This window comes from Bidens hawaiensis, unplaced genomic scaffold (genome assembly GCF_021521415.1).
Source record: "Bidens hawaiensis isolate Kalapana, Puna unplaced genomic scaffold, B.hawaiensis_p1.1 tig00014729_1, whole genome shotgun sequence".
Lineage (NCBI taxonomy): Eukaryota > Viridiplantae > Streptophyta > Magnoliopsida > Asterales > Asteraceae > Bidens > Bidens hawaiensis.
In genome coordinates, this window is record NW_027492294.1 from 396,068 (window position 1) to 457,015 (window position 60,948).

Genomic DNA, 60,948 nt, shown 5'->3' on the forward strand with positions numbered 1-60,948 from the left:
AATTTCTAATATTAATAAAATGGTATGTCTAAAATAAAAAGTATACAGTATAGCTAATTACATCAGTAGCCCGTAAGCAATGTTGTAAAAGTAAGTCTTCGAGGTCGAGTACCCCCCGAGTACTCGCTACAAGGTATGGCGTCGAGGAGACTTTCTTCAACTCCGCATAGTTACTAAGAATCTATCAAATGTGGTCAACCTCTCCAGAATCACATCTAGTCGAACAACTTTGGTCGATTTTGACTTAAAAAATAAAACATAATTCATATTTCTATAATATTAAAAACATAATATTACTTTTTTTAGTTAATAATTAGCAAATTTTAGAATAATTTAGTATTTAAAAATATTTTTATTTTATTTGTATTGATATTCACTTATTTTTTTATAAATATTAGTATACTTATGATATTTGACATATATATAATATCCAAAAAATTAATTTTCTTCATATTTACCAATTCCGAGTACTCTCCGAGTACTCCCCAAGTACTCCGAGTACACTCAACTCCCTCGTCAACCGCCTAGGGTCCATCTAGCGACTTTTACAACTTTGCCCGTAAGTTAACTCTATAAAATATAAAGTGATAAATGAATCAATAAATGAGATTTTGAATCTAAAAAAAATCCGTCCTAACCACCATTCTTGTTCACATGATCAATCACTTGACCAATAGCCAAGCGATCTAAATGATGACGGTTTAAAAGTACTTAAATAGATCGGTTATATAGATGGCTTGTGATCCTACCAGTTCCATTAAGAGCATTCTCATCTAACCCTCTATTTTATGGGTGGGGTGCTTTTCTAATTTAGACTATATGGTATAGATGCCATTTTACTTCTTACTTTATAACGCCACGTCAGCGCCACGTCATACCTCACTTCATTATAATTTCTTCTATAATATCATGAAAATGGACACCAATTTACCAATTCACAACTTTCCTTCTTTTTAAAGTATAATAATATTTATAAAACTGAAAATAATTTAATATAACTAAAATAAAAATTAAATATTTGATAACACTATTATAACTAATTATTATTAAATTTAAAAGTTATTAATAAACACACCCAATTCTCAAATCTGGCCCATTCTTTAAAATTATACTCATTTCCTTTTGACAAACCCATTAAAAGCCCAATTTTTTAAAAAAAATAGGTTTAATAATCACCTAGCCACATTCTCCATCAATGTTCATTTAAAAAAATCAAAACCCTCTATCTTCTTCTTCCTCCTCAATTATTTTCAATTATTTTTCTAAAGCATTCAACAAAAAAAAGGTGATTAATTGTGCAAGGAAGATGCTAGCGGCATGTTTAGCGGCAATTTCACCGCCGGTGGCACCGACGTGAATGGGGCGGTGTTCACCGCCGGCACCGCAAGCCACATCAGCTCCTTCATCGGCAAAATGTGCTCCACACCTAACAGTCTTAGAGAGTAATTTAGGTTGTTGTGAGTGAGGAGTTTTTATATTTTTGAAAAAGTAGTGTCACACCCGGCCCTAAACGGCGGAAACAGCCGGGCGCGCGCGAGTGGGGATTGATACTTAAGCACGGGCCATGGCAAACATTCAAGATAAGATTTTCATTGCGCATGAAATGTTTAATACAAATACATTACATTGTTTAAAAATTACATAAAAACATCCAAGTATAGAAACTGTTGAAGATTTCCACGCCATATCCCCTTGCGCGGCGGGAACAACCACGCGCATCGAAGGGATAGAACTAAAATCTTCCAAAAAGCTAGTTTTAGATGTTCAGCGTGAGGTGCTCTAAGTGTGACTCCATGCGCTACCTAGTTATCTCCTGAAAGACACGTAAAACATTTGAATCAGTATAAACTGAGTGAGTTCACAAGTTTTAGTAACTTGATAAATCGTATTGCATCATAATCTTGATAAAAATCATTCTGCAACATAATTCTGATAGCATCATTAAAACACATACTTGGTAAAACATAGTTCTATCAACACATTCTGTTAGAATCGTTCCGCGGGTTACGCGCGAACATTTCTGGGAACTGTGCTCGTCTGTGTAAGTGGCGCTGCCACTACGAGCGAAACAAGTAATACCGTCCCGCGGGTTACGCGCGGACACATCTGAAAAACCGTGCTCGTCTGTGTAAGTGGCGCTGCCACTACGAGCGAATAATACCGTCCCGCGGGTTACGCGCAGACGTTGTGCCGGAAAACAAGGCGCTCGTCTGCGTAAGAGGAGCGACCTCTACGAGCGGGCTCAAACCCATAGTACTGCCCCATGACCATACTAGGCACTCGTCTGTGTAAGAGGTGCGACCCCTACGAGTGGGCGGATCAAACCAGCAGTCCCTACCCTTAGAGTTCCAATGGTAAAGTGATCACTTACTCGAGTTCTGGCGCACATACATCGTAAATCATAGCTAACCGTTTGCATTGCTCATCATGAAACATAATTTAAACACAATCGTTTACATAACTTGTAAGTATACCATGATAAAACATTATTTAAGTACGTGTCCCTCGCCCCGAAAACAGTTTAAAAATAGTGAAAACAGTGAAAATAGGGGCTGTGAGACTCACCTGTGGTTCTTGTTAAGGGATTAATCGAGATTCGGGTTTTCTTGGTGTTGGCCTTGGAATTGAAGGTCTAGAATACGATTAAATAACAAAAAGTATATAAGAAATAGGAGAATATAAGGTTTGGAAAGTCGATCTCAAGTTTATAATCTCGGCTTACCTAGTAACTGGAACGGAATTGAAAATAACGGATGCTTGGGAGATGTTTAGTGCAAGTTTGCAGTTCTTAAGAGAGAAGTTTGAAGTGTGTTTGGGTGATAATTTAGGTTACATATTTATAGGCAAACTCAAGGGAACACAATCCCTTGCTTTAGGGGATTGTAATCTTTTCATATCTAGGTGTAATGATGATAAAGTATGGAAATTATTATTATTTATTTAAAAGTGGAGGAGTGGATAAAAGATCTTGATTTGATTTGGACAGGACATGCAGGTCTGGGGTTGGTGAGAATAGGGTGGCTGACAGTTGACTTTTCATGTTACAGTGTGCTTTTTCAGGTACTTTTGTCAGTGTACAGTAAAAAGTGGAAAATCTCTGAAACACGCTACTGTTTCCTTTTGGGCGGGAGTAATCTCCTTACGTCTGGAGAATAGACTAAGTGTTCTGTGCGTATCACTTTGTGCGCATAGCTTTCTGCGTGAAGGACATTTCTTGGCTGCGGGTAGGTGCGTAACCTTCTCGCAGTTAGGGACTTTGAGTTTCATTTGTAGATTCTCCAGGTGGTCTTGGTACTTCAACATAGTGATCAGTTATGTTGAAGTCAATTCCATCTTGGAGCTTCAGACAAACTAGCTCTCAATGTTCCCGCCATGCGGGGAGGTTAGTTCCCCTTCCGCACGCGCATAGACGATTTGGGATGCACCCGCCTTAGCATCATGCGAGACGGTCAGCCCATTAGACAACATTAAGTTATAGAAACATAAAACCAATACACTCGCGCATGGCGCATATAACATATGCCCACGCAGGTTCTTAACATGGTGCGCTCGCGCAGGGTGCACATAACAAATACCCGCGCCGATTCTAACATAGCGCGCTCGCGCAGGGCGCACATAACAAATGCACGCGCTGATTCTAATATGGCGCGCTCGCGCAAGGCGCATATAACATAATTACCTAATATTTAGGTTGATTACTTGGTTTAAGGGATTGGGAATTTACCGGGTGTCACATTCTCCCCCTGTTAAGAGAATTTCGTCCCGAAATTTAGGAGACGTCGCTGGCAGAAGCCATGTTCTGAAAGAGGTGTGGGTAATTCATGCGCATCTGGTCTTCTCTTTCCCAAGTGAATTCAGGCCCACGCCTCGAGTTCCATTGAACCTTTACTAACTTGATTCTGCTTCTGCGTAACTTTTGTTCTTTCAATCGGTTACTGCTATAGGTTCTTCTACGAAGTGCAGTTGTTTGTCGATGTGAATCTCTTCCAACGGTACAATCAACGTTTCATCAGATAAACACTTTTTGAGGTTGGATATATGGAACGTATCATGAACTCCACCGAGTTCGGCGGGTAAACGGAGTTTATAAGCAACCGGACCGATCCTTTCCAGAATCTCAAATGGTCCGATGAAGCGCGGATTCAACTTTCCTCGCTTGCCGAAACGGGGGACTCCTTTCCATGGAGAGACTTTCAAAAGTACTTTATCCCCTACTTGAAATTCCAATGGTTTCCTTCGCACATCTGCGTAGCTCTTCTGTCTATCGCGCGCTGTCTTAAGGCGATCCCTTATCTGAAAAATCTTGTCTGTTGTTTCTTGGATCAATTCTGGACCAGTCATTTGCTTGTCACCCACTTCAGCCCAGCACAGTGGGGATCTACACTTGCGCCCATACAAAGCTTCGAACGGCGCAGCCTTGAGGCTTGTGTGATAACTGTTGTTGTAAGAAAATTCGACCAAAGGGAGATGAGTATCCCAGCTACCTCCGAAATCGATTGCGCACAGCGCGCAGCATATCTTCCAATGTCTGGATTGTTCGCTCGCTTTGTCCATCTGTTTGGGGATGATATGCCGTACTCATGTCAAGACGAGTACCTAAAGCCCCTTGTAACGATCTCCAAAATCTTGAGGTGAACCGACTATCTCTATCAGAAATGATGGACACCGGGACTCCATGTTTTGAAACTACTTCTCGAATATACAATCGGGCTAACTTTTCCATCTTATTGGTTTCCTTGATCGGCAGGAAGTGTGCTGATTTAGTTAGCCGATCTACAATAACCCAGATTGTGTCGTAACCCCCAGGTGTCCTTGGCAGTTTGGTGATGAAGTCCATAGAGATTTGTTCCCACTTCCACATGGGAATTTCTGGCTGTTGAAGCAACCCTGATGGTTTCTGGTACTCAGCCTTTACCTTCGAACACGTCAGGCACTTACTGACATATGTCGCGATGGCGCCTTTAAGATTGGGCCACCAATACAGCGTTTTAACATCTTGGTACATCTTGTCTGCGCCAGGATGTACGGAATACCGCGTCTTGTGAGCTTCGTTTAATACTTGCTCGCGCAATCCTCCCTTGAGAGGGACCCATATGCGGTTAGCGAAATATAGATTGCCGTTCTCTTTAAGTTCCAAACTCTTAATCATACCCCCAAGGCATTCGTTTTTAACAAACTCTGGTTTCAAGGCTTCTTGCTGAGCGTCTCGGATGCGGGTAGAGAGATCTGTGTGAATGGTCAACCTTAGAGCCTTGACTCGTAGCGTTTTTATTCGCTCCTTCCTACTTAGCGCGTCTGCTACTACATTCGCCTTTCCAGGGTGGTACTTAATTTCACAATCATAATCATTCAACAACTCCACCCATCTTCGTTGTCTCATGTTTAAATCCTTTTGATCGAATATGTGTTGAAGGCTCTTGTGATCCGTAAAGATTATACACTTTGTACCATAGAGGTAATGGCGCCAAATCTTTAGCGCGAAGACAACCGCTCCAAGTTCCAGATCATGCGTTGTGTAGTTCTTTTCATTGGTCTTGAGTTGGCGCGAGGCATACGCTATGACTTTGTCTCGCTGCATAAGGACACATCCGAGTCCCTGATGTGAAGCGTCGCAGTAAACGACGATGTCATCCGTCCCCTCGGGCAGAGACAGAATTGGCGCACTACATAACTTCTGTTTTAACATCTGAAATGCTGTTTCCTGATTTTCGCCCCAAACAAACTTCTTGTCTTTCTGAGTTAGCGCGGTCAGTGGTAGAGCTATCTTGGAGAAGTTCTTAATGAAGCGTCGATAGTAGCCAGCTAGTCCTAGGAATTGCCTCACCTCAGTTGGGGTTTTTGGCGCTTCCCAGTTTTCGATGGCCTTGACCTTGGAAGGATCAACGTGTATTCCTTTCTCGTTTACAACGTGACCGAGAAAGTGAACTTCTCTAAGCCAAAACTCGCACTTGGAAAACTTCGCATACAACTTTTCTTTCCTCAACAATTCCAAAATCAATCTCAGGTGTTGCTCATGCTCGGCCTTGGTCCGAGAGTAAATCAGAATATCATCTATAAACACAATCACAAACTTGTCCAAGTATGGTTTGCACACGCGGTTCATCAGATCCATGAACACAGCCGGCGCATTAGTTAGCCCGAAAGGCATCACTAAGAACTCATAATGGCCGTATCTAGTTCGGAAGGCTGTTTTCGGCACATCTTCCTCATGGACCCTAAGTTGGTGGTATCCTGACCGTAGATCTATCTTTGAATAATAACTGGATCCCTGCAACTGGTCAAATAAGTCGTCAATCCTCGGTAAGGGGTACCGATTCTTGACTGTCAGCTTGTTCAGCTCCCTGTAGTCAATACACATCCGGAAGGAACCATCCTTCTTCTTAACAAACAGTACTGGAGCTCCCCAAGGTGAAAAGCTTGGGCGTATGAAACCCTTATCCAATAGTTCCTGTAACTGATTGGATAGCTCTTGCATCTCAGATGGAGCTAATCGATAAGGCGCTCGAGCTACTGGCGCAGCTTCTGGGACTAAATCAATACGAAATTCTACTTGTCGCGGCTGCGGCAATCCAGGCAAATCTTCAGGAAAAACTTCTGGAAATTCGCGCACTACTGGTAAGTCTTCAATTCTTCGCTCATCTCCTTTCTTCTCTACTACATGCGCCAGGAAGGCGTAGCACCCTTTCCTTAGGCACTTGCGCGCCTTTAGGCACGAAATCAGTTTTGTCGCAACTCCCCTTCTTTCCCCTTGAATTATCAAGGTTTCTTCGTTCAACAGTGGGATCCGAACCTGCTTCTCATGGCAAATAACTTCCGCGCGGTTCTCGACTAACCAATCCATACCTACCACAATGTCAAAACTTCCCAAGTCTATTGGCAACAAGTTAATACTGAACCCGTGACCTCCCATGACTATAACACATTGTTCAGTTCTTTCGTTCGCGCATAACTGCCTACCGTTGGCTAGTTCTATAGTATAAGGCGTGTCTAGTGTGACATCTGCCCCGATCCGACCCGACCCAGGTACCCGTTTCTCTGACCCGATCTCTTTCTTTTATAATTTATGTATTTTCCTTCCCGCCTTTCGTTTCCTTCCCGCTGTCCCGTCCCCTCTCTTCCTCCCTTCCTCTTTTCGTTCCGCCTTCTTTTCCCTCTTGTCGCCGTCCCGCCCTTCAGCCTTGTTTCCCTCTCTTGTTCCTTCCCGCCTAAGGTTGTCTGCGCAGCTCCACGCGCCAGACTCCCTTACAAGGAATCCTGCGTGAAGACCATCTGTTCCTGCGATACGCGCGAAGAATTATAGTTCTTCCCGCGGCGCGCTAGGAATCTTAGTTCCTCCCGCGGCGCGCTAAGAAATGTGGTTCTTCCCGCAGTGCGCGTGGAAATGTAGTTCTTTCCGCGACGCGTTAAGGTTGGTTCTGTCTGCCTTCGCGCTCGCGCTCTCTTGACCTTCTGTGTCTGCCTTCGCGCCTTAGCCTTCTCGCACTGAACCCTTTAGTCTAGTCTTCTGTTTTATCCAGCCTGTATGCTTTTGTGTTGTCTTATCTTCTGAGCTGTTGACCTAACCTATCTTATGTCTGAATAGTTACTTTCGGCGCAGCATGCGTACCAACCCCATTGGTTGGTAGAAAAAGTGACTGACATTATCTTTTGAGATCTGCTTTTCCATGCTTGACCAGTACCTTTATCTGACCTGCCCATGCCTTTTTACTGTTCCCTGACAGCTTTATCTTGCCCCCTGCAGCTGCCATATCTTTTGATATCTTTTGTTATCTTTTGTTTTGTCTTGATCTGTTTGTCTTGGAACCTTTTCCCCTTTTTCTGGATTTATGTCTTCTAGGGTTTTCCTATAAATAATAGTAATATTTTCATAACACTACACACACAAAACACTTAATCTCTCCTGTTCTCTTGCCCCTTGCTCTCTCTGCCGTCTTCCTCTCTGCCTCCGTCTTCCTCCCTGTTCTGCCCTGCTTTTCCGGTAATATATATATATATATATAATAATTTGTTTAAGTTACTTATTAATTATGCTAACTTATAATCAAGACTTAAAACAGATCGTTAAAACAATAATCTTTAATTATAGGTTAACTTGTGCTTGTTTAAAGTTGGTTCTTGCTTTATCTTACACCGCATCGTTTATCAAGTGAGTAATCTCGTACCTAATCCCTTTTTGCTTTTAATGTTTTGGGATGTTCATGTGTTCATACAAACTTAGAGTCTTAAACTTGTTTATGAACTTTAGTCGCGCAGTACCCCATGTGATGAGGACGTAGACTTGGCTGTTATTTGTATGTGAGGATCATTAACCGCGTTGTTCGGTCTATTCCGCAGTTCTCATGGTACCATTAGATGAACACGGGAGAACTATCGTTTATGATTTTCTCTTTTGTTACACTTGCACAATTAGTCTTGTTTGTGAGCTCAATTGTGAGCACTGGCAGTCTTGTCTCTAAGAGTTGGTCCCGATCTGATTACACCCCTGTTGAAACCCAGACATACACATGTTGCGCGCAGATTTATTGATATCTATGTATGTATTAAACTTGATTTCTCACCAACACGCAAGTGTTTGACGTTTATTTTAACACATGTTCAGGTTTGCAGTAGCTGTTTTGGAGCTTGTGGACACGTAGGAAGTTTTCTTTATTTTGGACCTAGATTAAAATGTATCAAGACAAGTTATTACTGTTCGAATATTTTGATTTATAATATATTGATTTATGTTGGTTTATTTATATCTTATGTATACGTTGCGCATGCGTGAATGAATATATTTATTAAATATTGACACCCAATAGTGTCACGAGTAATGAAACAATATGTGGCGCCCCGATGTATAATCCGCCTTTGGTCGGGGTGTTACAGATTGGTATCAGAGCTCGTTGACTTTAGGATAGGTGGTTAGACATAATGGCCTAGAATACCTAAGAGTCCCTTCTCGCGCATGAGAGAAATCTCATGTTTGCGCGCTTATTGTTAATTACTCGTTATTTATGAATATACTCGCGCTTGCGCAGTATATGATTTTATTTCGCGATATTTCGACTTTTGTTGAATTTCGATTTTTATTGATTTTTCTTACATATTCGTTTGTTGGGTTTGAAAATCCGAAAAGTCATGGTGATACATGAATAGTTGATTTTCAATTTCCATTTACGATTATGTTCTGAGGTTGGAGACTTGAAAAGTCATGGTGATACATGAATTGTCAACCTCCAATGCTCATTTTCTTGTATGTTTTATATTGAAGATTGAAAAGTCATGGTGATACATGAATCGTCAATCTCCAATACTCGTTTGCTCGTATATTTTAAATTGAGAATCCGGAAAGTCATGGTGATACATGAATTGTCGATTCTTGATTCGAGTTTGTTACCTTTATTAAGTCTGCATTTAGGGTCATTTATATTACTTTAAACTTTTGATAGTATCTAACTCCGTGAAACCAAGCTTTTCGAGGTTATACTTTGCGCTAAAACCAAGATATTAACTAAAATTAAAATTTTTATAGAATGCCTCCGCTATCTCGCCGATTTCAGAGAAGAGAAGCCTCGCGCATGCGTAGACAGCAACGTTCCCAGGAAATGGCCGCCGCAATAGCCCAAGCCTTGAGCCAAAACAATACCTCCAGTTATAACATTAAGTCCTTCAACGCGGGTAACCCTCCAAAGTTCACAGGTCTTGAAGGAGCCACCGTGATGCTCCAGTGGCTTGAGAAGATTGAAAACACTTTCCTCCACACCCAATGCCCCTCAGACAGACGAACCCTATATGCTTCCAGTGTCCTGGAATCTAGAGCGCTTACATGGTGGAATGGAGTAGCTCATGCGCGTGGCGCAGAGGCTGCTTCTAGCATGACATGGGAGGAATTCAAGGAAATTCTTACGCGAGAATTCTGCCCTCCCAACGAAGTTAAGCGCCTGGAGGAGGAATTCTGGAACTTGAAGCAATACAGCGGTGAAGCGCGCGAGTACGCGACGCGCTTCCACGAGCTAAGCTTACTGGTCCCTCACCTTGTTACCCCTTCCCGCCGAGCCATAGAGAAATTCCTTGGGGGCCTCCCCATGGAAATTCAAGATTCTGTATGGGCCAGAAACCCAGTAACCCTCTCTGACGCCATCGAGTTGGCCGCTGTGCTCAGCGACAACCATGTCAGAGCAGGAACCCTGTTCCTGCGGGGAACTGAGAAGACCAAACTCACCAAGACTGCCCCTGAACCCGCAGAAACCAAACCTGAACCCTCAAACCATAACCAGAAACGTAGGCGCAGACAAGCTTACGCGCTTACCAACCCGCCCATAGTCCAGCAACCCGCTTACCAACCTCTAGCATACGCCCCTCAACCCCTGTCAGCCTACCCAACACCTCCTGTAGTCCACAACTATGCCTTAACCAATCCAGCACTCCCTGCCCCGCCACCTAAGAAACCTTACACAGGAAACCATCCCTTTTGCCCAACCTGTAGATTTCACCACCCAACCCAAACCCCGTGTCGACTTTGTAACCGATGTGGCCGTACTGGTCACACTGCTGAGAACTGTAGAGTCCCTCTCGCCAATCCAATTGCGCCAACACCACCAGTCTACCCGCAGAACCCACAACCAACCTACCAAAACCCACGACCCAGATCGTGCTATAACTGCGGTGATCCCAGTCATTTCCGAAACGCGTGCCCGAGACTACAAGTTCAGATTACACAAGCGAATCCGGTGAACCAGATTTCGAACCAAGTGACGCGTGGACGAGCTTTTAACATAACCGCGCACCAAGCGCAAGCGAATAATGACGTAGTTAATGGTACATTTTTGCTTAACGGATTTTATGCTTCTATGCTTTTTGATAATGGCGCCGATCGAAGTTTTATCTCTCACGCCTTCGAGCAGAAGCTTGCGCGACCGCGCAGCGATTTAAAAGAAGATTTTTCAGTTGAATTGGCTAACGGTGAAACTATTTTAATTAACTCGGTGATTAAAGATTGTACGCTTAACCTTAACGAAAACGATTTTCTGATCGACCTCATCCCCATGCCTCTTGGAAGCTTTGATGTTATCATTGGTATGGACTGGCTTTCGAAGAATCGCGCCGAAGTTATTTGCGCCAAGAAATTGATTCGCATACCTCGAGAGAATGGTGATCTTCACATCTACGGCGAAAAACCCTCCAGTGGTCTTAAGCTTATGTCTTGCGCCGAAGCCCAAAGACTCATGCGGAAGAAGTGTATTGCATTTCTAGCCCATGTGGTTAAACCCGATGAAGGAAAGAAGCTTCGCGATATCCCTGTTGTGCGTGACTTCCCTGAAGTTTTTCCTGATGATCTTCCTGGTATCCCTCCCGCTCGTGAAGTCGAGTTCCGTATTGATCTTGTCCCTGGTGCTTCCCCCGTAGCTAAATCTCCTTACCGTCTTGCACCCGCTGAGATGCAAGAATTGGCAAGCCAACTTCAGGAGTTGACTGCTAAAGGATTCATTCGCCCTAGCTCTTCGCCCTGGGGTGCTCCGGTGTTGTTCGTTAAAAAGAAAGATGGATCGTTTCGCATGTGTATTGATTACCGCGAGTTGAACAAACTCACCATTAAAAACCGGTATCCCTTACCACGTATTGACGACCTCTTTGATCAACTCCAAGGTGCCTCTTGTTTCTCGAAGATTGATCTCCGCTCTGGCTATCACCAGTTGCGCATCCGCGATGAAGATGTTCCGAAGACTGCTTTTCGAACTCGTTATGGCCATTTTGAATTCTTGGTCATGTCCTTCGGTTTGACCAACGCACCCGCCGTTTTCATGGATCTAATGAATCGGGTGTGTAGGCCTTTCTTGGATAAATTCGTAATTGTGTTTATCGATGATGTTCTGGTGTATTCTAAGACCAAGGCCGAACATGAGCAACATCTCCGATTGGTATTGCAAAAGCTTAGAGCTGAGCAACTCTATGCTAAGCTTTCCAAGTGTGAATTTTGGTCGGATGAAGTACAGTTTCTTGGCCATGTTGTCAACAAGATGGGTATTCATGTCGACCCATCCAAAATTGAAGCAATCAAGAACTGGATTACGCCATCCTCTCCTTCTGAGATCCGTTCCTTTCTGGGCTTAGCTGGTTATTACCGGCGTTTCATTTCGAACTTCTCAAAGATCGCTTTGCCTTTAACAGCTCTAACGCACAAAGGTAAACCGTATATTTGGGGCTCGAAGCAAGAAGAAGCCTTTCTATCGCTCAAGCGTTTGTTGTGTGAAGCTCCTGTTCTTGCGCTACCTGAGGGTAATGATGATTTTGTCGTGTACTGCGATGCCTCCAACCAAGGTCTCGGTTGTGTTCTTATGCAACGAGGCAAGGTTATCGCGTACGCATCAAGGCAACTCAAGGTTCATGAAAAGAATTATACAACTCACGACCTCGAACTTGGTGCAGTTGTTTTTGCCTTGAAGATCTGGAGACACTACCTTTATGGTACTAAGTGTATCCTCTACACTGACCATAAAAGCCTTCAGCATATCTTTGATCAAAAGGAACTTAACATGAGGCAACGCCGATGGAACGAACTCATCAGCGATTACGATTGTGAGATCCGGTATCATCCTGGTAAGGCTAATGTGGTAGCCGATGCGCTCAGCCGAAAACCCTGCCAGCTTAACTGTATTTTGCCGCGCACGCAGCTTCACTTTGCGCCGATCCAAAGCAACCTTGAATCGCGTATTCGTGACGCGCAGCGCGCATCCATCAGTAATGGTAACCTTCGCGCCGAGTTAGCGTGTGGCGCGGAAGCACATTTTGTACCTAATCTGAGTGGAATTCTCTGCTATCTCAATCGCATCTGGATTCCCTTTGATGGGAATCTTCGCGCTGATATCCTATGTGAAGCGCATAAATCTCGATATTCCGTTCATCCTGGCGCTGATAAGATGTACAAGGATTTGCGCATTACTTATTGGTGGCCCGGTATGAAGAGGGATATTGCTGTGTTCGTAGCTAAATGTCTGACTTGTTCTAAAGTGAAAGCTGAACACCAACGCCCATCTGGTTTGCTCGAACAACCTGAAATTCCTACGTGGAAATGGGAATGTGTAGCGATGGACTTTATTACCAAGTTACCTTTGACAGCAAGCAAACATGATAGCATTTGGGTAATAGTGGATCGATTGACTAAGTCTGCTCACTTTCTGCCCATTCGTGAAAACTACCGTGTTGAGCATCTCGCGCAGCTTTATGTCAAGGAAATTGTCTGCCGCCATGGTACTCCTTTGAGCATCATATCCGATCGCGATGGCCGTTTTATATCCCGCTTTTGGAAATCTCTCCAATCTGCGTTAGGAACTCGCTTGGACATGAGTACGGCATATCATCCTCAGACTGACGGTCAGTCTGAGCGAACTATTCAAACTCTTGAGGATATGCTCCGATCTTGTGTTCTTGATTTTGGAGGTAATTGGGATTCACACCTGCCTTTGATCGAGTTCTCTTATAACAACAGCTATCATTCCAGTATCGGTATGGCCCCATTTGAAGCACTTTACGGTCGTAAGTGCCGCTCCCCGATTTGTTGGAGCGAAGTGGGTGAAACTCAAATCACAGGACCCGAACTTGTTCAAGAGACAACCGATAAAATCGCCAAGATCCGTGATCATCTGCTGACTGCCAGAAGCCGACAGAAGAGTTACGCAGATCGCAGGCGAAAGCCTCTCGAATTTCAAGTGGGTGATCTTGTTCTCCTCAAAGTGTCGCCTTGGAAAGGTGTTGTCCGCTTTGGGAAGAAAGGTAAGCTTGCTCCTCGATATGTTGGACCATTCAAGATTCTCGCGCGCGTAGGAAAAGTTGCCTACAGACTTGACCTGCCGCCCGCGCTCAGTAATGTGCATCCAACGTTCCATGTATCCAATCTCAAGAAGTGTTTAGCTGACGAGAACCTTCACATACCACTTGATGAAGTTCAAGTTGATGAAACTATGCATTTTGTTGAGAAGCCTGTTGAGATTATGGATCGCGAGGTAAAGCAAACCAAGCGCAGTCGTATCCCTATCGTGAAAGTTCGCTGGGAGTCCAAGCGCGGAGCCGAGTTTACATGGGAAAGGGAAGATCAAATGAAGATCAAGTACCCGCACCTGTTCTCTGCGCAACCTACTTCGAGATAAATTTCGGGACGAAATTTCTTAAAGTAGGGGAGACTGTGACATCTGCCCCGATCCGACCCGACCCAGGTACCCGTTTCTCTGACCCGATCTCTTTCTTTTATAATTTATGTATTTTCCTTCCCGCCTTTCGTTTCCTTCCCGCTGTCCCGTCCCCTCTCTTCCTCCCTTCCTCTTTTCGTTCCGCCTTCTTTTCCCTCTTGTCGCCGTCCCGCCCTTCAGCCTTGTTTCCCTCTCTTGTTCCTTCCCGCCTAAGGTTGTCTGCGCAGCTCCACGCGCCAGACTCCCTTACAAGGAATCCTGCGTGAAGACCATCTGTTCCTGCGATACGCGCGAAGAATTATAGTTCTTCCCGCGGCGCGCTAGGAATCTTAGTTCCTCCCGCGGCGCGCTAAGAAATGTGGTTCTTCCCGCAGTGCGCGTGGAAATGTAGTTCTTTCCGCGACGCGTTAAGGTTGGTTCTGTCTGCCTTCGCGCTCGCGCTCTCTTGACCTTCTGTGTCTGCCTTCGCGCCTTAGCCTTCTCGCACTGAACCCTTTAGTCTAGTCTTCTGTTTTATCCAGCCTGTATGCTTTTGTGTTGTCTTATCTTCTGAGCTGTTGACCTAACCTATCTTATGTCTGAATAGTTACTTTCGGCGCAGCATGCGTACCAACCCCATTGGTTGGTAGAAAAAGTGACTGACATTATCTTTTGAGATCTGCTTTTCCATGCTTGACCAGTACCTTTATCTGACCTGCCCATGCCTTTTTACTGTTCCCTGACAGCTTTATCTTGCCCCCTGCAGCTGCCATATCTTTTGATATCTTTTGTTATCTTTTGTTTTGTCTTGATCTGTTTGTCTTGGAACCTTTTCCCCTTTTTTCTGGATTTATGTCTTCTAGGGTTTTCCTATAAATAATAGTAATATTTTCATAACACTACACACACAAAACACTTAATCTCTCCTGTTCTCTTGCCCCTTGCTCTCTCTGCCGTCTTCCTCTCTGCCTCCGTCTTCCTCCCTGTTCTGCCCTGCTTTTCCGGTAATATATATATATATATAATAATTTGTTTAAGTTACTTATTAATTATGCTAACTTATAATCAAGACTTAAAACAGATCGTTAAAACAATAATCTTTAATTATAGGTTAACTTGTGCTTGTTTAAAGTTGGTTCTTGCTTTATCTTACACCGCATCGTTTATCAAGTGAGTAATCTCGTACCTAATCCCTTTTTGCTTTTAATGTTTTGGGATGTTCATGTGTTCATACAAACTTAGAGTCTTAAACTTGTTTATGAACTTTAGTCGCGCAGTACCCCATGTGATGAGGACGTAGACTTGGCTGTTATTTGTATGTGAGGATCATTAACCGCGTTGTTCGGTCTATTCCGCAGTTCTCATGGTACCATTAGATGAACACGGGAGAACTATCGTTTATGATTTTCTCTTTTGTTACACTTGCACAGTTAGTCTTGTTTGTGAGCTCAATTGTGAGCACTGGCAGTCTTGTCTCTAAGAGTTGGTCCCGATCTGATTACACCCCTGTTGAAACCCAGACATACACATGTTGCGCGCAGATTTATTGATATCTATGTAATGTATTAAACTTGATTTCTCACCAACACGCAAGTGTTTGACGTTTATTTTAACACATGTTCAGGTTTGCAGTAGCTGTTTTGGAGCTTGTGGACACGTAGGAAGTTTTCTTTATTTTGGACCTAGATTAAAATGTATCAAGACAAGTTATTACTGTTCGAATATTTTGATTTATAATATATTGATTTATGTTGGTTTATTTATATCTTATGTATACGTTGCGCATGCGTGAATGAATATATTTATTAAATATTGACACCCAATAGTGTCACGAGTAATGAAACAATATGTGGCGCCCCGATGTATAATCCGCCTTTGGTCGGGGTGCTACATCTAGCCTACTGGTTGCTAAGCCTAGGGAGTTTTTAAACTCAGCGGATATAAAACTTAGGTCAGCGCCAGTATCAAATAAGACAGATGCAAAGTGGCCGTTAAGCAAAAACGTACCGGTTACCACATTCGGCTCTTCTTTAGCTTCGCCTGCGCCGATCACAAAAGCTCTCCCGCGAGCTTGGTTTCCCTTTTGCGGGCAATCCCGACTAAAATGCCCTGACTTCCCGCATGCGTAGCAGTTGTCGCTCGCTCCAGCTTCTCTAGCACGGCAATTCACCGTCTTGTGCCCTGGCCTGTTACATTTGGCGCACGTGACGCTCGCGCATTCACCCTCGTGGTGAAACTTGCATTTGTTGCACCATGGGTAAGGCCCGCTGTATCCTTTCCTTGATGGCTCCGCGGCTTGGATCGCGTAAACCCTTGCGCTTTCCTGCTTTTTGAACGGTGGCTGCTTGGAGTCGGACCCTCGGTGGTGAGAGTTCCACTTCCTCTTGGAGTCAGAGGTTCGCTGCTCGCTTCCGCGCGTAGTCAACATACCCGCACGGACCGTATCCCTTGTAAGGGTGATGGCCCGCGCTACCGCCTCATCAAAGGTTGGAGGCGCTGCGGCGTTGAGCGGAACCCTAACAACAGGAGGTAACCCAAAAATATACCTCTCAATCTTCTTTTCCTCCGTGTTTGCCATGTCTGGCACCAGCTGGCAAAGCTCGTTGAACCGGTTGTTGTAGGCGTCGATATCCGTTCCTACCATGGTGTGGTTCCAGAATTCCTGTTGTAGGTTCTGAATTTCTGCGCGAGAGCAGAACTTTCTCATCAACATTTCCTTCAGTTCCTCCCAGGTCTTGTGGAGAGCAACTTCTCGCCCCAAGGTCTTCACTTGAAGCTTCCACCAAGATGAAGCTGCTTCTTGGAACATGCAGGTCGCGTAAAGGACCTTCTGGTTCTCACTACATCTGCTAATGGAGAGAACTGTCTCCATCTTGTCAATCCAGTTGTAGAGCCCAATGGCCCCTTCGGTACCCTTGAATGGCCAAGGCCTACAGGCCATAAATGTCTTATAGGAGCATCCTTTGTCCAAGGCTCCTGAATCGGGTTCTGGGGTCTCGTTCTGACGACCCTGACTTGATTCGGCCTTGCTGGCCTCATGTGTCGCGATCGCCTGCGCGATTATTTCCGCGAGTTCCTCGGGTGTCATGGTGATTCCCTTGGCTCTAGTCGGAGGCATTCTCGCTTTAAAAGAGAACGAAAATATATTAAACTTAGCGCATTTACTCTGAGCACATAATGTTCTTTATCTTTATTCACTAGACACTGTGTGACCCGTGTTCCTAAGTGTGTGTATAGTTTCTTTTGAAAATATTTTCTTTGAAAAATATTTCATGCGATTCCCCAACGGTTATAGTCTAGGTTAAAACTTCTTTTCCTAGTTCGCTATAACCAGTGCTCTGATACCAATCTGTCACACCCGGCCCTAAACGGCGGAAACAGCCGGGCGCGCGCGAGTGGGGATTGATACTTAAGCACGGGCCATGGCAAACATTCAAGATAAGATTTTCATTGCGCATGAAATGTTTAATACAAATACATTACATTGTTTAAAAATTACATAAAAACATCCAAGTATAGAAACTGTTGAAGATTTCCACGCCATATCCCCTTGCGCGGCGGGAACAACCACGCGCATCGAAGGGATAGAACTAAAATCTTCCAAAAAGCTAGTTTTAGATGTTCAGCGTGAGGTGCTCTAAGTGTGACTCCATGCGCTACCTAGTTATCTCCTGAAAGACACGTAAAACATTTGAATCAGTATAAACTGAGTGAGTTCACAAGTTTTAGTAACTTGATAAATCGTATTGCATCATAATCTTGATAAAAATCATTCTACAACATAATTCTGATAGCATCATTAAAACACATACTTGGTAAAACATAGTTCTATCAACACATTCTGTTAGAATCGTTCCGCGGGTTACGCGCGAACATTTCTGGGAACTGTGCTCGTCTGTGTAAGTGGCGCTGCCACTACGAGCGAAACAAGTAATACCGTCCCGCGGGTTACGCGCGGACACATCTGAAAAACCGTGCTCGTCTGTGTAAGTGGCGCTGCCACTACGAGCGAATAATACCGTCCCGCGGGTTACGTGCAGACGTTGTGCCGGAAAACAAGGCGCTCGTCTGCGTAAGAGGAGCGACCTCTACGAGCGGGCTCAAACCCATAGTACTGCCCCATGACCATACTAGGCACTCGTCTGTGTAAGAGGTGCGACCCCTACGAGTGGGCGGATCAAACCAGCAGTCCCTACCCTTAGAGTTCCAATGGTAAAGTGATCACTTACTCGAGTTCTGGCGCACATACATCGTAAATCATAGCTAACCGTTTGCATTGCTCATCATGAAACATAATTTAAACACAATCGTTTACATAACTTGTAAGTATACCATGATAAAACATTATTTAAGTACGTGTCCCTCGCCCCGAAAACAGTTTAAAAATAGTGAAAACAGTGAAAATAGGGGCTGTGAGACTCACCTGTGGTTCTTGTTAAGGGATTAATCGAGATTCGGGTTTTCTTGGTGTTGGCCTTGGAATTGAAGGTCTAGAATACGATTAAATAACAAAAAGTATATAAGAAATAGGAGAATATAAGGTTTGGAAAGTCGATCTCAAGTTTATAATCTCGGCTTACCTAGTAACTGGAACGGAATTGAAAATAACGGATGCTTGGGAGATGTTTAGTGCAAGTTTGCAGTTCTTAAGAGAGAAGTTTGAAGTGTGTTTGGGTGATAATTTAGGTTACATATTTATAGGCAAACTCAAGGGAACACAATCCCTTGCTTTAGGGGATTGTAATCTTTTCATATCTAGGTGTAATGATGATAAAGTATGGAAATTATTATTATTTATTTAAAAGTGGAGGAGTGGATAAAAGATCTTGATTTGATTTGGACAGGACATGCAGGTCTGGGGTTGGTGAGAATAGGGTGGCTGACAGTTGACTTTTCATGTTACAGTGTGCTTTTTCAGGTACTTTTGTCAGTGTACAGTAAAAAGTGGAAAATCTCTGAAACACGCTACTGTTTCCTTTTGGGCGGGAGTAATCTCCTTACGTCTGGAGAATAGACTAAGTGTTCTGTGCGTATCACTTTGTGCGCATAGCTTTCTGCGTGAAGGACATTTCTTGGCTGCGGGTAGGTGCGTAACCTTCTCGCAGTTAGGGACTTTGAGTTTCATTTGTAGATTCTCCAGGTGGTCTTGGTACTTCAACATAGTGATCAGTTATGTTGAAGTCAATTCCATCTTGGAGCTTCAGACAAACTAGCTCTCAATGTTCCCGCCATGCGGGGAGGTTAGTTCCCCTTCCGCACGCGCATAGACGATTTGGGATGCACCCGCCTTAGCATCATGCGAGACGGTCAGCCCATTAGACAACATTAAGTTATAGAAACATAAAACCAATACACTCGCGCATGGCGCATATAACATATGCCCACGCAGGTTCTTAACATGGTGCGCTCGCGCAGGGTGCACATAACAAATACCCGCGCCGATTCTAACATAGCGCGCTCGCGCAGGGCGCACATAACAAATGCACGCGCTGATTCTAATATGGCGCGCTCGCGCAAGGCGCATATAACATAATTACCTAATATTTAGGTTGATTACTTGGTTTAAGGGATTGGGAATTTACCGGGTGTCACAAGTAGTGATTTTTCTATAAATTTGAAAAGCTACTATTCACCCTCTATATTTTTTTAATATATTTTGAAAGTGGTTGTGAGTGATGGAAAGAGAAAAGTTAATGATAAAGGTATAAAAATGTATTATTTAATTTAGATTGAGAGAAAAATGTAGTGAGTTTTAAGTGTAATTTTTGATTTAGAGATACGGGATGGGATGAGAATGCTCCAAAGAACAACAAATATAAAGGCTACATCTTTCAAATATATAACGTGTTCACCTATAGCCGACCTAGTTGAGGGCAAGGCGGGCCACTGCTCATGGCTGGTCTTTTCGAAGGTCCATAATTATTAAAAAAATAATTATATAGATTTATTTATTTACTATTTTAAATAAACCGTAAAAAAGTTTCAAAAAAATTAAAGTTTTAACTTTTAAGGGCTCATTTTTTTTACTTGTTTCGGTACCATAATTTCTTGGAAGATCTCGAGGATGGCACTGTGTTTACCCAAGCTAAGCCGATTTAAGCCAAATATAAAAGTTGGCTTTTAACATAATCGATGTGATTGTTACTCAACCTGCGTAACTCACACGTTAAGCGCCTGAAGTTTCAACCCTTAATTATGAGTCTTATCATCTTAATCTACTATCAAGACAGAGAAAGAAATCGATACTTTGTTCTAATCACTATTAACGTTGTGATTACCAACCAACTCCGTCCACCATCTTATTTTGTCCTTTATAATTTGTACAAGCTTTAAGTAGTTAAGTTCTCTCACATTGGTATTTAGATATGATATTTGTTTTTAACATAGTTTCTAGTATTTAAATACATTTTAAGAATTAGTTACGCCAAAAATGGTAGTTAATAACAACCTTTTGGTATTTTCTATCTAAACCTATATAGATGTTTATTTTTTTAATATTGTATGTAATACCTAACCTTTTATGACTGGTTAAAATGTAACGTACATCGGTTTTATTAGAATTATAATAACGCGACATTGGTTGATGATCAGACTTGATATCATCTTTACTATATATAATCAACGCAGTATCTCAATGAAAAATATGATATTAGAGCACAAGGAGTCATCCCAACTGCATACCATTTTCTCCCGTTTTCCACGAAAAAAAAGGCGGATGGGGTTGGGGGGGGGGGGGGTCCCCGACTTCCCCAATTTTCTTCTTGCTTTGCGTCACAATCCGGGGAAACCGGCTTGTAATCACCAAATTCCGTAAGAAAGGACCGGGAAAAAGCAGGGCTGGTGTTCCCACCCGATACATTCCCGCTTTCCCCGATGTCAACTTTGTCCCTTCTCATTAAAAAAGGTTCATGGATTCATAGATGCTTTTGTAAAATTTGCTTACAAAGTTCAAAGGTACCTCATATAAACGTATAAGCGCCCTTCAAATCCTCTTTATCGTTTTTTTCACCTTCATTGTCACTATCACTAAATCTAGCGTCTTTTCTACCGTCTCTAGCCACCTTCTCCGTCTTTGCAACCAAAATCGCCAACCCTACTACATCCCGGAAGACAAATTGCACATCCTATGTCATTTTTTGCTTTTCTCTCATCGATTCATTCAGACATGACCAAACCTTAAATACCCTTATTATCTCTTTGATAATTTTTATTTCTTTTCAAAAAAACACATTTTACTTTTATCCTTATAAAAAAAAAGTTGGTATCTTTTGAACTTTCACTTAACAATCTTTTTGTATTTTAATCATTATAGATTATATCATAATTTAGTTACCAAACCATATCAACTAACACTTATTACGTGTAATCACTTTTTCATGTTTAAAATAGGGATAATGTTTTTTAATACTTTCTGCTTTTACTTATCGGTTTATAACAATTTTAACTTTTATTTTAATTTATCATCCATCATTTCTAACTTTCACCTTATTTGTTTTTGTCACTCCCTGACTAACGGACGACTAGCGTTGTTAGTGAAATCCCGTCGGAAATCATGCCAGATTATCATATGCAATTCACAACCGCTGGAATACCCTTGCATCTTATCGAATGATCCTCTCTTTATTTCAATCAGACCTTGGAGTTGCTGCAGCTGCCTTCGGTAGATGTACCAACCACCCTAAATCAGAGGCTGCCACCTCCTACGACAAATCCCTATCCGTGCCGCCTCCCTCTTCACTGTTTCCGATATTTGCTTCGCTAGAAAATCTAGATTTGCCAGAAACTCTAGCCGCACCGCCTCCCTCTTCTCGTGTTCCGATCGTCTGCTTCACCGAAAATCAGGATTCGTCGGAAAATCGAGATTCCACTATCGACGTTGCTGGACGTCCGTTAGTGATGGAGTGACAAAAACAAATAGAGTCTGAGTGTTACGATGGAAGTTGTGAGTATTAAAAAATAATATTTTTAAAAACATTTTATTTCTATTAAATTAAATCAAAATGACGTGTCACTTTCTTGTTATGTTGTATGAAAACTGATGATCTGTCTTCTGCCGTGTGACACTGAGTGTATGTATATAAATGTCTCAACTATCACACAAAACTTCATTAACATAACATAACATTAACTCTCTCTTTCTCTCTCTTAACTAAAAATGCTTTTCTTTCTGCTTTCTTGTTTCTCTTTCATAATTCTCTCCAAGTTTTCTTTATTCAAAACACTCCCATATTGCAATCTTGACATGAGCTCTTTCTCATTTCAATCTTTCTTTAATAACATGTTCCAATCTTTTTTCAATAACATGCTAACAACAAGCATCATCTCCCTCACTTTATGTGATCTTGAACCATCCAAGAATGATGCCATCACTCCAAAGATTGAAACTTTAACCAAAAATAATAATCTTTGCTTGTTGGATTTGCCAGATTTGCCCCTGGAGTGCATTCTTGAGAAGCTTTCACCTGCTGGGTTGGCCAGCATGTCAGGGGTATGTAGGTCTTTTAGGGTCATGTGCACTCAAGATCATTTGTGGGAAAGACATTTGAAGCAGAAATGGGGCAAGTTCTTGATGGGTGGTGTGATGTTTCAAGAATGGAAGAAGTGCATTGATAATAAAAAGAAGGAAACTTTAATGGATGCTTCAAATGGGAAAGGGTATTTTGGTCTTTTCACTTGGTGGAAGAAAAATGTGATTTTGGACAAGACCAATATTTGTTTGCCTGTGGATTCAATCATGTCTTGGTATCTTGCTCTTGAAAGTGGGGAGTTTTCATTCCCAGCTCAAGTTTTTAATAGAGAGGTAATTGACTAATTAGTAATTTCCCATAATTTTGAGAATTTTTTACTTTTTAAAGTCAAAGATAATGCTTCTAAAATGAAAAATTGAGCTAAATGTTGTGATAATTTTGATGACATTTTTGTAATATTTACATGACTTGTTACAAACTTTTTCCCAGTTCACATTTTCTTCTTAAAAAGTTACTAAATGGATATAAAATTTTATTTCAAAACTTAAGTAGTTGACCATACAAACTCAAAATGTCCCATGATCTGATAGTTATATGATGTTTCACATGCAGAATGGAAATATTGGGTTTTTACTGTCTTGTTATGATGCAAAAGTTAGCTATGATTCTCACACAGACAGCTTCATGGCCAGGTAAAAGAGAATTTCAAAATTTGTTCATTCCCAGTTATATTTTGCAAAAATATTTAGACTTTTGTTCATTCCCAGTTATATTTTGCAAAAATCTTTAAAAAAAGTTCATTCCCAGATATATTTTGCAAAAAAGATTCAATATTTCTTCATTCCCAGTTATATTTTGCAATCTAAAATTTTCTTCATTCCCAGTAATTTTTCAAAAAAAATTAAACTTTTATTCATTCCCAGTAATTTTTTTTACCAGTAATATTTTGCCAAAGGTTCAACTTTTCTTCATTCCCAGTTCAACTCCAATTTTATGCAAAAAATAAAAATTTTAAAAAATTATGTTTCTTGATTTTTCAAAAAAAAAATTAAACTTTTATTCATTCCCAGTATTTTTTTTGAAAAAGATTTAATCTTTTCTTCCTTCCCAGCTATATTTTGCAAAAAAGATTTAAAATTTCTTCATTCCCAGTTCAACTCCAATTTTATGCAAAAAATAAAAAAAATTAATTTTCTTGATTTTTATAAAATTTCTTGATTTTGGGAATTGTTATAGGTATGCATCATTGGGGAGGCCAACAACTGAGGAAAATATTAAATGGGAAAGGCTAAGATCAGCAGCAGTTAATACATCACCATATGATCTTCATGTGTCTGACTGTTTGACTGATTTACAACCAGGAGACCACTTTGAGATTCAATGGAGGAAATCTAAAGAGTTTCCCTATGGTGGGTCTTTTTTAATTTAACTATTTATGCATTAGATGGTTGTACCTTGGGCTTAACTCTTTGTACTTTCTTGATTCATTTCAGGTTGGTGGTTTGGTGTTGTTGGCCACTTGGAATCATGTGATGGAAACAAGCTTTATTGCCAATGTCATCACAGTGGTGAGTAGTTTTAGTTTCACAAATTTCTTGAAATATATTTATTATTCACTTTTTTGTTATTTAGTTATGATAAATAGTTTATTAAAATAATGGGTTCTTGTTGGCCTGAATCTTGGGTAAAACAAGAATGGTAGAACAAGTGTCTTTGAAAGTTGACCAGTTTCATTTGACTTTGTAAACATATTAATACTAACCTCCAAGTAAGATCTTCTGGTAAGTTTTAGGTCATCTAAATAGATAAGACTTATCTTCCAAACATTAGTTTCTCAGATAGGGGTGTTAAACAGGTCGGGTCATGTTTTTGGGTTGACGGGTTGAACACAAGCATGGATATACACGGGTTGACACGAACACGACCCGTTGAACTTTCTTTTTCCTTTTGAATATTAATATTAACTAAAATATTTCGTTTTTTTCCCTTTTGAATATTAATATTAACTAAAATATTTATAACAAAACTTGATGCCATTTTCTCTATTAATATCTAAATTTTGGAATAAAATACCAAAAAAACACATCCAAATTATTTTTTTTTTAAATTAACCGGGTTAACATGAACCCGGTCCATTTAGCTTTTTTTTTTTAATGGAAACTCACACACAAGAATACTGTATAAAAAATTTACTTTTAAATTTTAAAAGTTGATGTCACTTTCTCTTTTAATATTTGAAGTTTGGAATAAAAGTCCCAACCAATTTAAGTTAGGACATAAAAATACACTATTAAAGCCTTTTTAAAAATATAAGCAGGTCAACTTAAACCCGTACCCGTTTATCACATCTCTTTTTGTAAATATTGTCATTTTCTTGGAAACAGACTCGGTCATATTGGAGTTTAGGCAGTACAATTTAGGGTCAAGATGGAGGCAAGTTACGATTGACCGAAAAGACCATAGAGAAGTAGGCAACGAAGTAGATGGTTTTTATGCAGGAATCAGGAAACTTTACGACGACAAAGAGATAACAACGTGGAAGAGCCTTTGACCGTCTTAGCGATTAGAGTAACATGTAGATAGAAGGTTTAGATAGAGAACTTGGTATCCGTTTTTGTTGGTCGATGCACAAAGGTTTAAGATGTTATGTAACTTGTAAAAAAAGGCTATGGTCAAGGTTAGAATTAGGGTATAACTTGATACGATGTAATGTATTTATTAGTTCATATATAATGTCTATCTGTGGTCATGTTTACTTTTGCATATTTTTAACACAAACATGTTGTAACCCGACACATTTCATAGATCGTGAACAAGCGACATAACATGTTTAGCATGATTAAATTTAAACAGGCATTACATGTTTAACAAGCTTAATGACACACACATGGCACAATTAATACATAATAAAGTCATAACTAACATGATAGTAATCAAGTACAATCCATAACATCCTTCAACTATGTTAGCTAGTTATATGAGAGAATTTAATTAAGATAGATTTAATTGTTCATAAAAATATGATTCTACATAGATTTGTTAAGCGGGTCTTAGACGAGTTGAATTCATTTACACACATTTTAATCGTTCCATTAGCGTGTTACCTTTTTATTTACTCATTTAACTTATATCCTAATGCAACTTCGTCTTGAGACATGTTATGGCAACAAGGCGTGCCATCAAAACGTGTTCTTGCTTGACAAACAATGGGAAACAAATCTCGAAAAAAGATTATCAAAATCGTTGAATATGCATCTCACATGAACCAACCGTATAATTTATTTTAAATTTTATTTGACATTTTGTTTGCTGAAGTTTGTACTTTGTAGTGGTTGACTGACTTGACTCCATGTAATCTTCATCAAGATATTATTATATATTCACCATTATCAAAAATTTAGACCAACCCATTAATGTTGTCCAGATACTTGACACATCACCAAGCACTTTGTGACCAAAAATGATGTATGCCCACAGTATGTTATCACTTTACCTCAACCAACTAAAGGGCATGCATGTATATGTATGTGATTTCAGTGTCCACTTTATCATGTTTCTTTTGTGGGAAGCATATTTATAGTTTCTATGACCATCTTATAAACTTGCCAAGCCCTTTAGATTTTTGACACATAAAAAGTTTAATCAATGTCTTTTGACATCCACCTATGAATTTGTCTCCACTCTTTTCAACTTTACAAGAGAATAAAGATACATTACACTCTGGAAAAACAGTTGCCAATTGTCAAAATTAAAGAGTAGTCGACACGTGTTTCAGAGCCAATGACGAGTAACATAGCTAGGGATGACGATCAGTTTAGGTAATGCGAGTCTCATTTCTAGTTATAAAATGATATCTCGAACTCGGTTGTTGATTTAAATCATGTAAAATATATCTTAATTGAGATTCAACCACTGGTTGAATTGGATTTCAGAACGAGATAACTATCGTAATTCGTAAGTAATTTAGCAATATAGAAAAAATAAAATGTAACATTTAAAATGTTCAAGAATTAAGTACATATATATGCATTTATATGTGTTAAATGCAATTTCTTGTGAATAAACCATCTTTTTATGTCACACCACGACCAATGAAGGCGGAAACGTCGAGGCGCGACATGATTGCTCATTGCACAATGACACTATAAAGTTAGAATATTTAAACAACTCATTTAAATCCATATCATCATAAATAACACAACAATTGTTCATACAAAATGCCAAATAGATAGATAAACAAATAACTTGTTCTTTTATTTTCTAATATCCTAAAGCCAAGATAATAAGTTTCTTCAAGTAATCCAATCAAGCTAACATCAAACCTGTAACATTGCATAAAATAGAGTTTGTCAACACGAAGGTTGGTGAACAATTTTCATAGTTTTGGACAATAAGTATATAGTATGAAATCCACAACTAGTATATGAAAACAATAAATAATTGCAACAATTTAGATAAATGAAACCGTCAATAAGAATACATTGACGAACCGTCAATATGAATACATTGACGACAATAATGAAATCGTCAATAAGAATACATTGACGACACCTTTCTATATGGGGATACCATATATACTCGGAATTAACGTATGATCATACTTTGATGAGGCTACCCGCCTTAACATTCAAGAGGCTACCCGCCTTAGCATTCAAGAATTTGCACATTATCATGTAAAGCATATAACACCAAATCGAGCATTTATTTAAGTAAACATATACAATACGTGTTGTGGTTTAAGACTCAAGTATAAATCATTTGAATTTGAATAAGTATGCAATGCCACCCCCAAAACGAAAGATGGAAAACGGGGGATGAAAAAGTACTCACATTAACAAGTAACTTGAAAGATAGTGTCGTGAATAATCGGAGAGGTCGGTTTAACGAGCAAGACCTATATTAAACGGGTCTTGTGTTAGTAGGTAGTCTTGGAAGGGTTTAAAATAAAATACATGACAAATAAAGTAAATAAATAAAGTTTAGGATTTAAAATGTAAATATTTGAGAAATTAAAAAAAACGAGTTTTGTAAAATAAGTTTACTCGAAACCGGGTCTCGGTATTCTATTCATTAGTTTTTTTCTTTTTTTTTACTCAACCTATGTTAAGTAATAATGTGGGTTAAAATGCGATATTGCAAAACCTTTGGTTATAAGAATACCAAAACGAGGTTTAAACGAGTGTTCGGGTTTGTCGGTTCGAGACTTGATAATTGACCAAGCTCACAGTTAACTTCCCAAAATAATAAATGTTATGAGATAACTCAATAAAATCAAAATAGACTTAACCAAGTATGCAGTTCTATTGTGAAGAACCTTAACGTTCGTTAAGCGAGTATACGACCTTATCGGTTCGAACTTGTTATAAGATCAAGTTGGTTACCGACATGCCAAGTATGTTTATAAATTAACTAAAATTGATTTAAAATATAATCTTGAAGAAAAATATGAGTTTTGGTGGCTAAAAACACACTTGTGTGTCTTAAGCGAGTGAACTCGGTTTAGTTCGGTTTTTGGTTCGGACCTTGACTCGGAATAAGACCGAGGATAGTTACCACATACCCAATTACCATGGAACTTGTAAAATAACTTATAAATAATAATACTCAAGTTTTACATTCAAAAAGTTAACAATAAAGCTTTTAAACAAAAGTTCGGTTTTTTGGTTCGGTCCTTGACTCGGAATAAGACCGAGGATGGTTACCACATACCCAATTACCATGGAACTTGTAAAATAACTTATAATTAATCATACTCAAGTTTTACATTCAAAAAGTTAACAATAATGCTTTTAAACAAAAGTTCGGTTTTTGGTTCGGTTCTCAACACGGGATGAAACCGAGGCTAGTCACCACATACCCAATACCATGGAATTTGACAAATATGAAAAATAAACTAAAATATGTAGAATTTAAGCAAGTATAACAACTTATATGCTTAGATTTGTTAAATATATAAACAAGGACTACAAAGTCCTCCATGTAACCTTGCCTTGCTAGTCCGACATTTCAACCGGCCGAGACCGGAGAAATGAAAGACCGAAGGTAAACAAGGAGTGTATATTATTTATATGTTGTAACATCAAGCTTTAAGTATTGAGAAGTTAGTTAAAATGAAAGATTAGCTTATGAAGAACAACCTTAGAATTCAAGAATTTGAGAGAGAAATGAAGAAATGAGCCAGCACAAATGAAGAAGATGGGTGTGTATATATAGGGTAAGTTGAATGGGTCTTTCATAAAGGTTGTTTCATGAAAATGGGTTGGTTATAGACCCAAGAAAGCACAAACTACAAATGGGTCATTCAAGTCTCCATTTTGGTAGTTTTAATCCCTGGAGTTCGTTTTGAGCGTTTTCGGGGAATTTTAAGAACCGAAAAGGGTGTTTTTTTTTTATCCAACAACTATAAAACAAATATTTAACATACAATTCATCATTTTGATAATATCGAAAGGTTCGGGATACAAAACGGGTCGGGTTTACATTAAGAATACAAGTATAAAATAACCCAAAATTGACAAATGTCACATGAACCAGAGCAACTACAAACAATGGTCGACGTGCATCAAATCGTATCTTCAAGGTCAAGATCTTTGGCAGGTAACGAACGGTACCGAGACGAGACAACCCGCGAACGATATTAATGGTAGTAACGGGAAGTGGCAGGTGAAAGCGGGTCGAGCAATGTTTATCGTCAAGACAACGGTGGATGTGATGTTCTTGATCACATTCAAGATCTCGAATACCCAAAGCAAGTGTGGGATACGTTGGAGACCTTATTCACGAAGAAGAACGATGCTCGATTGCAACTAGTCGAAGGTGAGTTGATGAGGATTTCCCAAGGTGATCTTCCGATTGAACAGTATTTTCGTAAGGTGAAGAATCTATGTCGCGAGATAGGAGAACTCGATCCACAGTCTCGGGTTAGCGATGCTCGTATGAAGCTGATACTCATCCACAGTTTAAGACCGGAGTATCATAGCTTCGATACCGCTATCCAAGGGTCGGCGACCCAACCGAGTATAACCGAGTTTCAGAATATTCCTGCTGGTCAAGAAGCCTTAGCAAAACAGCTAGCCGGTGTATCAGTTAAAAGCGAGAGTAAAGCCTTGTATGTCGGAAGGAAGGAGAAGTATCGGTTCAACAAAAATAAAAACCGTTATGGCGATAAAGGCAAGAGTAAGTACTGGGAAAATGAGAAACATGAACGAACGAATAAGAAAGAATGGAACAGAAAGAGTCGAGTTGAAAACTCTGAATAAGATTCATCGGATGAAGAGAACCGAGACAAGGAATCAAGGTACCAACCAAATCAGTTTCCTTTTTAGTGCCATAACTGTGGACAAAAAGGGCATATGGAAAAATACTGTCGAGAACCTAAGGAGGAAGGTAATGTAGCTGTTGTTAAAGAAGAAGAACCATGGGATGTGGAAGCTAATATGGCCGAGGTTCAGCAAAATTACGCAGTTGACGCCGAATTCAAGCCGAACTTGGTAGATGAATGGTTTGAAGTAGGCTCTTGTTGGTGTACAGATCAGGAAGTAGTGCCAGAGTCAAATCCGTTGAAGGAAACCTTGGAATCATCTATTGTTATTTTGAATTTAGATGATGAGGAAATTGTAGTTGAGGAAAAAAGTATGGTTGATCAAGACGTAATCGTGACAGTAACCGAAGAAGACGAGAAAGAAACCGTGTTGAATGAAGAGCACAAGGAAATAGTTCCGTCTCATGTTACGGGTTGTCATGGTGGAATAGAAAACGTTGAAGATTAACAAACCAACAAAGTTGACGTTGGAGTTTGCATGAGGTTCATGCATAGTTCGGGCAATCCGAATGAACAATCGAATGAAGGAATTAAGTTCGAGAGAGAGCATGCATCAAGTGAAGATGGGAGAATTGCTTTGAGTACCATGATAGTTGGTCATGAAATTGAGAAAGCAAAAGTTGTTTCCTACCTGAAATCGGGTGATGCAGTTCTAAAAAGTGGTAATCTCGAAACTAGCTCAGTTGTCAACAGAAAAAATAAACCTGATGGTAAATTGAAAAAGTCGAATCCAAGAATCAAGCTCAAAGAGGTGCGAGCGTTACAAGGTGTGAAGGATCTTGGAGGAACAATGGAAGTTGGTATTGAGAGGGAGTGTAAAACTTGGTGCAATACCAACTTGAAGGACCCGAATGGTTAATACAAAAAGTATAAGGGTGTATGGACGATCTCAAAGGGCGGTTTGGTGGAGATCAAAAGTTCATGGATCAAGTTGAAATAACTTGGTGTCATAGTTATCTTTTAATTAGTATTAAATAAGTTAGAAGTCTAGTATAATTATGTTTCTTAGTTTGAGTAGGATTAGAATTGTGGGTGTTATATAAACCCATCAAAAGGTTTATTTTTAGTGTGGTAGAAAGTATTTTGTTCTTGTTTCTTATTAATGAAAAGAGTCGCATAAACGTTTTATGCAATATCGTCTTTGGTGTTCTTGATTCACTTGTCTAAGGTTTAACAGTAACCCCCCCTTTTTCTAAAAATATTTTTTTTTGCGGCACCCCAAGTGACTAATTCTTGTAATCTAGCCCCCCTTTAAAAAGACTTACATATAATATTATTTTGGGAAGTTTTCTCCATATCTTAAAAATATTATATATATATATATATATATATATATATACTAGTAAAAGAACCCGTGCGTTGCGACGAGAGACGTGACAGGAAGTCGGTGGCATCGGTTTGGCTCGGGGACAATCTACTGATAGTTACTGATTCCAATTAATAAAAAAAATTATATGCAGCAAAAAGTGAAATATTCTTTTAAACAAGTTAATACCATTTAAAAGTTCTGTGCCGCTGGAGTTTCATGTGAATGAACTTCTTACTGGAAAACAATTAGAGGTTGAAAAGACGGCTCTTCATACACCGAGGCCGTTACCTTCTAATAATAAAAATATGTTATGGTTGGATTACTGCCAAAGGACCATTCTACCCTTTAGAGAGCCTTTCACGAGGTATGCCCATGCTCTGCTGGCACCGGTGCATTCCGAAACAGTAAAGCGGCCCGGCCTCTGTTTGATTTTGACCTGAATGCTGGAGTTGAAGATGCTGGTCAACACAATGAGCCAGCAATTTCACATTATACATTTAGACCATCGTTCAGATATTCCAAAAGCATCCAGTTCAAAATACAGTTGATTAACTCGATAATGAAAACATAGATGCAGAAGCCACTATTGACAAATTTCAGGAACCCAAACTGAAACATCAATGCACATATTAACTTTCATCTCCATCAATTATTACGATCATAATAAAGTTCAAGTACAATACCTACATTATGAGGGCACTATTCTTTAAAATTACACTATGACCTTGGGTTTTTGGATTCGTGTTTTTAGTTTTAGTTTGGTTTTAGATTATTCAGTTTTTGATTTTGGTTCGTTAATTTTTTAAGTTTTTGATTTCGGTTAAGCTTTTTTAGTTTCATTACACTTCAGTTTCGATTTATTTGTTGTTTTTTGTTATGGTTTTGGTTTCATTTCGGTAGGGTTTCGATTTCTTTCATGTTGGAATTGTTTCTATTTGGGTTTTAAATTTTTGTTAAAGTCTAGTTTCAATTTATTCAAATTTTGGATTTCAAGTTTTTTAGCTTCATTTTGGTTTCATTTTATTCTATTTCTAGATTCTGGTTTTTAGCATTAGGTCGGTTTTAGTTTATTCAGTTTTTAATTTCGGTTCGTTTCAGCTTAGTTTCAAATTATTCAGTTTTTAGTTTCATTTCAGTTTCAGTTTATTCAGCTTTTGGTTTCGGTTTCTTAGTTTCGTTTCAGTTTGAGTTCAGTTTATTTGGTTTTTGGTTTCAGTTTGGTATTATTTTGGTTGGGTTTTCTATTATTTTGGTTTTTTGATTCGTTACAATTTCATTTTTTTTCAAATTTAGAATTTGTTTTTTTGTTTCTTTTCGTTTCAGTTTCAGTTTGCTAAGTTTTTTATTTCGGCTGTTTTAGTGTTTGGTTTCGTTCAGTGCAATTTTTTTAGTTGTTGGTTTTGGTTCGGTTTCAGGTTTTCTGATTTTTGGATTCGGATTGTAAGTTCCGTTTCGGTTTTTTATTTAAATTTCAATTTGGTTTCAATTTATTCGGTTTTTGGTTTCGTTTTGGGTTTGATTTTCTTAAGTTTTTTTTGTTTCATTTTGGTTTTAGTTTTTAATAGAACCATAAGAAAACTTGCAAGAATAATCTTCAAAATAGTAGGTATTACCGAAGGTGGCATTTTCAACCACAACTTGTATGACCGAGGAGACCGTTAGCTGCAACTGCATTGTCTTTTGCCTGAGACTGAGGAGACCGTTAGCTGCAACTGATAACAACACACTTAATTTACATGATAACTAAAGGTAAAAAACCAAATTATAAATATTAAAAAAACCAAAATAATAGAAAACCCGAACCATAACAAAAAACAGCAAATAAATTGAAACTGAAGTGTATGAAACACAAAAGGCTGAACCGAAATCAAAAACTTAAAAAAAACAAACCGAAATCAGAAACTGAATAACCTGAAACCAAACTAAAACTAAAAAGACGAATCCAAAAACCAAAGGTCATAGTGTAATTGCATGATGCAAATACAACAGTTTTTGTCAATGCTACATTATTTAATAGTTATGCTGACAGCTTAATTCAGGTTGTTTTAGGTTTGTTTGCTAACAGATTGCATACAAGCGCAATTTAGGAATTTTTTACATTACTTTGCATTTCACCCGGAATTTGGCATGGCCTGTTACGAGTCAATAAGTAGTCAACATAAGTCAGAGGGTTAAGTTGTAAATTCTAGTAGTGTAAGGACTGATGTTGTAATTGGTAATAGTGGTTAGTAGTTAGTTGGTAAAGCGTCTGTACTTAAACGAACTGTTAACGAATAACCGATTATCGATCAGTTGACGTAATCGTTTCTTAGTTTCTCTCTCTAAACTCTCTCTCTAGTTCTGTACGTATCATGGCCTCTAGTCTCTTAAACCAGAAATTGTGTCCCCAAGCAGGTCCTGTGTTCAACCTTTTTTTTTTTCATATTTCAAGCGCACCAAATTTTGGTCACTCATTCAATTTATATATATTATTTTGTTATATAATGTTCTCTAAACTGTTTCACTTTTGTTATTTTAGTTCCAGTACAGTAGCGAACATGACGAAAACTGATTGAATTTGCGTAGACTCAACCCCCTCAATGCCTGGGATCTACCAACGATCGAGTTTTACCGACCGACACCATGTCATTGGTCCATCCTAATTTTTATTATTTTTTTGTTTTATTTTTGTTTTAGTTCTGATTCAATAATTAAGAACTTAACCAAAACCGACTGAGTTCGCATCAACTTACCGTATCAACACTTGGGTTTTACCACCGCAGGGTTTTACCGACGTTGTGCTGGAAAAAATACTAGTTAAACTATATAAAAGTTAAATCCCAGACAAACTCAAATACGAAGAAAAGTATATGTATGACATATATCATGTTTCTTATTTCAATGTTTTAAATATATAATAAAAATCATGACAAGATCACTATAAAAATCGTTCCCATACTTAATTCAACTCCTCCTTGTATGCATACATAATTCAATTGCAAACCTAAAACCCTAAAACCCCTAAAACCTTAGGCTTAGACAATGCCTCCACAACTTCCAACTCACATAATACAGTCGGAGGTGCTAACAAGACTCCCAGCCAAGTCCATATGTCTTTTTCGGCGAGTTTGTAAATCATGGAGTGCCTTTTTGTCTACGCCTATGTTCGCCCGGATGCACCTCCGTTATCAAACCAACTATAAACTTCTTCTTCTTGACTGCAATGCATCAACTTTTAGCACACATGATTGGGATAATTCAGTCACCACGCGCCCTATTCCATTCAAGGAGCCTGTGTGGATTTTAGGAAGTTTGGATGGATTGGTATGTGTAGCGTTGGAGAACACTCGAGAGTTAGCGTTTTGGAATCCACTGACGGGTGCCTACAAGAAGTTCAAAACTAATTTCTATGATGATATATGTGGCACTACTGCTCTTGCTTTCTATATCGACTCTTCTAACGATTACAAACTTGTGCATGTTGTCCCCGATGGTGCTTTTATCTATTCACGGAGATTGGACTCATGGAGAAAGATTAAAACATCTTTAGAAGTTAGCTACCATGAGCCAAACAACCGATGGTCGATGGCTACTTTCTCGGGCGAGAAAGTTTATTACAAGCTTTTCCGAATGGCGTGTTCCTGCGTTGTCAGTTTCGATGTGGAGTCTGAAAAGTTTAAGGAAATACAACTTCCATCTCATGATTGTGAAAATTCTCTTGTGAATTTAGTGGCTCTTAATGGTTGCATTCACTTTTGTGTATATTATCAAGATATTGCTAAGAGCATGGATACAATGTGTGATATATGGAGGATGGATGGTGACGGGTGGATAAAAGCGGCTGTATTCTCTCGCCCGTATTATCATCGGCCGATGCATAAGCGAGGTATGGGGATTTGCTTGCGATTTGGAAGGATACGGGCTATATTGAGAATATAGATTTGGAAGACTTCGCTACAGACTGTTATATTTATCGTCCATTAGGGCGATGGTACCGTGAACATGTAGGAGCAGTATACATCGAGACTCTCGTGTCTCCAAATCCCTAAATCAAATATTAATGTTTCATTTTGTGACTAGTTTTTTCCAGAATTTAATTACTACTATCAATATACTCATTTTTATGTTACTATAGTTGTTTTCATTGTTACTTTATTCCGTTAACGTTGCATGTTGCATTATATATAGAGAATGATTTATAATTACTAATATATATAAATATCAACTTTGGTGCTGCAAATGCTCCGTTAGACCATCTGGCGACACCGTATTAGTTTGTAAATATTGTTTTCTTTATTTAATTAAGTTATCAGAACGAACGCAAAGGAAACCGAGCAAACGTTAATTTTTTCGTTTGAGTTCCGATACCATCCATAACGAAGCTGATGGAAACCGACCGAATTCGCGTATACTCGCTGTCTCAACGCTCAGGTTTTACCTATGCACAAGTTTACCGATCTATGCCCCCACCCCACCCCCAATTGGGCATTGGTCCACCTTAATTTTTATATTTTTTTTATCTTGTAGCTCCAGTACCTTAACGAACGTAATCGAAACCACCGTGATCAGTGTCAATAGTGCAATCTATTTGATGCTTACAGGGACCCTTGAGATTTTGGCGTTTGACTAAACCGACACGTTTTCTATTGTTAAAGTTCCTCTGGGTGAGCATGTGCCTCATTTTAGGTGTTCTAGTAGGATTGATCTGTATCTCATGAATTTTGGTTGATTTGGATCATTTTAAGGTGAGTAGGATGGATTGCTCAAGTAGCGTTTTAAGGCTGAACCGAAAACCAAGCATGCCAGTTCAGTTTAATTGAGACAGACCCGCTTTAAAAAATTATTTTAGGAAAAAAGTAAACTTTCATATCATGATAAATACACTAAACTTTCATATCATGATAAAAATTAACAAAGAAATATATAGTGTTCACAAATAGTATTTATTTTTTAATTTGGATTCTCACTTTAACATGCCTATCACTTGTGGATTAATGTTGAAAAAAACCCAATACATTTTAAACATTAAGACGACGAAGCTACAGACCCTGAGGCAGTAACTAGTTGCCTCGGCGCCCTCTTGACCCTCTTGTGGTTCCGCCTCTTCTCCTGCATCAATTTGTCTAGATAAAGCTTGTATTCTTGAAGATGTGTCGCGACGTCCTCTTGTCTCAATCCTTCAACATTTATCAATTGCATTACTGTTTCAGGATCCGCCTTCTCAATGCCGAGACGCGTAACAGCATCTACAAATCGCTTATGCAGCTGCTGCGGTGTCCAGATCATGAGATGATCAGATGCTAGTGGCTCTACATGATCAGGAACCTGATCCGGTGAAGCGGTTTGAGATGCTTGTGGTCCACGTACGTCGTTAAGTGACGGTGGTTGACCAAAGGAATCCTTGTAGCCACCGCTGGAAGTGGTTTGAGAACACACGAGTGGCCGCACAGCGTCCCTAGACAAGGCACTAGCTTGATTAATATTATTATTATTGTAGCTATCATGATCAAGCCATTGGATCAAAGGCTGACCATAACAAAGAGGGAGAGGTGGTTCGTAGGAATTGTTCATTTTGCAGATGGGTTTGGTTTTGAATTTGGAAAATAAATAACTAATCAGATGTATATATATACATATACACTGCACCTTGCACGAAGCAACGCTGCAATTAAGAAGAAGATGCACAAAAAGCAGACCACATGGTTTAGTGAGAAAAATACAAAGTAGTAGTAATCAGTGTTTTGAAACCTGGCATGGCTGGTCGGACTGGTCCGGGTATTTGGCCGTTTTTTAAAAATCCAGACGGGTTTTGCGGGTGGCGGTCGGCCTAGACCCGATGACCCGGCAGATGAACATTTAAAACTATTTTTTCATTGAATCCAAAATGAAATGTAACTATAAAACGTAAATAAGCATTAAAGTTTGTTATTATTATTATTTTTGGTAATTATTATTTTTTATATGTATATGAATTATATATATATATATATATAATTAAATTATTTATGACGTCATTCGGGTCAAATAGCGGTCCGTCCTCCAGGGTTGGTCCAACCTTTGACCCAATAAGACGTCCAGGTCGACATCCAGGCCGGGTTTGAAAACATTGATAGTACATAGTAGTAGTAGACTAGTAATAATAATAATAATAATAATAATAATAATAATAATAGTGTATTAGATTTTTCCTTCTTACAGTCTACGCCATTAAGAAGAGAGAGGGCACCACCTTGTACCTGAAATAGTGTTTTTCCTTCTTTGACTACCTAAGACACCCAAATGCTTTTAGAATTCCCCACCGTTACAAATTAGGGATGTAACTTCTAAAAAGATATTTTTTTTGCAACACCCCAAGTGATTAATTCTTAAAATTTGGCCCCTCTTTGCATACATATACATACATACATATATGTGTATATATATATTTATTTATTTTATTTTGGGAAGTTTTCTCCATATAATCACTATTATCACCAACATAATTCAACTTTTACAAACTAATAGACCAAGACTAATTTTTATGACAACTATACTTCATTTCATCATCATCTCAAACCGTAATCAGCCCAAAAAAATTTTCACATATAATCAACCTTATAATCAAATGTGACGCGTTATAATCCCAAACTCAGCATGATCACACAATAACAGAAAAACACTCTACCAAAGTTTTCCCATTTAAATGAAAAACTCTTTATTTTTGTATTTAGTTAAATAAAAAGATCACAGAAGTGGTGACCTCACCTGCCACCACTCTTAACCAGTAAGAGCAGTGAAGAACGGCAACTCCAATCTGGGCTTCAGCTTTGTCCAAATCAATTGATGCTAAGAGAACTGAGCTCTACAATTCAGGTCCCTAAACAAATCAACCATTAATATAAGCGGTAAAACACACAAAAAAAAAAAATCATAAATGTGGTAATTTGTATATCACACCAACCGTGAGGCGTGAACAAGCAAAAGCATGAGAATGGGCCCCACGAAGCGGAATTCCAAATAATTTTCCAGCTGCACAATTACTATATAACACAAAAAATAAAACCAATATTGAGCACAAATTTTAATACCATATTGAGTAACATGTGTGGTCAAAACGATTACCTTGTTGCATAAAATCCGCAAATGTAGCAATAACACATCACCATCCCGGCCTTATGTATGAAATATAAAATAAATAACAACAAAAGCAATAACAAAAAAAATATAGACCTGTGCCCAAATTGATATGTTTCTTATGTGCAGGCCACAAAGTTAAATGGGTCAACCTTTGACATACTTTCTGAGCGGGTTGAAGTGGACTGTAGGTTCAGGTCAGATTTGAGCTTCAAGGAGCGTAATTTTGATAATGGATCAATTTTCAGTTTTTCCTGTTACGGATCAGTTCATTTTCTGTTCCGGGCCAATAATATTAAAGAATATTATCAACTTTCAGTTTTTCCAGTTACGTCTAGATTTGCAACTTACATCCCATGGCAGTTTGGTCACAAGTTTAAACTGGTGGGCCACGCTAATTCCGGGGCAAAATTCAAAGTTTTGGTCAAAAGAGACATTTCAGACAGATTTGTTTAATCAGAAACGGGCCAGATCTGTCGGGTTATTCTGACAGCTTAATTCAGGTTGTTTTAGGTTTGTTTGCTAAGAGTTGCATACAAGGGCACGTCATTGGCCTTCATCATAAGGGTCATGATGAAGTTGAAGCAATTGGGATTTGGGGTAGTGTGTTTAAACAAGATAGAAACTGAGTAGTAGTCCACTAAATAATATCATAGCACTAATAATAATAATCATAATAATAAACAAACATCAGACTTATTCTTCTTGGATGTTGAATCACATTTTGATCCTTTGCGGGTGCAAAGAAGATATTAAGAAGAAAGTTCACACAATGATCGATAAATTTGCTGATGCAACCAGGGATGCTTAACGAGTGAGCCGAGCAGGTTCAAGCTCGAGCTCAGGCTCGATGTTAAACGAGTCAGCTCGTCTCGGCTCAAAAAACTAAGAATTTAAGCCTGAGCTCAGCTCAGATAAAGCTCGTTTATTTACAGCTCCAATTATGTTTTCATTTAAACTTAATCGAAAAACAGCATGCTTTTATAACAGCCTATTATAAATCAACAAAAACAAATGGCAAAACTGATTCTAAAACACTTTAAATATCCAAAACCTAGATTCCTCGTTACGGTTTCAATCGATCTCAACAAGCAATAGTTTCCAACAAAGTCACTTAATTCAACAAAACTCCCTAATAATGTAACAACCTAATAATGTAACAAAACATTGCACTAATACCATAATCCAAAACAAGTAATCACAAATAAAATGCAGAGTTCCAACATATTAATCGAATTCTATAAGATAGCATCAACAAAACTAAAACTTTAATCTCTTCAAACTCACATTACTTTCTTCTTCTCTTGAAACTCGCCACTAACCGAATCAACATTTTCAACCGCTTTATCATCACCGTCTTTCGACTCTATTCCCTCAAGTTCACATTTTTCCTTGACACCCTGAATCTTCAACTTAACATCCGGCAACGCCTGATACACCGGCAACGCCACCGAATCCGCAAACTTCAAATGTAAAGACCTCACACCCCCTAACTTCCTACCCACAAACCCGACACCCCCTTCGATCGCGCCATCATATTCTCCACAATCTCGTCCCTCGCCATCGAAACCTTGGCAACCTTAACCACACTACACGTCCCGGACCCAAAAAACAACAACCCGGAACCACAGCCTCTCTCAATCTGCTCCTTCCAATTCTTATTACGCCCCAAATCCACACCCAACGGCAACTTCTTCTTCCTAAAAAACTGCTTCCCTAACAACTTAGGCAAAAGGTGAACAACCCGTTTATCCGCAAAGAACATGTCGTACGAGTCACACAGCTTCCGCTTCGATTCAAACGGCTTGTAATCTGTTCTGAGCTTCGAAAGCTTGATAACTTTACTAACCCCAATCCCGTCTGCTTTAATTTTCTGTTTAGCGGTTTGTGAGGTGAGATTGGAAGTGGTTCTGTCGTCGATTATTAAACAGAGCTCAGAAGAATGAGGTGAGATGATTGGATGAGGAAGAGGGATTTTGCTAGTATTTGTTCGTTTCTGTGGGAGGTTTTTGAGGGTGAAGTTGAGGTAGATGAAGTCGTCTGTGGGTAAGAGTTGTGGGTTTTGGGAGTCGGTTTGTTTGGTCTTCCATTTCAGTAAGGCGTCCACGGCGGCGGAAGCGGCGGTGGAAGGAGGTGTGGCCGCCATGAATGAATGAATGAATGAAGAAGACAAGGGTTTTCAAGTTTTATAAAGGAAAATTGGTTTTATTAATGAATCGGTTCCTGAGGTCCAAACTTTTAAATTATTTTTTTCTAATGTTTTGCGACTAACAGAATCCTAACGATGTTAGTTTGAGGTCATCGGAAAAACGTTTTTAGCCGAAAAAGTCAAAGTTGTTGTCGGAAACACCATTTGAACACCACAACCACCACCAATTGACTCACCGCCAACCAACTACCACCACTTGAGCACCATCAACCGATTTCGACGATGGATCTAGGGTTTCCGACGACCTCAATAAATGGGGTTTTTAATAGAAAAATGTTCCTAAAGGTCCGATACAAAGTTACCAAGATGTTTGAAACGAAAATGTTGAGTTTTTCGGGAAAAAAATTGAGTTTTCCGGCCAAAAACGTTTTTCTGGCGACCTGAAACTAACGACATTAGGATTCTGTTAATCACGGACCGTTATGAACAAATACGTTAAAAGTTGGGACTCTTAGCAGCCAATTCGTTAGTTGGGACCGGTGGTGACCAAAAGACGATAGGTGGGATTAATAAAACCAATATACCCTATGGAGTTATTAAAATAGACCCTCAACTATTGCACATGTGTCTGTATGACACCCAAGTTGTAACCTAGCTAATTATTCTACAGAATGTATGTATCAAAGTCACATTATGTTTCATATGTAATATACATATAGATAGATATAGATATCAGAACTAGTAATAGTAATAGAACTCGTTTGCGTCGGGTCTTAGGAGGGTGTTGGCGATGATGTATTTAGTACCTATATATCGATGAATTTATATATACCATGTATGATTTAATCTAATACACAATAAAAATAAGCAAGAATCACGGTTAACGAAACATGTGTACAGTTAACAGCTAGTTTTAATTAAAATAAGTTAAATATAAAGGAATTTAAACGAATAATTGCGTATAAAAAATAAAAGAAAATAACAGTGAAAAATATGTTAAAATATGAGACACGGTTAGAACAGTAAGTTGGTTAAATGTAAAAAGAGGTAGTAACGGAATTTGTTTAAAATAAAAAATTATTAACATTATTTTATCCACAAACTGAATATAAAGTGGAATTGATTCTTATTTACATTGAGCAAAATGTTACACTTTCTGATTTATTCTCTTTAAATGATCTTAAATTGTTGATGGATTTGTGTTTTCATAAACAAATGGAAATCCTAAGAACATGGTGTTCACACCTTCTCGGTTGCGCAAAATCGCAACCTCTAGAACAGCAGCAGCAGCAGCAACAATCAGACGACGATGAACGATTGTATTTCCCTAATGAAATCATTGATGAGATCATCTCCAGACTCCCCGTCAAATCCAAGTTTTTTAATAACTACGCGTCAGTCAAAAAGGTGAGACTCCCCGTCAAATCCAGTTTTTTTAATAACTACGCGTCAATCAAAAAGGTGAGAAGAAAAAATTCGTTGCTTTTGCCGCAACTTCCTCTTCTTTGCAGCGTTGCTTCGTCGATCAGTACTCTAGGGGCATATATATATAATATGATATTGCTTCCATATTCCAAAGCCATATGCAAAATGAATAATAATAATAATATCAATTCATATGGTAAGGCTGTCTACATCTTACCCTCCTCAGACCCTACCATAGCTTGGCTATTGTTGGGATATACTGAGTACGATGATGATGATGATGATGATGATGATGATGATGATGATGATGATGAATTCCTATGAACCATCACCTCCATCTTTGTCATGGCCGATGATCAGGAGCTTTGATCAAGAAGTTGATGATCCAATGGCTATTGATGAATATAGCTACAATAATATTAATCAAGCTATGTCGTTCTCCGGTCTCTTCCATGGCCACGGGAACTTCTCGCTTAATATTATTAGTGGGTCAAATAATAACTCATATGACCATGCACAACTACTACTACTGTCAAGGGAAGCTGTGAGGCCACTAGTTGGTTCTCAAACTACTTCTGCCAGTGTTGGCAATCAGGAGGATTATGTTTTTGGTCAGCAACCGTCGCTTAACGACGTGCGTGGACCACAAGCATCTGAAACCGGCTCATCGTTCACTGGAAATCAGATTTCTGATGCAGATTCACAAGCAGATTGGACGAATTTGCGCCCTCGTCTCAGGTGGACACCAGAGCTGCATGAGCTATTTCTCGAAGCTATTGCGCGTCTCGGTATTGAAAACGCGGCTCCTAAAACGATAATGAAAGAGATGAATGTTAAAGGACTGACGAGAGAGCACGTCGCGAGTCATCTTCAGAAATATAAGGGTGTTCTGAGAATGTATCACACTACTAATCATATATAAGTTTATTTATGTTACCTGTATTATTTAGCCAAATCATATGTTGTCTTGAAAGCGTCACACCTTTTTAGTAGCTTAACTGAAGATATCAAAGTGTTTGGTACTTTGTTTTAGTGAATAAGAAAACACTTATTTGGTAATTTGATAATCATTTTATTTGTTTGTATTTTGAATTATGCCAATTTGATAATAATGCTATTTGCTTGTATTTCGAATCATTGGCATGACAAACTAGAGCTTTATCTTTGTATAACTGTATTTTTTGTCTCTATTCTTAAGCCGTTTGTTTGGATCAACTGAGCACTTGAAATCTTGGGTTGGTTGTAGTTTGAAAATGCAGAGAAAGATAATTAACAAATCAAAAATTACATATATTAGATAGCAATGTTCATAGAGCTTTTACATATCATTTTGTTAATAAGCTGCGAAATTTTGTTGATGAAGATCATTATAAGGTGAGCAGGATGGGTTGCTCAAGTAGTGTTTATAGGCCGAACCGAAAACCAAGCATGCCCATTCAGTTTTATGAGGGCAGACCCGCTTTGAAACGAGCTGTGGACGGTTCTTGCAGTTGGACAGTCAAACCAGTGGCATCGTATCTGATCTGACCATGCTTGAGAAAACTAGCATTTTTTCTACAAGTTGTATTATTCAAATATATTTTAAAAAGTGATTTGTAAAGTCTATGCTTAAGCTATTCAAACCAAGTAATCATGGCATGGAGGGCTCCTCACAAGTCGAGCCAAGGTGGGCTCGAGCTCGAAATTAAATGAGGCAGCTCACTCGGCTCAGGTCAAGCTTGAAGTTAAACGAGCCGAGCCATGTCCCGAGCTGAGCTAGGGTTGAGATGGGCTCAGTTACAAAAATGATCCAGCTCGGCTCGGGTTGTTTCAAATCAAGTCTTTTTAGCTAGTTTTATTCGAACGAGCTATGAACCCAAGCTTCGGGCCATGAACTATTTGAACAGAACCACTCCCATGGCTAAAACCTAACATGGCCCCTTTGATTTCAGCAACCATTTTAGCTTTCAAAATACAAAAGTTTTCAGATTCTTGAAACACTATATGATCACATATCAGAAATAATAATAACCAAATTAAACAACCAATTTCTTCAAGAAAGATTATCAAGTTCTACCATCAAAACCAATAAAAGTAAACTACAACAATATATTAATCTCTTAATTAATGTGTACCAATTTTGATTTACTCTTAGCAGTCAAAACCATTATATCTTGAAATCATCCAGATAGCATATGAACAGATTAACCGTAAACATCATTATCTTCATCGTCATCAGAACTAACCGTTCGTTTCGCCTGCTTAATCTTCTCCAACTGAACCTGCGTATCCATAAACAACTGCATCCTCTGCACCTCCAAATCCTTAGTAAACTGCATCCTCTGTTTCTCCAATTCAACAATCTGCTTCTGCTTCTCGCTTTCAATCCTCTCGTAAATCTCCCCAAACTGTTCAATTGCCCTCGAAAGCCGTTTAATCGAATCCGTCTCATCATCACCATTAGTCCTCCTAACCCTAGACACCCTAACAGCTTCATCCTCACTACTCGCCGCCACCTCGTCATCCTCCGATCCTTCCTCCGATGCCGCCGCAGCTGCCGCCGCAACTGCCGAGTAATTCCTTCGAAAATACGACTCGTCTATCGGAAACTGCGTAATCGCTGCGGACGCAGGCTTTCGGCAAGCTAACAACGGCGTGGATTTCTCAGCGGAGTAATTCCGACGAGAATACGACTCGTCAACGGCTAACGGCACCGGAAACGGTCGTTTCTGCGGCGGAATCGGAAACGGAGACACCGCCGTTGCAGGAGAAGCATTCCGGTACGTCATCGGCGAATCCGACGGCTCCGATTTCTTAACAGATGACGTATTAGATCCGATTAACATATCCATACGTTCATAAAACGGCCAATTGGATCCAGAAACCCTAGCTTTCTCAACCTTATACTTCTTCTTCAACGTATCAATCCGATTCTTACACTGAACATCCGTACGTATAGTTTTCTTACTATGACCGTGACGGCCGTTAACGGCATCAGCAACGTGTTGCCAATCCTTCTGCCGGAGGTTTCCACGGTTGAGTTCGAGGTAACGGCGGCCCCAGACGTCAACGAGAGTCGACGTGGCGTCTTCGGTCCAGCAATCCTCGCGGTTAGGTGCCGGACGGGACGGCGGCGTGGGGACGGCGGCGGCCGGAGATGGAGTATTGGTTATCTGTAGGTTTTCGGCCATTCTAGGGTTTGTTAATAATAATAATAATAATTTGGGGGAAAGAGATAAATAGAGAGGAGAGAAGAGTACAAGTGGGTGAAGCGTTGGGTTCCATTGTCTCCGACGTACGGCGCCTACTCCGACGTTATTCTACGCTTTAGTGAGTTGTACGTTGGATGGCTTTGGTTAATTGTACGTTTCCTTCTAAAGTATATTATTCAAATCTCAACTATATGGTTACTAACTTAAATGGTAATTTATTTATTAACTAAAGCTTTCCAATTAGGGATAACCGTTTTTGGTATGGGTATCGGTAGAGATGGTCAAAAAAACCGGTTCAGGAACCGGTTTGTCGGTTTAAACCGGAAGCCGGTTTTTACGAAAACCGGTTTTTTAAAAACCGGTTTGACCGGTTTACAAACCGCCGGTTCGTATTTCAGTTACAAGTTTTAGAGCTAAAACCGGTTAACAAACCGGTTAATGGAAAAACCGGTTTTTTTTAAAACCGGTTATTATGAAAAAAACCGGTTATTAACCGGTTATTTTAAAAAAAAAACCGGTTAACCGGTTATTAACCGGTTCTAACCGGTTTCTAAACCGGTCCTAACCGGTCTAGGGTTTTGACATACAAAAACCGGTTATTAACCGGTCCGGTTATTAACCGAACCTGTTTTTTTTCGGGCCAAAAAAAACCGGTCCGGTTAATAACCGAACCGGTTTTTTTAAAAAAACCGATTTGTGCACCTCTAGGTATCGGTACTGAACCGATATCGAATTCAGTAACGATTTGATATGGTCGGTATCGAATCGGTATTAAGTTTTGAGTTTTCGCTGCCGGTGCCAAAATTTTGCAATTTTCGATACTGGTCGGTACCAGTGCCCATTTCTAATGTGGTGTGTTGATAAGAAGTCTAGGTGGTTAAACACTTTGGTGAGGGCATGGGTGGCTCAATGGAGGATGACCGAGATATTTGTGATCTTTGGTTCGATCTTGAGGGTGTCCGGGTTTTTCCACTAGTGGGTCTTCTGCGGGTGGGTTTTTGGAAACTAGATAACTTAGAGACGCTTAAGGGCCCGTACGGTTGGGTTGGGCCAACTAGCGGCGTCTTTTGCTATGGATCACTCCGTACGAAATACCTAAACAATTCTCTGTTTGTTGAGCTCAAAAAGAATCAGTAAACAATTCTCTGCTATGGATCACTCCGTATAAAATACCTTGATTATGTTATTCTAACTTTTTTTTTCCGTTTGAACGATCAATTAAGAAAAGAAATTATTAATCAGTAGATTATCGACCTAATAAGTTAGCTAGATCAACAAAATTACATCACCACCATATTACTATTACAACCGAACCCTAGTAGTCCATAACCATGTGTCTATACATTCACAACCCATCTATAACAAAAACTCACTACCACTCTCAAGTAACGCTTAGAGTTTTTTACCAATAAAAAACTCAAGCTTTAATTTCATCTATAGTGTTATTCTTACTTTTGATTACTTAGAATAATTTAAAGCAATTTTTATTACTCTTATATTGACATTTTTAGAAGGACCGATTCGTAAATATTCATCCTTAAACTACGAAAAAACTAATTAAACATGAACATGGGCCAAAATGTGGCTTTAAGTTCTTGCATTTGCATGTTTACATGAACAAAATAAAGATCTTAGCCTGGATGTTAAAAGAGCAAGCAAATCATAAATATAACAAAAACATTTTAATGATAATAATAAGATTAACCAGCTAGCTAAGACCAACTTGGTTCGATCCACGCGTGAGAGTAGATAGAGTACGAAGTTCCAAAGAAATCTTCTAAACAATGTTGAATGTTTCTGCCATTTAATGTGTGATACCGGCATGTTTCGAGAGAATAAAATATTATCTTCTCACTCTTGGAATGCAATCGTGGAAAGTAAATCTTGTTCTCCATTTCGGGCGTTTTGGCTTCCATGCAGACACACGTAGTCCCGCAAATATAAATCGCATGTGCTCCTAAACTATCTATTTTCTCCCATTCTTGTGTAGAATCATTCAACTTCAACACCTCAACAGACTTTCCCAACTCATCCATGACAACTAGTAGAAGATGTTGACAACAACTTACCAGAAAATATTGTGCAGATTTTCCTCTTGGGGCTTCAACTACAGCACCATCCCAAAAGGGGCGTCCTTCAATTTCCCTGAAAACATCAAGCGCTCCCCTGTACAAGGCATAAACATCTTGGCCATAGAATGTTGAAAAACGAAAGAGATCTGGAGTAGTTCCACCAAAATCCATACGGAATACACGCCAAGATGACTCCTGGTTTATAAAGTAGACAAAGACATGCATCGGAAGAACTGCTGCTAAACCAACCACAATACAGTTAGGGGAAGTTGGTGGTGCGGAGAAGCATACGCTATCATAAAACATATTATTGTTTGGAACCTCACTGAAGAAACACTAACCGGACCCCGGGCAGATTACTGGTAACCTGGGGGTTGGATAGCGGTTTCCCACGAGGGGTTAGACCCTTGGAAGATGGTTCTTCTGATAACCTGCAAAACAGACACCGTGAGCTCGTCACTGAGAAGGGGGGGGGGTTCCTCCTTGTGACCACCCTCCGGCGTGAGAATCAGACTAGATTGCTCTTTAAATATAAAAGTATATTAAGAGATTGCTAGAGCAGATATCAGGTATATTATGATGATAATATGATAGTGTAATGTTATTGGATAATACCAGATAATAATCAGATGGTCATACCATTTGGGGTATTTATAGCCGAAGGTAAGTTTCCAAGGAGGTATGGCCGGCTGCAACAGTGTTCCTGTTCATCAACAGTAGCCTACGCACGTGCCCTGCTGGTAGTTGGTGGGTAGGCAGTGGCTGATAGTGACCAGGCCTGCTGCACACTATTCCCTTTCTACCAACTGCCGGCTACGCACGTGGTATGACAGTAGTTGGTGAGTAGGCAGCGGCTAATAGTGATACAGTACCGGAGCATGCTGCTCGCCATACTGTATCAGTGAGCTGTCGTATCCCTGATCAGATCTTTCGCCCATACCTCGTCAGGTACAGTAAAAGATCCTTCAGTATACGGACTGGCTTGGCGGGAGTATTCCCCCTCCCGCCTCTGTGCGGGATTGCTCCCGGCTTGGCTCATTCCTTCAGGTGACACTGAAGGATCGAGAGCTAAGTGCCTTGTGCGTGTAGCCATGCTGCGCGGGTGGCCTTCCCTAATGGCTTGTATCCGAGGCTGCGGGAACAGGCGGAGTCCTTCACCATTGGGAGGCATTTCCTGCGGGACCAGCTTGCGTACTGCGCGTAAGGACGTCACGTCTCTGAGCATGGTTGGTCCTGCGGATGCAGTTGGTCTCTGCGCAGACGTCCCTGTTTAAGGTGAGTCTTGCGGGTCCAACTGGGCTCTGCTGGGACCTACCTCTTCAAGTCCCCCCAGTCCAATGTTCTTCTCATGCGTGTTTAATAAAGTGAGGTGAACTTTTGGACTTAAGCAAAGGGTTTTGAAAAGGGTTTTGTAAGGTTTTCCATGGGGATTCTTTCCGCGGAAGTCCTTGTCACTTGCAGAAATGCCCGAGTTTCCTGCTTGATCTTTGGGTATGATGCGGGTAGGTCTGTAACCTCCTCGCAAGTCAGGAGCATTGAGTTCCAGTTGTATGGATTTTCCATGAGGTTTTGGTAGGTTTGAACATAGTGATCAATTATGTTTAGACCACCAATTCCGTCCTGGAGCTTCAAACAACGTAGTTCTCGACGTTCCTGTTATGCGGGGATGTTATTTCCGTTTCCGCAAGCATTGCCCAGAAGATCCTTCTTGGTTTCAATTCTCAGCGGAGCGCTAGGTATGTGAAGGGTTTTGCCTTAACACTGTACCTGCGCTCGTCTTACGGTTACTTCCAAGGTATTCCTGGCGTCAATTCCCTGCGGGTGCTAGGTATGCGAAGGGTTTTGCCTTAACATTGTACCCGCAGCCGTCTTATAGTTACTTGGTTACCGAGGTACTTGGCTTCAATTCCCTGCGGGTGCTAGGTATGTGAAGGGTTTTGCCTTTACACTGTACCCGCATCCGTCTTACGGTTACTTGTTTGCCAAGGTTTACTTGGCTTCAATTCCCTGCGGGTGCTAGGTATGTGAAGGGTTTTACCTTAACACTGTACCCGCATCCGTCTTACGGTTACTTGTTTGCCAAGGTTTACTTGGCTTCAATTCCCTGCGGGTGCTAGGTATGTGAAGGGTTTTGCCTTAACACTGTACCCGCACCCGGCTTATGGTTACTTGTTTGCCAAGGTAAGGGGTATTTTCCCGCTTTTTAATATTTTCGAATTTTGAATTTTGAAATTCGAAGAGTTGGTGAAAAGATAAGAACAGTCCAAACCTCTGAAACGTCGTGCGACAGTTTCTTCTGACTGTGTCAGGACGTGCAGGAAGTTATGGTGACGTGACAGAACATGGTCATTCCAGTCGCTTTTTCAGGCGCGTGGGCGTGATTTTTCGGGCGCGTGGCCGCGAAATTACTGGCACACGTCCTTTCAACAGCTGTTGCCAGCCTGCTTTTTGCCACGTGTCATAGTTTTATTGCACCTTTGATTTCTCTCTCCTCCGCATTAAATTCACCGCATTAATTGCGATTACTATATAAAGGGGAAGAGGGTTATTTGCAATTCACACTTTCACCTTTCTTCTTCTTCTTCTTAGTGATTTCCGGCAAATACTCCCCTTTTTCAGGCAAGCATTTTCCCGAAATCACTTCTCTTTCTGCAAAAATGTCTTCTCATGATGCCGACGATCAGAAGACTGCTGGCGAGTGCCAGTGTTCTCTTCCCGTCGATCTGTACCAGTATATCGTCAGGAAGTTCATGCTCGAGTCTCTCGAGCCTGAGTTTCCTGAACCCCACCATACTGTGTACGATGCCCCCAGTGGCAAGATCGGGGTTTATGCTGCATTCTTTGTCTACGGGAACCTTAGGTTCCCGTTGACAAAGTTTGTGTACCGTGTCCTTGAGAGGCACGGCGTTCATTTGACCGAGCTGCATCCCATGGCGATCGCCAAGATTCGTCATTTTGAGTGGGTGTGCCGGATTCTGGGCATCGAGCCCCATGTGGACCGCCTGATGACCTTCTACACTTGGAGGTGCATCCAGGGGTGGTACAGTCTTACAACCCGGATTAAGGGTTTAAAGATTTGTACCACCGAGCGGAGTCTTCGCTCGTGGAGAAGAGAGTTCTTCTTCATATCCGCTCGCGCCATCCCCATTGCCATGAAGTTCAAGAACGGCCAGGCACTTCAGAGCCTTCACGCCCCCAACTACGAGGAGGCGGAATGGTTCTCGAAGATATCCCGGGTCCAATCCCCGGTTTTCCGTTTTCCGGAGTCAGCGATGGTAATGCTGGGGATGAGCCGAGTGTGGAAGGCGGCGAATGCGCAGAAGGTTCCGATCGTCCTTGAATATGGTTCGAACTCTGTCCCTTATGGTATGTCTTGTTTCTTTTTGTTGATTTTGACTTTTTTCTAACTTTCCTGTTTATTTCAGAGGGGAACGACCTACAGTCGCTCCTGAATCCGCGGGAGGAAGATGGTCCCGCACGGATGGGTACTCGTGCTCTGGACGAGAACGAGTTGCCCATCCTAGAACAAACTGCGAGTCGGTTCGTGGAGGTTTACCCGCCGGGCCAAGAGATCCTGAGCCACCGACGGCCAGGTAAGCCTATCTTCTACCCTGAACCCCTCAATGCTGTGCCTGCTGCTGGAGTTCTTGACATTTCTTCTTCTGAGGAATCCGCAGAAGGTCCTCCGTTGGTGCGGAAGAAAAAGGCTGCCGCCGGGAAGGGCAAGGAGAAGGTGTCCACTGCCGGCCCGGTAGTCCTATCTGACTCCGAGTCAGATAGTGAAGAGGTGGCGGGGAGACCCGGTGGTGAGGAGACCACTGCTCCGGGGGCTACGACCGTTACCTCCGGAGAATCAACGAAGACGACGGTGGCCGGTACCAAGAGGCCGGCTCCATCGGGTTCCTCCCCGCCCGTCCGTACGTTCAGGGTCAAGAAAACCCGTAAGTATAATCAAAATGCCTTCGTAGATGTCACTTTATAATTTTATCTAACACTTTCTTTATGCAGGCGTGGATGTTGACGCATTCCGGGGTGAACCGCAGGGGAGTATCTCCCCGCCAATGACGGTAGGCTCGGTCAGCCTTCCTGAGGCGTCGACCCAGGCGCCTACGCCTGCATCCGCTGGTCCAGTTCGTTCCTTCGAGCCAACTGTTCCGGCCGAGATGACGTCACCGCCGGCCGTGAGTGCGATTTTTACAGCATCCTTCACGGAGCCGGCGGTTACTGCTGCTGCTAATGAGGCGGCGACTGCGGCGGCGACAACGGCGACCACGGCGGCTGCCACCATGCCCGCGCCATCGGTACCGACAGCCGGACCATCAGGTACGCGCAGGGCTTCCCGCCGATCTTTGCCACCTTCCCATCTGCCTGACCTGTTGGATGGATTTCCTTTAGGTTCAGGTGATGGGTTTGGCGGATATCGGCCTGTCATTGACCCTACAGGTGCGTAGGGTTCTTCTTTTTCCTTGTATTTTTTTATCATCTTTTCCTTACTGTCTTTGTTTCTTTTGCAGTGTCGGATTCCAATGAAGTGTATGTTCCACGATGGAACATACGCCGAGGAACAACCCTTCGCACCCCTGGGGAGTGCGTGGACTGGGCTCGCCACGCTGCTCCTCATGGTGCGTTGGGGGAAGCCATGGCTAGCTACCAGGAGGGTAGGCTAACCAATGAGCTTCGGGTTCTCCAGGCCCGGATGCAGCCCCGCGTCGAGCTGCTTTGTCGTGAAAACGACAAGTTAAAAGCAGCTCACGCCAAGCAAATATCTGAAACGCGGGCTCTGCGGGAGGAGAACCATCTGTTGGCCGCGGCTGCTGCCAACAAAGAGAAGGCCTTCAAGGCCCTCGAGGTTGAAGTTCAGGCGCGACTCGAGGCCCGCTCTAAGGCTGCCCAAGCTGTTAATGAACAGCTTCGGCTAGCTAAGGAGACTGCGCGAAACGCAACCGAGAGGGCTGCCAAGGCTGAAGCTGTTGCTGAGCCTCTTCGCGAAGAGAATGAGCAGCTTAAATGCAAATTAAAGGCTCTTCAGCATGCTCATGACGCCTTGGCAATGGAAGATGCCAAGAAGCTGCAGGAGATTCTTGACCAGAGGGGGGTGCTTGACCAAACCGAGCGGAAGCTTAAGGGCGTCGAAGAGGCTGCCGCAAAGGAAGTATTACTTGCCAATCTTAACAAGAGCGAAGCCGAACGCGCCCATACCGAAGCTCAAGCTGCCCTCCAATGGCTTCTTCGAGAAGCGTTGCCTCAGGTATGTTTAGCTTTATCTTCACGCATTTCTTTTGTAAGAAAAGGTTCTAATACTTGTATTTTTTTCTGTAGGTTGTGCGTCGGGTCTTTTCGGAGACCTCTTACGATGATGCAATGACCGCAGCCCTCAACGCTTCTCATGAGGATGGGGAAAAGGCCGGCTTCATGCTTGGTCTAGGGTTTGTTGAGAAAGGCGTCCCGCCTTCCAACTTCCCTTTGTTCGATGTGGATACCGAAGCCATTTATGACCAAGCATTGAACCAATACGCCGCCTTCCCGCATCCAGTGGTGGAGAAGGTGGACGAAGTAGCTGCTGCTGATGATGGGTTAGCTGTCATCAAAGCGTTCCTTGAACCACCCCGTGGAGCGGGTCCAAGTGGAAGCGGCCCTGAAGCTTGACCTTGAAGATCCCTGCTTAGACTTGTATAGTTTTATTCTTTTAGGCGGGTAGTTACCCAGCCATTCTTGTAATAGATTGTGAAATATTAATCTTTTTGCGTATAAGATTGTTATTTCCTTCCTTGGGTTCCTTGCTTTATAAACTTATGACTTGCATACTTAGTTTGAATTAGCAATTTTCCAAGTGTTTAGAATAAGAACCTTTGAACGTGGTTGATGATGGGTTAAAGTTTCGCCTCCTCCTTCGTGATTGTGCGGGTAAAACCGTCACTTGCACTTGGTAGGATGGCTAATCTTTAACCTCTATCTGACCTGCGTGTAGGTTTTCCTTTTCGAATTTTCTAAGGCATTAAGTTAAACCTTTGAACGTGGTTGATAATGGACTAAAGTTTTCGCTTCCTCTTTCGTGATTGTGCGGGTGTAACCGTCACTTGCACTTAGTAGGATGGCTTTAACTTTAGACCTATATCTGACCTGCGTGTAGGTTTTCCTCACCTTTTAAGGATAAGTTAACCTTTGAACGTGGTTGATAATAGGTAAGTTTTGCTTCCTCTTTCGTGATTGTGCGGGTAGAACCGTCACTTGCACTTACTAGGATGGCAAAACGTTACCCTTATCTGACCTGCGTGTAGGTTTTCCTCACCTTTTGAGGATAAGTTAACCTTTGAACGTGGTTGATAATAGGTAAGTTTTGCTTCCTCTTTCGTGATTGTGCGGGTAGAACCGTCACTTGCACTTACTAGGATGGCAAAACGTTACCCTTATCTGACCTGCGTGTAGGTTTTCCTCACCTTTTGAGGATAAGTTAACCTTTGAACGTGGTTGATAATAGGTAAGTTTTGCTTCCTCTTTCGTGATTGTGCGGGTAGAACCGTCACTTGCACTTAGTAGGATGGCAAAACTTTACCCTTATCTGACCTGCGTGTAGGTTTTCCTCACCTTTTGAGGATAAGTTAACCTTTGAACGTGGCTGATAATAGGTAAGTTTTGCTTCCTCTTTCGTGATTGTGCGGGTAGAACCGTCACTTGCACTTAGTAGGATGGCAAAACTTTACCCTTATCTGACCTGCGTGTAGGTTTTCCTCATCCTTTTTAGAATTTGTTTTGAACCGTTCGACGCGCAATTGTCAATAGGTTAGTGCAGTTTCCTTTAATGATTCGTGCGGATAAACCGGCACTTTCATTTAATGGGATAGTTGAACTTCCCTTCAACTGACATGCGTGAAGGTTTGCAACGTTATTGGGTTCGTGCGGGTAGGACCGCCTTCCCACGCAACGACTTCACGTAATGTGAATGCCGTCACCAGTGTTGCATAGTTTAACCGTTCGACGCGCGGTTGTTGATAGGTTTTTATTCAGTTTCCTTTAATGATTTATGCGGATAAACCGGCACTTTCATTTTTGGGTGCTGAACTTTTTTCCCCTTCAACTGACCTGCGTGAAGGTTTGCCACGTTATTGGGTTCGTGCGGGTAAGACCGCCTTCCCATGCAATGACTTGACGTAATTATGCGGTGAAAACCGGCATATTAGTTCAGAAAAGTGTAAATGTAAAATCATCAGCTTCGATGTTCTTAAAGAGAATCATTTCCATTAGAAGTGGCTCTTTGGCCTTTTCTTTACAGATTGGAATTGATTTACATGCAAACTGTGTAAATGAGCTCCCTTCCGTGTTGTTGGGATGGGAGCGCCATCGAGCCGATACGCACCTGGTTCGGGATCTCGTTCTTTACGCAGCATGTAGTCTCGATTTTGAAGCTGGAATTGATTCGTGTTTTTCCCAGCTGGGGTTCTATACGCACCCGCCTGCTCAGCCTTTATTGCGCCACGAGGTGCGCGAGCGTCCCATCTCTGACAAATGCTTCGACCATGTCTTTTACATCTATGCATTCTTCAGTGTTGTGGCCCTTTGTCTTGTGAAAGTCACAGTATTTGCTTCGATCAGCATCGTGACGATGTCGAATTATTGGAGGCTTTGGCCATGGGAGCTCTTCAGTGGCGAATATCTCAGTGACGCTTTTGGTGAGAGGCGTCCATCTGGAGTTCCGGTGCGACTGTACATTATCCCTTCCGCCCAACCGATGTTGTAAGCCGGATGAGGTGTCAAAGTTTACCCTTGACTGCCAAATGCCTAGCTTTCGTTTTTTATTTAGTCGGGCGGTGAGGACGTTGTCTTCCCTCGTCCTCTGGGTGTAGAGGTTTGTGCTCTGTGGGAGATCTCTACCCAGTTGCTTCTCCGTTTCCGCATAGCGCTTTGCTGCTGTCATGATGGCATCCCATGTGGATGGCATTCCATCTTTACCCGTTAGGGTGCGGATGAGCTCTGGGTCATGCGCGCCCTGGATGAAGGCAGCGCGAACAAGATCTTCGCTGATATTGCCCAAACTTAGCTTCTTTGAGTTGAAGCGAGTGATGAAGTTTGGCAGAGATTCATCTTCCTCTCGTATACATTTGAGGATTGTCCATTGTTCCTCGGTATACTTCCGTTGCTGGCTGAAGTGTTGGCTAAACTTCTGCTGGAAGTCTGCCCAGTCGTAGATGTGGTTGACCGGTAGGCGATCAAACCAAGCTCTAGCAGCCCCCACAAGCGTCATTTGGAACATGTAGCACCACGTGGGTTCCGTCCAATTGCTAACGGTTGCCCCCGCTATGAACCTGTTCAAATGATCATCTGGATCAGATATACCGTCATATGTGCCTATGTTGGGCATTTGTTTGGCACTCCTTGGGGCGATTGCTTCAGCAATGTCCCTTGCAAATTTGGACGTTCCTGCATTTGCAACGTTTGGTCTGAACGTTTTGGAGAAGTCTCGTGGACTTCCACCTGTGCTTTTTGGTTTGTAGGCTTGTCCAAAATGCCTTTTCGGTTGGGATTCCGTTTCCTTACGCTTCCCTTTTGCCTTATGGCGAGGGTTCGCGTCGGAGTCGGATTCCTCCGAGTCATCCTCCCAGTATTCGAATTCGTCGGCCTGTTGCACGGAACGCAAGCGTTCGTTCAACTCAGCCTGGAATTCCTTTTGTCGTGCCTCCGCCCATGCCTTGACTTCGTCGAGAGTCTGGCGGGGGAGTCTTCGTTTCTCAAACTGGGTATCGGTGGATCCCAGTAGGCGGTCATTTACTGCACTTGCCCCTGCTTTAGTAAGTGGGGTAGTGTTCGTAAAATTTACTTCACTTGCTCCGGCTTCGGTAGCCGGAGTAGTGTTTGTAAAAACTGTGTTGCCGGTATTCCCCCCAGTAGCTGGGGTTGTGGTTACCGGAATTTCTCTAACCATCTTTTGTAGAAAGTTTTGAAAAAACTGGAGAAAATTGTAGTTCTAGCTTTATGCACGGATGGCGCCAATGAAGAAACACTAACCGGACCCCGGGCAGATTACTGGTAACCTGGGGGTTGGATAGCGGTTTCCCACGAGGGGTTAGACCCTTGGAAGATGGTTCTTCTGATAACCTGCAAAACAGACACCGTGAGCTCGTCACTGAGAAGGGGGGGGTTCCTCCTTGTGACCACCCTCCGGCGTGAGAATCAGACTAGATTGCTCTTTAAATATAAAAGTATATTAAGAGATTGCTAGAGCAGATATCAGGTATATTATGATGATAATATGATAGTGTAATGTTATTGGATAATACCAGATAATAATCAGATGGTCATACCATTTGGGGTATTTATAGCCGAAGGTAGGTTTCCAAGGAGGTATGGCCGGCTGCAACAGTGTTCCTGTTCATCAACAGTAGCCTACGCACGTGCCCTGCTGGTAGTTGGTGGGTAGGCAGTGGCTGATAGTGACCAGGCCTGCTGCACACTATTCCCTTTCTACCAACTGCCGGCTACGCACGTGGTATGACAGTAGTTGGTGAGTAGGCAGCGGCTAATAGTGATACAGTACCGGAGCATGCTGCTCGCCATACTGTATCAGTGAGCTGTCGTATCCCTGATCAGATCTTTCGCCCATACCTCGTCAGGTACAGTAAAAGATCCTTCAGTATACGGACTGGCTTGGCGGGAGTATTCCCCCTCCCGCCTCTGTGCGGGATTGCTCCCGGCTTGACTCATTCCTTCAGGTGACACTGAAGGATCGAGAGCTAAGTGCCTTGTGCGTGTAGCCATGCTGCGCGGGTGGCCTTCCCTAATGGCTTGTATCCGAGGCTGCGGGAACAGGCGGAGTCCTTCACCATTGGGAGGCATTTCCTGCGGGACCAGCTTGCGTACTGCGCGTAAGGACGTCACGTCTCTGAGCATGGTTGGTCCTGCGGATGCAGTTGGTCTCTGCGCAGACGTCCCTGTTTAAGGTGAGTCTTGCGGGTCCAACTGGGCTCTGCTGGGACCTACCTCTTCACTCACGGATATCGTTAGTGAAGGGGTTATAGAAAAACAGTGCTGCAGGGTCCCTTATATAATTATACAACAGCAACCAGCCATACCTTGAAGAGCATATTCGTAAATCACCAACCAATTCTTGAGGTGTCGTTATAAAGTATTTATCACCAAACATGGGATCTATAAAAGTGATAATGCATCGATGTTTGTCTAACACCATCAGCCATGATGAGTTCAACGAATATGTCTGCAATCTCCTTAGTGCGGTTTCGTTACTCCAACAAATCACAGGTGCTGCAAACTGACAACGTTTGCATGTCGCACGGAAGTTAAGGTATTCGACACCAACACAAAACTCCATAAGCATATTCAAAACATCAATCGGAATATTGAGAAGGTGTGGCTCAAAATTCTCTTCATTCCCCATGTTATTGATATCAACCTCGTCATCCGTAACTGATATTGCCATTATCACGTCTTCCATGTCATCTTCTGGTCTAAAACCAGTTCCACATTCGAATTCAGCTCCATGACCACCATGTAACCTACACATGTGTCAAATTATGTATAAAACCTATTTTCTCATGCTAAAAATAAAACTTACATACCTGCATTCCCACAATGACAAATGGGTTGATGGCTCTAAACACGGCATAGAAGATAATGAGATGCTTTTTTCTTTGACATTGTACAAGTATAGTACTTTGCCCGTATCACTGAGAATGTGTACATAACCCCCTAACTCTGAGGCAATTGCATGGCGGTAAAATACTGAGCAACTATGAGCAAGATTAACAAAAAATATAGCATTTTTGAGGTCTTCCATTTCTTGCCAGATCATGCTAGTCCAGTCCCATTTAAACAAATAAACAGCACCAAGTGTTTTCATTGTTGCCCTATCAAACCCTAAGTGAATGTAGAACAGTTCTGTACAATATCCTTTCAGAATAGGCGTCACAAACAAGCAACCATTGGGAAAAACACTAGGGGATCTTCCCAATTCCAATAGACTTATTACAACTTCTTTATCATTAACCACGATGTCAACTTGTATAACATTGATATTCATAGTTACCAAGGCATATACTTTACCATTGCAACAAGTTAGGCTATGTAAGAAACCCTTATAACGGCGGAACTGTTTGGCGTATGACCTTATTTTCCATCTTAACCTCTTTCTTTTAAGGCCTAGCTCATGGCTCGTGTTTTGGTTCTTGTTAACATGAGAACTGAAGTAGGATCATCTGGAGGGGACGACAAACAGCATTGTATGATTGATTCAGAATCTCCATCTTTTAAAATCAAGGGAGGGAGATGTATCGTCTTAGAAGTCATAGGGTTCCAAAGAGACCAAATTTCGTTACGTGGATGGTTCGAGAGGATCACCCAGCCATGGAAGTGCCCTCGGATACATCTCCCAAGCAACTCTGGGATTCGGCACCGATAATGGGACGATAACGGATCGTTCATGGCATAGAAAATCTGGTCTTTAGTGCCGTCTTCTTCGGGTTCGAGGTTTTGAGCAACCAACCATGGATATTTAGGTAGTCGATCACATACCGAGCCACCAGAAATGTGCTTCCGCTTCATCTGTAAGATGTGATAAAAACTATATCTGAAACTTAAATAACGCAGCAATATTTGACCCTAAATAACAGATAAGCATAAGCAAAAAAATGCTTATCTAAACATTTTAAGTTGATTGTCACAACTTCAAGTAATCAGACAACCAATTCCAACTTTCAAAACGCACATACAAACACTCCCTAACATTAATTTAGAATAAGGAATGAAAATTTCTAAAATGAAAAGATATCAAGGAAGAAAAAAGAACCAATAAAAAATATTTCTTTTTTACTTTTGAAACCGGATACTTTAAGAATTGGCAAAATGTGTCAAAAACGAGTCTCAACGGGTCCATTCAGGTTGGCCAGCAAAACACGTTTTGTGCACTGTATAAAATTTTAACAATCAACGCATAATTATAAGTTATAACTACTAAAACAACATTAAGAGAAAAGAGACTTTGTGATTTATAAGTTGTTTGACCCGTTCCCCTTTTCGCTAATCTTTTTAGTACCCAAGTCAACCCATTTATGGGCCAAAATTACCAGCACTGGTATCACAAGAAACAGAAATTACAGCATGTGCTTGTTAACAATAATTACATTTGACTTCAAAATAAAAAGAAGTTGCCTTTTGTGGTGTTGATTGCTTAATTAGTATCCAACCAAATGCTTAAAAATTTAGAATCAAAACAAAGTACGGCGAAGAGTGATCATATCATTTTCGTTTGTTTAGAAAATGAACATGAGCACATAAACAAAACATATATTTTCTTGCTCATGTTCGCTCGTTTATGTCAAAAACGAACAAATTTTCTTTAATAATGCATATGTAACAACTCAACGAACTGTTCATTGATTCTTCTATATAGCATTAAAATACCCCTGCTTTATTATTACTACGAGTCTGTTACTATTATTGTTAACATTGTTTTACATTAATAGTTTCCAAAGTATAAATCTTACGAAAACTTGTGAAGAGGTATGTACCCGCCTCAACACCGAGCAAGGCGGGTCAACCCACAAGATATAGACAAGAATCTTGAAATCAAGACATTATAAAGGCACAAAGCCAAAACCTACGCGCATGGCGCATATCACATATGCTCATGTATATCACATATGTTCATGCATTACATGCTCAGGCATCATATGCCCAGGCACCACACATGCTCAGGCATCATATGCCCAGGCACACATATGCTCGCGCATCACATATGCTCACGCATATCACATATGCGCGTGGCGCATCAGCGCGCGGCGCATATCACATCTGCGCATGAAACATCTGCGCGTGAGAATAAAGAGAAGACATCGCGCATCCTCAGGATTGGCGCATATCACACATGCACATAATCAACCTCGTCCTTATCCAAATCAGGATTAGAGCAACCTTGATTGTGCACGTCAGACAACCTTCCAGAAGGTATCTTTTTAAGGAATAAGAATATGCTGATGTTGACAGCTGCCAAATGAAAGGTGGACAACTCAGCATAAACCATGTGCTACCACGTGATTACAACCAATGAAAAAGCACCAGGTGTCCCCAAGGACACGTGGCGCCAAGCAATTGGAGGAGGCCAACAAAACCCTAATTGGGTCTGAGCCCAATCAGTGGAAACCCTAGCACTATAAATACAGCATCAACTCCACAAGGAAGCATCATCAAATATCACCTGACAACATACAATCACAGAGTATTCTGCTATTAAGCAATACACTCCAAATTCCTTACTCTCACATATTATTATCTTCTCCCACAAATACTTATTCTCACACCGGAGGGTTACCCCAAAGAGGACCCCTCTGTCCCTTTCTGAGGGGTAAGTTTACGGTGCTGTTCATTTTGTAGGTGGAAGAACACAGATCCATCAGATCCAAGAGAAACCATCGGTGAAATAGCATAATCACACCCGAGGAAAGTAGATCGTCTACCAGTGAGTCGATCCACGCTTCTTCATTGGCGCCATCCACTGTTACAACGGCAACAAGATCTCATCAGATCTATAAAAAAACCAATTTTCACCATGGTTTCTGGCGTTCATAACGTTGATCAAGTTCTGGAGGATATTGAACGTGAGGATGTTAATGAGGGACAACAGTTTCTGAGGGCGCCGCGTGATTCTACGCGCGCCACCAGTAACCGTCCTTTCATCACAACTCCTCATTACCAGACTGAAACTCCTCCAGACGATCTTACGTTACAAAATCTTGCCGGCGCGAAACAAAAAGGACCAATGGGTCCAGAAGAT

At 41.0% G+C, this 60,948-nt stretch overlaps 3 protein-coding genes and 2 pseudogenes across 3 annotated transcripts; 2 read left to right on the top strand and 3 right to left on the bottom strand.

Annotated features, from left to right (window-relative positions):
- Positions 1–22,147: 22,147 nt before the first annotated feature.
- Positions 22,148–25,205, top strand: LOC143547518 (F-box protein At2g41170-like). The gene is made up of 5 exons (XM_077038921.1): positions 22,148–22,944; positions 23,225–23,304; positions 23,849–24,021; positions 24,106–24,180; positions 24,997–25,205. The coding sequence occupies exons 1-5, from the start codon at positions 22,300–22,302 to the stop codon at positions 25,161–25,163; spliced, it is 1,140 nt and encodes a 379-aa protein (XP_076895036.1). The 5' UTR covers positions 22,148–22,299; the 3' UTR covers positions 25,164–25,205.
- A 9,058-nt stretch (positions 25,206–34,263) lies between these two features.
- LOC143547529 (F-box/kelch-repeat protein At3g23880-like) lies at positions 34,264–35,270 on the top strand (annotated as a pseudogene).
- A 2,657-nt stretch (positions 35,271–37,927) lies between these two features.
- Positions 37,928–40,480, bottom strand: LOC143547530 (putative ribosome biogenesis protein C8F11.04; annotated as a pseudogene).
- Positions 40,481–44,078: 3,598 nt separating this feature from the next.
- On the bottom strand, positions 44,079–45,078 carry LOC143547519 (trihelix transcription factor ENAP2-like). Its single transcript, XM_077038922.1, has one exon. It carries the CDS (start codon positions 45,076–45,078, stop codon positions 44,092–44,094), a length of 987 nt encoding a protein of 328 aa, XP_076895037.1. The 3' UTR covers positions 44,079–44,091.
- Positions 45,079–46,811: 1,733 nt separating this feature from the next.
- LOC143547531 (F-box/kelch-repeat protein At1g57790-like) lies at positions 46,812–47,477 on the bottom strand. Its single transcript, XM_077038931.1, has one exon. It carries the CDS (start codon positions 47,475–47,477, stop codon positions 46,812–46,814), a length of 666 nt encoding a protein of 221 aa, XP_076895046.1.
- Between the last annotated feature and the right edge of the window lie 13,471 nt (positions 47,478–60,948).

Bases quoted from the DNA above. Each gene is read 5' to 3' on its own strand.
- LOC143547519 (XM_077038922.1), bottom strand. From the start codon at position 45,078: ATGGCCGAAAACCTACAGATAACCAATACTCCATCTCCGGCCGCCGCC.
- LOC143547531 (XM_077038931.1), bottom strand. From the start codon at position 47,477: ATGTTTTATGATAGCGTATGCTTCTCCGCACCACCAACTTCCCCTAAC.
- LOC143547518 (XM_077038921.1), top strand. From the start codon at position 22,300: ATGCTTTTCTTTCTGCTTTCTTGTTTCTCTTTCATAATTCTCTCCAAG. The intron at 22,945-23,224 runs GTAATTGACTAA...TTTCACATGCAG, and splicing joins CTCAAGTTTTTAATAGAGAG to AATGGAAATATTGGGTTTTT. The intron at 24,181-24,996 runs GTGAGTAGTTTT...TCTTGGAAACAG, and splicing joins TTGCCAATGTCATCACAGTG to ACTCGGTCATATTGGAGTTT.